General features: G+C 37.3%; 1 protein-coding gene across 3 annotated transcripts; it reads right to left on the bottom strand.

Annotated features, from left to right (window-relative positions):
- Positions 1 to 17,798: 17,798 nt before the first annotated feature.
- PNPLA8 (patatin like phospholipase domain containing 8) lies at positions 17,799 to 55,882 on the bottom strand. 3 transcript variants are annotated; one of them, XM_023544539.2, is made up of 11 exons: positions 55,760 to 55,882; positions 49,566 to 49,614; positions 48,502 to 49,477; positions 48,233 to 48,382; positions 46,706 to 46,857; positions 42,101 to 42,195; positions 38,949 to 39,120; positions 33,862 to 33,919; positions 29,342 to 29,536; positions 23,229 to 23,424; positions 17,799 to 19,599 (listed from the first exon to the last, which is right to left on the bottom strand). In XM_023544539.2, exons 2-11 carry the CDS (start codon positions 49,568 to 49,570, stop codon positions 19,325 to 19,327), a joined length of 2,274 nt encoding a protein of 757 aa, XP_023400307.2. In that variant the 5' UTR covers positions 49,571 to 49,614; positions 55,760 to 55,882; the 3' UTR covers positions 17,799 to 19,324. The 3 variants fall into 3 exon arrangements, with proteins under 3 accessions (XP_023400307.2, XP_010585654.2, XP_023400308.2); XM_010587352.3 differs by having other exon boundaries at positions 48,502 to 49,614; positions 55,760 to 55,881; XM_023544540.2 differs by lacking the exon at positions 29,342 to 29,536 and having other exon boundaries at positions 48,502 to 49,614.
- Positions 55,883 to 72,089: the final 16,207 nt, after the last annotated feature.

Raw genomic sequence — 72,089 nt, 5'->3', positions numbered from 1 at the left:
TGGTTCGGATTGTGCTTTCCCTCCAGGCCCCAGCCATGGTCCAGGAAGTCAGGCTGGGGCAGACACCATGTAGTTCACCTCCAGCTCAGTCCTGATGCCTCAGAGACTGCTCAGAATACAGAGGTACTCAGGGATGGTGGAAGAATGAGTACATGAACGAAATTTCAGGCAAGTGGTAATTTCTCGGAGTATTAGCTTTCCTCATTTCTACAGCTAGAATAACAATATTTACTATACAGGGTTATTGTGAAGTCCATTTAAAGCACTGCAGTGTCTAGGACATAACAGGTGCTCAGCAAATTCTAGTTGGAAAAGCACTTCCTTAATGTTGATCAAACGACTATATACCTGAATAAAAAGTACAAAGCCAGAAGAGGATAAAACTCCAGAGGAAATGGGAACCACATGGTAGTGACTGCACCAAACAAACATTTGAATTAAATAATATTGATACTACATAATCCTGATAATACTATAACAATACTGTATACTTTTTATTTCCAGCTTATTAACTGCATCGCAGCCTTGCATTGCTGGATTAGTCTCCTGGGAGGATGAGCAACTGGGAGAACCAAACAGCTGCTGCAAGAAGAGTTGAAATGAAGAAAGCATGGGAGGAGGGGATAGAGGAATGATCTGGAAGAGGATTAGAAGGATGCCTGAGTGGGCAAAAGGACTTTCTGACCAAGTCTCTTATTTGCTCAGTGATGCACAAGGCATTCTGATTTGGCTGCACATCACCAGGGATATGCACAACGCACATCCTTTCCCTAACTGCTACTCTTCCCTACCCCGAGCCTTACTCTATCCCAAGCCTAACTCCATCTCCCAGCCAACACGAGAGGATGGAGAGGGAGGGAAGTCTGTTGTCCCCCTTACTTGACAGTGACAGAATTTTCCATGTGTCTGGCACTGTGGTAAGCACTTTACATTTATTAACTCACTGATCCTCGTGGCAATCCCATGAGGTATGTACTCTCAGCATTCCCATTTTAGAAAATGAGGCAAGAGAGGTTAAGTGACTTGCACAGGTCACACACAGCTAGTTGCAGAGCTGGGATTCACTCCCTGGCCCTCTGGCTCCAGAGTCCATGGTCTTACCCACTGTGCTGTGCTGCTTTCCAATGACGCCGTAGGAAAAGTTTAATTATCCATGTTGACGGATGCATCAGAATGTCACCGCACTAAAGCGACTGCATCAGAATGTCATGGAGCCCCCCAGTGGTACCTGCAGTGAACAAGTTTTGAGCCTCTCTCCTTTCCTCATTTGCAGACCTGTTTCTCGGGATCTTCTCTCCCCTTTTCCTCTTCTGCTTTTTCCTTCCCATGCCCTTATTTTCCTTCCTGATTTTCTTAATTTCCATCCATTCTGCAGGCCTCCTGGGACAGGCAGTGGAATTGTCCACATCCCAAAAGGAGTTGGACTAGGTGAGCATGAAAATGCTTTTTGTAGCTATATATCATTTTATGATTCTGGTGGCAACCAAGAGCATTTCTTTAACTCTTGTAGGGGAACTCAGATGAAAAGCTGTCTGAACCCTAGGTAAGAAAGAGTGAAATGCTTAAAAAAAAAAAAAAGATCCTTTTTATAATAATATAAAAAGATTATTTGCTACAAGAGTGGCTTACACCAAGTGTCATTGTCTTAAGACGGTGTTCTATGGGTGGTCAATGGTCACATGGACTAAGAGGAATGTGGTGAATTTAGTAATTCAAAGAGCCCTTCTATCTGAATGGGTGTTAGAAAGCCGGTAGTCATGGACTCGACTCAGACTCCTGGTGACCCACGTGTGTCAGAGTAGAACTGTGCTCCAGAGGGTTTTCAGTGGCCAATATTTTGGAAGTAGATCACCAGACCTTTCTTCCAAGGCACCTCTGGGTGGACTGGAACCACCAACCTCTCGGTTAGCAGCTGAACAGGTTAACCATCTGTACCACACAGAGACTGAAAGGGTATTATAATCCTATAAGGTCAAAAAGCATAGTTGTTATGGCGGTCAGCTTCTAAAATGGCACCCAGTGATCCCCTCCCCTCCTCCTGGTATTCATGCCCTTGTATAAGCCCTTCCTCTTCAGTGTGGAATGGACTCTTATAATGAAGGGAATACAGCAAAAGTAGTGTAATGTCACTTCCAAGATTTGGTTACAAATGACTCTGGCTTCTGCCTTGCTTGCTGTCTTGCTCTTTTGCTTGCTTGCTGGGAGGAAGCCAGCAACCATGCTATGAGCTGCCCTATAGAGAGTCTCACATGGCAAGGAACTGAGGGAGGCTTCTGGCCAACAGGCTACCAGGAGCTGAATCCTATCACAGCCATATGAATGAGTTTGGAAACAAATGGTCCCCAGTTGAGCCTTGAGATGACTCCAGCCCAGGCTGATAACCTCGATTACAGCCTTGTGAGAGACCCTGAGCCAGAGGACCCAGCTAAGTCAGGCCTGGTTTCCTGTCCAACAGAAACTGTCAGACAATAAATATTTATTGTTTTAAGCTGCTAAATTTTGGGATAATTTGCAACACAGCATTATATCGCCAGTATAATTGTGTAAGTGCATTTCAGTACTCTGAAGTTGCATCCAATCACACAGATCAAATCTATTTTCTGGAAAGGAAAGGGGCAAACCAATCAAGCTGTCATGGTCACAAGATGCAGACATGATGTTGGGTAAAGAAGCTATTGTGGAACAGATAAAATGTCAGTATGGCCTGTCTGAGGTTGACTTCAGCAGCAACTTAGTCTATACCCCAGAGTCAGCTCCCACAGTGAAGCCTGGGGCTGACTCTTCACTGTGCCCTACCAAGAGCCTGTCCTTTCTCCTCTTGGATGCCAGCCACATTCTCAGCTGGCCAGCACCTCTTGAAGCTTCACAGTGGATGGTTATTACAGAATGTGCATTTTCATATAGCACCTGACCAGTGAGCAGTGGAAAGTTTCCACAGATGCAGAACACGAGTTGCTCTCCCATGCCTCCCCTTGCCATCTGCCACATAACCATAGACTTCCGTATGCCAGTCTGTGTGCCACTTGGGCAAACAGAAACCAGAAATTTGCAACCCGTTCCTTGCCTTGTGCTCAGCAACACAGTATCCTTGCGCATCCATCCAAAAAAAAAGTAACATTCAAGCAATTGGAGGAAAATGTGACCTTAGTGGCTGCCATATGTAGATTTCTTTGATTTCATGGGAGCTTATGACTCACTCCAATCTTCTGCTTGGCTCAACCCACCCCCATACTTGGGGAACCAAGTTGGAAAGAGAAGGATCATTTTCAGTGATAATAAACATGTTCCTTGCAGCCAGCTCCTCCATCTGTTCCTAGAGTTTCTATCTGCAAGAATGTGCAAAGGTTCTGCTGAATAGACTTCAGACTAGCCAAGGTCAATGAGCAGTCGGCCACTGCAGATGGGGTCATGGGACAGCAAAACTGCAGCTCCAGAAAAGAGAGATGCTGAGAAGCACTCTTGATATGTGCCCTTCGTTTCTGCTTAAGGGGGAACAGACGACAGGTACAATGAAGATGAATTCACTGTGGAGGAAAGAAAGGAAGTGGCTTCAGATACAATGCTCTGGGGTTGAAATGAATGGTTTACTCAAAGGCTTTCTGATTTGGCTGTGCCGTTGTGTTTTTAAGAAGAAAGGGGTCTTAGGTTAATACACACCAACATTATACATCTGTTTATATTTTCTTTTAAGCCATGAATTAAAATTATTTTAAGTGTTTTAAAATGTCAGATACCCAAAGGACACAAGCAAGCAAATGCAGTAGCACCTTGGCCTAGATCTTGTACTTTAGGGAAGCCCTGCTCTGGCCCTCCTACAGACACTTGAGCAGTCTATGGGGCCAAAGCGATGTGCCCACCTGGAGCCCATGTCACACATGCCAACCTTTTAGACTACTTCTGGGTACACAGGGTCCCAGAATTGCATCAGAAGGGTGTTGGCTGTTGATTGAAATAACCTGCAAAGGCCTTTTCCCCACATTCCTCAGAGGACCACACTGCTGGTGCATACAATTCAGGCCTGGTTGGTGGCTGATGGTGTGGCCAAAGGGTGGCTGTTTGCAGGGGTGCTCACAGAGCTTGAATATGTGGGTTGGGGTAGTCACCTGAGCGGGCTCATGGCTCTTGAGACTTCAGGACTAAACGAGGAGTGGGCCACAGGCTGATGGCTGGGGCTGGCTCTCCCACACACCCATGCTGAGGCACAGAACTCTGAAGAGTCCGAGAATTCCAAATTCAATCCTGTATGTCCAGGCCTTTATGAAGAAGCCTTTGTCAAGGTGGAAATACAGAACATGTTTTATAACTGAAATATCTAGGCATAGGGTATATGGGCCTCCAATTGTATACTTTCCCTGTCATTAGTTGCTGTGAAGTCAGCTCTGACTTATGGCAACCTTGTGTGTAATAGAACAAAACATTGCCCTATCCTGTGCTATCTTTCCCTAGGTCCCTCATTTGTTAGGGAAGGTCCTAAATGAATGTATCTCTTCATGTAGTGGATATACTGATGGGCTCAAACATCTCAGAATAATAAGGTTACTCCTGAATTTAAGTAACTTTGGATTAATAGAAGTTCATACTTCTTGTTGTGTTCCATCGAGTTGATTCCAACTCGAAGCGACCCCATGTAACAGAGTAGAACTGGCCCTTAGGGTTTTCTAGCCTGTAACCTTTATGGGAACAGATCACCAGGTCTTTTCTCCCACAGAATGGCTGGTGGGTTCAAACCACTGACTTTCTGGTTAGTAGCTGAAAGCTTAACCATGGCACCATCAGGGCTCCTTAGTTCATACTTAAATAAACCTAATCCTAATCTTTTTTTTTGGAGAAGTGAGGGAGAGGAGGAAGGGCAGGATTATTGGTACAATAAAAATTGCTTGAAACTGATAAATGCCATCTTAATTTTTGGCTAACCACTCTGAGTTGTTTTTCCCCTAGCAGCCAGATGTCTCAAAAATTTCCACAACTTTCATATTAATTCCATTAGCAGTGCCTTAAATGGCATTGTAACATGTAAAATATTAGACATTGAATAGTAAAAGCATATTCATTCTTTTAATAAATGTCAACATAAATATGTGACAAAGTATTATATAGCATAGAAAATATCAAGTATTTTGTTACTGTTTGCTGATCAAAGGCACAGTCATTTTTTTTAATTATGCAGCTTTAAATCTTGATCTGTTGTTATCTTTGTGTATAGTGCTTAACACAGTGTTTGGCACATAATAAGTCCTGTGTTTGTGGTATTACTATGGAGAAGGGTTCTAGTATTTACTGAGTGGGGACACTGAGGCTCAAAGAAGTAACTTGGTCAAGGTCACATAGTAAGAAGCTCCAGATGGGATCTGAACCCAGGTCCAGTTTTTTTTTCCATTTATTCAACATGTTTATTGAGCGCCTACTATGTTTCGGATATTATTTAGGTCCTGGAAATGCAGCAGGGAATGAGAATGACAAAAGTCTGTGGCTCAGGGACGTTCATTACAATTAATTAATGACATTATATAATTAATGATAACTAATTTTTTTTTAAGAAGACAGAAGAAATATGAAAAATGTTTTTAAGCTATACATTTAAGTGAAAACAGTGGAACACAAAATGGTATGTGTATTATTATTGCAACTCTCTGTAGAGAAAGATAATATACAAATGAAAGCAATTCTATTAAGATGACAGAATTATGGGTAATTTTGAAACAATGTGTCTAATGTTTGATTGAGATTTATGTTTTCTTTCCAATAAAATATGTTTACCTAACATCTTAGCCTATATTCTCATTAATTTTCTACTTTTCCTTCCCTTCTCTCTGCTTGCCTAAGGCCAGCAGTGGCACTTGGTGGCCTCCCTGGGCATGGCATGGCTTTGGCACTGAGCCTTGGAGCTAGAGAGCTCTTGTTCTTACTCCATAGCCCAGGCATAGGGTGTTCCATGAGTGTGTGCCCAGGGGCAGAGGGGCCTCTGCATTCTGATGGTCTTCAAAAGATGGTCCAGAAATAGAACACACAACAGTCATTTGACCCACAATGAGGGAGGCACACGCTGGCGAGGCACAGACTGTGCGCTTACTTACAGAACTTCTGTATGTTGGCCTTCCAGTGATGCTTTTTGAACATGCCTGGTACAGTAAAACCTGCGAAAGCTGGAACCTGCGTAAATCAGAAATCTGTCAGAGAAGGAAAACTCAACTATTTTCCACTAAAACAAGTGACAGAAAAGTAGTAAGACTGCACCATCAAAGGCGGAAAACCTGGGAGACTTGCAAAAACAAGGCAGTCCCACTGATTTCCTCTCACAATTTCACTGTATTTTAAAATAGACCTAAAGGCAGAAATAAAAACCAAAAATTTGGAATGATCTGAAACTGATACGCTTTTGCCTAGTATGTAAATACATAAAAGTTCTATGTGATATAGATGGTTTTTCTGATTGAAAACACAGTATAATCGACGCTTATCTAATTTTACAGAATATCCAGATAGATTTTTGTTAGGTAAGATGGGTGTTCCATGTCACTGATACTTTTTTGGGTCATAACAGTAACAATGGTAACAGCTATCATTTATTAGGTTCTATTATGAGTCAATCTCTCATTTCATCCTCAATCTCTCATTTCATCCTCACAACCATATGGTTTTCCAATATTTTTGTTTTACAGGTGCAGAGCCTCAGCCTCAGAAGGGTTAACTAACTTGCCAAAAGGTCATGTAGTTAGAATGCAAACTCAAGTTTGTTTTGCTCCAAATCCAGTGCTATTTCCACTATAGTATTAGTAAAAAAAAAAATTAATTTTTGTTCTTACATCTACAATGTATAGCAGAAATTGTTGTATATATATTTTATATATAACAAAGATATATATGTGTATATATATATAAGAAACATGCATGCATGCCTGTTTGTCTGTGTGTCTACGTGTGTTTATAAAGTGACTCAGGAAGACAGTTCCAAAAAGAGATATCCAATGAGACAATCACTGAAATAAAATGACTGCTTTAAAGACCGAGACACTCTATCTTGGATGCTTGAAAACTTGGTGTTTTCACTTCACTGCTTTATTGTAATTTCTTGAATGTGTCTGGCAGATATTAGACATTTAATAAATATTTGCTGAATGAAGGAATGAAGTGTCACCAAAGAGAACTGTGGGGGTGTGTGTGTGCCAAGCGGAGAGGAAGGGGATGGGTTGAGGCACAGTATCCATTAAGTAGTAATAACAGTAGCTTTAGAAACACACCAAGCACAAAGATAACACAAGGAACAACTTTTTTTCAGTTACCAAGTAAAATTAAATTTCCAGAATTAGGACAACAAAATAAATGTAGTTCTTCTCTGGAATCTGCCCCTTCCCTGCCTGCCAAAATTCCGGCCATGCAGCCTGGACAAAGCTAGAAGCCTCTTCTCTTCCACATTTCGTGACAGAGTCGTCTCTGAGGAAAGGGAGTAGACGCTGGGAACAGAATTTGCAGTGCTAACAGTAGTAAGGTCCATGATATATAATTCTTCTCTGTTTATTAGTTTCAAATGGCATGACCTACACACTTAGTAACTTCTGCAATCTAAGAGAAATATAATTTCCTGACTACATTAGAGTATGGTTTCAGGCATAAAAAAGTTAACTCTACAGTTTTTAAACTAAGGTTTATGATGACTGTTTTATTGTTGTTTTTAATTTCAGAAACAAGGGAACTGAAAATTGTTTAAAATTATCTGGAAGCAAATAACATGAAATGGGTTAATTCATGTGCAACAAGTAATTTGTCTCCAAGATCTAGGCCATTCTTTTCAAATAAACAAGAGTGAGCATTATTAATATCCTCAACTTATGTCCCCACACTGTAAGACTGGTAGTATTGTGTTTCTACCCATGCATTATATGGTACAATGTAACAGGATAATAAAAGATAATGCAAAAAATATCAAGATGTAATGTCAAATTATTCCATCATCCTTTCAAAGATCGGAAGGAGTGTTTTGCAACTTAGCTCTGTGACACGGTATTTGAGAAACAAATATGTTGGCCTCAGAATTATTATTTCTGTGAAAATTACGAATTTAATGCTCTTACCATCAGTAACTGAATTTTCCAGAACACAAAAATAATAGCTATTATTTATTGACCAACTACTATATTCTAGGCACTTTGACCTACATTATAGCTAGTGCTCACAACTCTGCATTTTTTCAGGTGAGGAATCCTGTCTCAGAAAGGATACATTACTTGTCTAAGGCCACACATTAAACCCGTATAGGAGTCTCCAAAGTCCTTTCTCTTAACAGAAAACCTATTACCGTTCATGGGCTCTTTATGGCCGGGGCTTTAAAGAAACTAGACACAAAGCGAGACAACACTGCACCTATTATATTCCATTTGTATATTGCTAAAGTGTTTAGGATATTGCTCACTATATTGTTTTGTTTTTTTTTCTCTCATCCAAATCTTCATAAAATTTTTAGGGGACAAATCAATTATTTGATATACTAAAATCTCAGAGTGAGATTAATAATATAAATGGGCTGTTGACAAATATTACTTAGTGACGAGTTATTCCCATTTTAGAAAAGTAAAAGCAACTCTCACATAAACATAATTCTTGTGTAGTATCACTGGAAAAGAACGCAAATGAGCGCCACCATCAAAACGTATTTATTTCATCCAAGTCCCTGCCCCCACAACTGTTGTCTGGAAGGCAGTGGACAGAACCCTGGCTGAGAATCCAAATGTTAAAGGCATCAAATTTAACAGCAAAAGGTCACGAAAACCATTGTATTTTTCAGTGCCATACTTTTTGTGTATTTCTTGTGGGATAACGACGCCGGCCTTGTCAAACCCACCGGGCGGTTGCTGGGATAAAACGAGGAAACCTATTGGAAGGTGTTTCGGTAAGTAAATGAACATCGTAAGACTACAAATAAGTGCATGCTGTATACAAATATATTACTGTAGTTATTGTTCATTGAAGGTACAGAACCGTCTTGCCCATGAATTTACTAAAAGAAATGTGTCTTTAAGGATGTAGTCAACAAAGTAGCTCATTAAAAAATTCAAAATGACAGAATGAGGAAGGTCCCGAGCTAGGGGGCACTGATGAGGAATAGGGATAGGGTTTTAGAATGAGCAGAGATTCTGGTCAGGAAGAGGTAGGAAAAAGCTCACACTTCAAACAAAAGAAGAAACTCTTTATTCCGTCTCCAAAGAGGAGGTATTTGAGTCCTTGTCAACATACAAGACATGCAAGTGGTATGAACCATGTTCACCTCAGGCGCTGCATGAAAGGAAATGACAGGCTTTGTAACCCGTGCAATTTTTAGTGTCTGGGAAGCCTCCCACCTCACACTGAGGGAAATGATCCCAGCTGTGATTCTGCCTTCCAGCACAGGGAACAAGTACGCTTTTTCAGATTTTAAAAGTAAGCTATTTCACAAAGCACTTTTTGATGTATTTTAGTTTTCCCTATCTCCTCATAATGGTGTAAGGCAAATCATTAAAATTAAATGTAACTTAAGAAAATCATTTATTAAGGACTTATGATTTACTGAGCAGCATGCTAGGAGCTGTGAGATATTCATAAGAAGCAAATGGCACATTGAGTTGGGAAAGCATAATTAAATAAAAATAAAGAAAATCATGTTATTTCAATATTATTTTATTACAGTATTTAACCATTTTAATAATAGTTTTATCTACACCTTAAAAATTAAAATCATAACTTTTTATTAACCATGATTTTTTTTTTATTGTGGTAAAATATCTCTAACATAAAATTTGCTATTTTATTCATTTTTAAGCATACAGTTTAGTGGTATTAATTATAATCACAACGTTATGTGACCATCATAACTATTTCTGAGAATTTTCATTACCCCAGACAGAAATTCTGTACCCTTTAATAACTCCCCATTCCTCCCTCCCCCGAGCTCATGCCTCTATGCATCTGCCTATTCCAGATATTTCATATGACTGTGACCTTTTGGAAATATTTCATGTGAGTGTGTCCTCTGGGAAATCATGGCTTTTACAAAAGTTTTCAAATGATTTCAGTGTTTACCTTCTGGATACAAGATACGTTAAAAAAAAAAAAATCTGTGAAAATTAAATTACTCTGATGAGAGTTAGAGTTAAACTCTATACCTATTTGAACTGATGATGCTTGTGATAAACTGAATGTAGCAGTGTTTTTCCACACACTGCTGATGACACAAGGAGCCCTGGTGGCACAGTGGTTAAGCACTCGGCTGCTAAATGAAAGGTTGGCAGTTCAAACCCACCCAATAGCTCCACAGGAGGAAGACCTGGTGACTGCTTCCATAAAGACTCTTATGGGGCAGTTCTACTCTGTCACATGGCGTCACCAGGAGTTGGAATCTCAACAGCACCTAGCAAGAACAACATTTATGACATACGGGGCACTGTGTCTCAAGGTAAGGACATGGCCAAAAAATGAGAATGATGTAAGTCTGTAATTACAAAATTCTATATTAAATGTCATTAAAATCTCTGAAGCATATATTCCCTTGTTATATTCTATCTGCATATATTAACAAATATCTGGATTATATACTGAAGTACAGTCTAAAGTTCTAAACTTCTATAGTTTTCGTGTATCAGCATTGGGCATTTTTCACATAATTCAGCACAGGAAATCAATGCTTAAGGGCATGTTTCAATGTGTATGGATTAGTCGTATCCTGATACCAAATGTGTTTTCATGAAAAATTAGCAAAATAACAGCACCTGCAATTTACAGGAATGTGGTGTTAATGATAAACAGGAAAAAAAAAAGTGGTTTTAAATGGCTCTTAATTCTACAGGTATTATTAAAAAAACCAAACAAACAAAAAAACTTGTTTCTATTAAGACCAAATGTAAAAGGCAGTGAGAGGTATAAATTACATTGGTTTTGTTGAACATTTTCAAGTTGAGACTTTTGATAAGGAATTCCTTAAAGTGTTCATAAGTGTCACCACAAACAAAAAACACAATGACTGTTTGTTACCCTTGAACACTTATTTTAAAATGAAAGACATTTGTGTTTACAAGATTCATATAGTAAATCTCAAAGACATGTGTATCTTGACATGGAATATTTCATGCCTTTTTTTCCCCCTTTTAAATATTCCTTTCTGTTGTTGAAGGCATGGGTTATTTTTAATTGCATCGACTTTTTTTTTTTTTTTGGATAGTTGATTTACTTAAAATGCACCTTACTGTTTCGGACTACAGTGTGTTGGAAATATAATGCAATAAAATTTATATATGATGTAGTGTTCCTTTCTTCAGATAATTTGATGTTAACTTTTGTTTTTTACAGTCATCATCAGTAGTATGTGACATAAGGAGTTCTGTTGTTGTTAAACCAAATAAATAAATAACGCCCCATTGCCGTTGAGTCGATTCTGACCCATAGTGACCCTGTAAAGACAGAGTAGAACTGCCCCATAGGGCTTCCGAGGAGCACCTGGCGAACTGCCAACCTTTTGGTTAGTAGCCGTAGCTATCAACCACTATGCCACCAGGGTTTCCATTGTTGTTGTTGGGTGCTGTCAAATTGATTCTGACTCATAGTCAAACCCCAGGTGACAGAGTAGGACTACCCAATAGGGTCTTCTAGGCTGTAATCTTTGTGGAGGAGCCCTGGTGGTACAGTGGTTAAGAGCTTGGCTGCTAATCGACCAACCAAGAGGTCAGGGGTTTGAATCCACCAGCCACTCCTTGGAAAAATCCAGTGGGGCAGTTCTACAGACTATGAGTCAGGATCAATTAGATAGCAGCCGGCTTGGGTTTTTTTTTTTTTTTTTCTAATCTTTGCAGAAGCAGATCACCAGGTCTTTCTCCCATGGTGCTGCTGGGTCAGTTTGAACCATCAAACTTTCAGTTATCAGTCGAATGCTTAACCATTGTGCCACCAGGGCTCCCAAGTAGCAATTGTTAGCATACTATTTTATTCTTCTACAAAATGGGCATGTTCATCATAGTTTGCTCTGAGAAAATTAGCCTAAATAATACAGGCATTTAAACATGTTGAAGATTATTTGTCCTGAAATTAGAATAAAATATCTGAAAGGATATTATAGTATTTGTTATTTTAGGTATTTTAATTTAGGAAATCTGCTATACACCCACGTTCATACTACGATCTATAATTTCCCATTGATAATGAGAAGCCTATTTGCTTCTCTTGGGGAAAGGGTATAGAGTCTGACCTAACACCAAAACCCATTGCCATAAAGTCAATTCTGACTCATAGCAACCCTATAGGACAGAGTAGAACGTCACCACAGGGTTTTCAGGGAGTAGCTGGATTCAAACTGCTGACATTTTGATTAGCAGTTGAGCTCTTAACCACTGTGCCACCAGGGCTCCCTCACCTAATTTAAAAAAAAAAAAAAAGCAGTCAAGAAATGTAAGACTTTCCTTAAAATCACCATGATCATTAGATACGTAAATATGTTACCACACTGATACTATAAAATAAGGATAATGATAGTACCTACCTCAGAGGATTGTTATGAAGATTAAATGACAATAAAGGTTACCTACAACTGTTACTAGAACCTTCTATCATTTTGTACCACCTAATCTGTTCATAGGGTCGCTACAGAGTTAGAATCAACTCAATGGCAATGGGTTTGGGTTTTGTTTTTTTTAAATCTGCTGATAATCAGACTGAAATCTTTAAAATGTATCTCATGATTGATATTGGTTAGAGGCAAGGGATCAGTCTGTATTAAGTTAAATATTTTTATCATCAATGCAAGTCAACATTAGTCAATACTTCTTCTTTTAACTAATTATCCAAACTAATAATGCATTACCTGTGGAGTGTGATGAATTGTAATCTATTTGTATCAGTTGAATAAAGGTTATAATGAACAAAGCAATCAGTGTGACTTCTGAGAGAGACATAGTCATCAAACCTTGGACCAGAGCATGGTAGTCATTTAGTCAAGGGACATCTGTAGCCCATGAATCTTTTTTGGATGGCGCATAGCTCCTGCCAGGAACAGAACAAACTGTTTTTAACGTTGACACCTCCCCTTCCTATTTCCTAGCCTTGAAATAGTAACTGCCACAGAGTTGCTCCAAGAGCTGAGATTAAGTGAACAGTTCGGTTTTATTTAAACTTGGAAAAAAAAGGAAGAACGAGGAGCAATGAATGCAAAAAAAAAAAAAAAAAATTCCTATTGGGATAGACCCAGAATGGAATTTTACAAATGGTTTATGCACCCTACTTTAGAGTATACCCTCTATTTCTTGAGGGTAATGAATTATTTGTATTCTGCAGATAAAACGTCCAGAGTTTCTGAAAGGGGGCAATGTTGGCATTTTGGGTGAGGGAGTTATTTACTACGAGGGGCTATTCTGTATTTTAAGAGCTCTGGTGGTGCAGTGGTTAAGCTCTCGGCTGCTAACTGAAAGGTCAGCAGTTCCAACCCATCAGCTGTTTCACAGGAGAAAGATGTGCTAATCTGCTTCCGTAATGATTATAGCCTTGGAAACCCTATGGGGTAGTTCTACTCTGTCCTATAGGGTCACTGTGGGTTGGAATTGACTTGAGGGCAATGGGTTTAGCCTGTACCCCATGCCTTGCAAAATATTTGCGTGTCTAGCTCCTGGGGTACTAAAGCCAGTGGTTCCCCTAGACAATCTTCTCCTTTCCCTCCCAGTCTCTGATTTCCAAACACCTCTGGAGAGGTAAGTAACACCACTCCTATTGTTTAATCACCGCGTTAAACAAAGAAATAAAGACAGTATTCTCAAAATTTGATGTTGGAGTAATTTTCCTTTCCAAAAAACAATTTTGAGGTCATGAAGACTGAGATGACAATTATTGAAATCAGTACATTTCTTCACCATTTAAACCCAAGATTTCACCGTCTCAGTCAAGCTCAGTAAACTAGATTTGAAGTCACTTCACAATATGCCAGGACAGGACATTCTGGGAAGAGGGATAGAAACAGTTGTGGTTAAGAGAATGAGTTGGTTCTAGCTCTACCACTTACTAGCTGTGCTATCCCTTTCTAAGAAAGGGATAAAAATGATCTTCACCTCAGAGGCTTACCTCAGGATTAAATGTGCTAATACACATAACCCGCTTAGCCCAGTTCCTGGGAGTCAGGAAGCACTCAAATGTTAGCTGCTGGCTGCTAGACATAAAGGTAACGAAGTGGAATTTTATGCATTTAACAGTTGTCACGCACAAGGACTAAGAATTTGTGAGAAGAACTGTAGAAAGAAACAATGGTAAATTAGGGCAGACTCAGAATTAACATAAGGCAAATGGCAATTTGTGCTAGTAGGAAAGTCTAATTTGTCATACTGCTAACTGCCAAAGGAAAATTAAGAAAGTACATTTTCATAAATTCAAAAACCCCGAGATGAACTTTCATGTTTATTTATCATGTGTTTTAAATTCATCTCCAACTCCTGTTTGAAATATATGCAATTCAGTGACTTCTACCCTTGATAGTTTACAATTGCTCAGCCTATGGCAAAATGTTGTTTCATTATGTGTCAAACAGAATCCACAATGAACAAATATGAAAACAAGGAAACATGTCTTCTAATTTCCTAAATTCTAACAATGTGTCAAGCACCCAGTGTGCTGTTCTTTTCTACAATAGTCCGTCATTCATGTTTTTACTGATTGGTTTACTGGGTAGACTGTCCTTTAGCCCAATTCAGTATATTTAGCCAGAAGTAAATCCAAAACATTGTAGGTAAGAATAAGGTAAGAGAACATGTCAAATGGATATTCATCAATTCTCCAGTTACTGAAGGCCTCAAATGATAGATTAACTCAGAATCCAGGGGCTGATTTTTTCTAAATGATTAAAATAGCTAGAAATTTGAAAAACCAATGCCAAAATAACATAGTGATGTAAACGTGACATTTATTACATATTGTTGCACAATTGGAACTGAACAATTGAGAATAGTTGCTTACTGCCCAATGACATAGATAATTCACAACTATCACAATCATGCATTACCAGGAAAGACCGCTGACTAACTGCAATGATCTTCCACAGTCTGCAGCACCCTGTCTATACTTCCTGGACTGGGTCATTGTGACTTTACTATCGGTAATCCACGAGCTGGGTGGGGATTGTGCAATTACCAGAGTTGCAAGCATTATATATATGATGATGGTTATGACAAACCGAATGCAGCAAGGAAATGGCAGGCTCTACATTTCTACATAGTAGTAACAAACACCTAGAAAATTAAATATAAAAAACAACTCTATTCACAATAGATCAAAATGAATAAAATACTTAGAAATAAATTTGATAAAAGTGTAAGATTCATATACTGAAAAACTACCACACATTGATGAGAAAAGTTTTTAAACACCTAAATAAACTGAGAGACTGTCCATGTTCATTGTATGCTTCAAATATACCATGGACTGTCAGAAGAATGAATTAATCTGTCTTAGAAGAAGTACAGAGAGAATGCCCCTTAGAGGCGAGGACAGTGAGACTTTGTCTCACATATTTTGGACATGTTATTAAGAGGGACCAGTCCCTGGAGAAGGATATCATGCTTGGTAAAGTAGAAGGTCAGTGAAAAAAGAGGATGACCTTCAATGAGATGGACAGACACAGTGGCCAACAATAAGTTGGAGTGTAACAACGACTGTGAAGATGGTGCAGGACTGAGCAGTGTTTCGTTCTGTTGTACACTGGGTCACTATGAGTCAGAACTGACTTGAGGGCACCTAAGAACAACAATAACAGAAGGTGGAGTCCTAGAATAAAGATGGCAGTCAATAAATGTTTGTACAATGAAAAATGAGCTACTGAACCTGGCTGACTGGAAGAGATGAAAGTAAAGGTTAAAAATGTTTGTTATTGTCTTCTTCATTTTACGATTATTTAACTTTCTATAAGCTTTGGTTTCGTTAGGTGGAAAATGTGAGTAATAACTCCTGCACAGGGGTATTATAAGACATGAGATAACAGACCCAATGTATTTAGTATTGTGCTTGGCATATAAGTGGTAGATATTAGCTATTAACAATCGTAAAAATATTTGTTTCCTCCATAGATAGAAAGTACTTGGCAAAACACATTTGTCTTTCCCTACTAAAACAGCTATAAAATTTCCCTTAATGTAAAATGGAATCACAATTTAATCAACTTTATTTACGCAAAGTTAGTTGTAATAAAATTATTGACAATAGATACATTTTGGTTTTTCAATCAGAGATTTTTCAAAATATAGCCATTTTCAAGGCATACTTTGCATAAAGAATCACAATGATTAATAAAGTGAGATATAGCTGTTGGCATGAATGAAAACAAGTTGATTTAAATGCAAAAATTAATCAAGAATCATAAAATGTTTGCCAAAGACATCAGTTAAATCTTATAGAATAAGAAATATGAACAAACATTTCTTTTATCTGATTATTGTTTTGTAAATTATCACAGAATTACAGTGTTGGAAGGATCCTAACCAGGCCATTTATCTATGTTTTAAAGTTTTCTCTCATAAAGAACTTATTTATAAATCGTCCAAAGGAGAGTCCATCAACTACGTTGGTAGCAAGTGCTCTTCTTCTTCAGAAGACTGTTCTTCTGTTCCTTCCCGAAAAGAAATCCACTCTGCTTTTACAAAGGGAAGTACTGCCTTCATTATAAAATGACGGTTATCGCAGGTGAATTACGCAGTTCCTCAGATAACCAGCTTCAAGTACAAATGGGGACAACAAGCTTAGAGCTGCTGCATCATACAACTGGGTGTATCTTTCGGTGGGAGTGAAAAGAGCTGAAGAAACAGGAACGGGGACGTGGGCACATACTTAGGCCATGCTGTGTGGTTTAAGGAAAAGCTGAGTTCTACTCTGTCCTATAGGGTCACTATGAGTCAGAATTGACTCGACGGCAATGGGTTAATGGGTGGGTGGCCTAGGTATACTTGTGCATGGCACTGTTGAAGAGGAAAACTATGGACCAAGTAGAAAAAGGGGGCAGAGTTAACTTCAGCTGTAGACAGATGAACTGTATCACATTATGACAAGAGTGATTTTATGTAAATTCCATATATAGTATTTCATTGTGGTTGGAATTTGCTTTATTACAAAGAATACTCAGGAGTATTCTGATTTCCAATTATTTGTATTGCTCTTACATTTATAACATGATTCTAGCTGAATATGAATATATATAGCTGTGGTCTGAATGAAAGGACTATGACACAATTTCTTTAGAAATCAATAATAGCTTCATATTATACTGTGTCAAAACTCTATAATTTGGATGTTACAATTTATATTTTTAGTCACATTATTGGCACTGATGCTTGTGAAATAGTCAAAACTGATGAGAACTATCTCTGGGGCATAGTAGGTTAGGTAAAATTCTGAGCTTTTTGAACTTCCAGGTTCCAGCTACTTCGGTGATTGGCAGCTGTAGTAAGTGAAAAGGAAGACAGCTGTCACTAGGCACTGGGATTGGTGGAGCTCAAAGGGAAACAAAGTTGTAAGATTCCCCTCTGTCCCCACAGACTGAATGCTGACTTCTTCTGACTTCCTTCCCTCTCAAGGTTCTTCTGACATCGACTTTCTCTGATAAAAATGTGGTGTGGGAAGGAAAGAAGCACACACTGTAATTATAACCTGGACCAGCTCTCTCCACCTACTTGGGGAAATCCCATCCAACCTGTGTGCCTCTAGGGACAACTCCATCTATTTTTAATAAACAATAATATCTGCAGCAAAATGGAACCGAAATATTGCCAGTATACTATTTATTACAGAAATAAAAATTCTGAGACACTCAAGAAGGCCTGAGCATCAAAACAATTTTTATTCTATATATTTTCTATATAAATGGTAAGTTAGAGAATTACACTTTGTTTAAAAAATACAGTTTTTCCTCTTTGTTTCTTTGAAAAGGGTGATATTTTACCTGTATAGGACTCTTCATTTTCACATCTCTTTCAATCTTTTTTTTTAACATTTGCAGACTGTACCTTTGGGGCTGCCATAAAAAAGCAGTAAATAAAATGTTACCGCTAGCTTTCCTTGTTTTACAAATGAAATACCTGAAGCCCAGAGAGGCTACCCACCCTTCCTCAAGACCACAAACATAAGGACTCAGCAGCAGAGTCAGGATTAGCATCCAGACTCTCAACTCCGCCCAGCACACGCTGAGCCATGCCTCACTGTCTCCATGGATCAACATCGCAAAGGAGTTTGTAACAATTTAGGCAACAGGGTTTATAGCTTTAGTTCATACAAAACCATAAAGAAAAGGGCTTTTTTTTTTTTTCCACTTCATTTCTCTTGACAAATCTAAACACGATGTAAGGATTTACATGACAAACGGAGAGACAGCAAAGAAGAATTTGGTCCGTAGGAAGAACGATTCAGGTTGATGCATTAAGTACTAACCTCTGTGAAATGCAGGTTAAAGGAGTTAAAGAGGTAAAATAAGCCTAACACTTTTTTTTTAATTAGACTGCTGACAGGTGTATACAAATGCTACAAAGAAATAAACAATAAATAATTTAAAAAAAGACATCAGCCCTTTAACAAACGATTATTTTGATATTTTACTTTTGTTAATGCTAGGAGTGCTTTCTCACTGAATTCAGATAATTTTCTAACAGTGAATGATAAGCTAGAGCTAGAAAAGCTAACTCGCAGCATTATCTTGAAATTTCAGAAGAAAAAGTGTTTGATTTGGAACTTCACCTATTTTTTTGAAGCGAACAATGTTGGAATGAGCAAATTTTGAATAGAAAAGTGTATCTGGTTCTTTCCTATTTCAAATGTAAAAGTACAAAGAGAAAACTCCACTTTGCTCCATCTTTGTAGATGATATGGCAGTAAGAGGCAGCATGGGGACTGCAGAGTGTAGAAAGTGAAAACCTAAGTAATGTAAATTTAAGAAGGTATTAACTTTTCCACATGAAAATCAATGATCAAATAAATCCAACATGATTATAGTGAGTAAAGCAAAAATACCAAATATGATGTGATAGTTTTCCGTTTATTGTTTGGTACACATATATTAATAAATTTTTAAACATCAAACAATGTTAACACCAATATCTACTAAAACTAACTAGCATAACTTAGTTAAGATTCCTAAAGCTCAGGCAACTATTAATATCGTAAGAATCGAATTCCCATAAGAACTCTGTAACCAAGCATACCCTCTGTACTGTGGAAGCTGGTCCAAGCACCATCTTTTCCCAAGGATTCCCCATAATTTATAGTATTTCAGAGGAAACTCATGCTCAATCTCGCAATTTCTTACTGGTCTTCCGAGCACGTTTTCATTAATGACGGCACATGCATATACTTGTCACAATTTTGAAAAGAATGGAAGGCCTTCATACATGTCGGATTTCAGTTTTATCCAATCATTAATTTTCTGAAGAGTTGTTTTTTCTTGACTTAATATTTTTGCAGCTTTTTTCATTTTTTCTTCATTTCTTTCTATGTACCTCAACCCTTCCAACTGCAGCTGATCCAGCTTTTCATGTCGACTTTCATCTAGAGGTATGTTTTCACACATTACAGGATTGAATCTAAAGTAGGTGTTAGGAGGTAATAAACCATCAAGCATTACATGGACTTCTGTTAAAACAAAACAAACAAAAAAAAGAGAGGATGAGGTGGATAACAAAATTGAGTTATTCTGCAATGATCTGTTAATTTTACCTTTATTAAAAATTATCTTTCTGGGGGCAAATTATAAAGCCTTGATTATTTTATCCCTTAAACTAATTAAGGAATCCATAATAATGGATACCACTACAAAATACTTCATGTAATTCTGCTATGTTAGTATGACCACGCTTTTGTTCATACTGTTTGCACTGCTGACATGGCTCCCCAACCTTTTCGTGCTTTTAATTTTTGGAGGATCAACTTTATTGAGGTATAATTTACATTTTTTAAAAGTCACTAATTTTAAGTATATACTTTGCCACATACACACCAGTTGCTGTCAAGCTGATTCTGACTTATGGTAACCCCATGTGTGTCACGGTAGAAGTGTGTTCCATAGGGTTTTCAGGGTTCCTGGGTGGTACAAATGGCTAATGTGCTCAGCTTCTAACCAAAAAGTTGGTGCTTTGAATCCACCCAGAGGCACCTTGGAAGAAAGGCCTGGCAACCCACTTCCGAAAAATCAGCCACTGAAAACCCTATGGAGCACAGTTCCACTCTGACGCACGTGGGGTCACCATGAGTCGGAATCAACGTGATGGCAACTAGTTTTCCGCACAGACACACACGTACACATACATATAATTTGAATTTTCAATTGTTCATTGATAGTATGTAAAAAATACAACTGATTTTTGTTTGTTGACTTTGCATTCTTTAACCTTAGCTTTTTCTTAGATTCCTTAGGATTGTCAACATAAAGCAACACTGTTGTCTACAGTTTCACTTCTTCTGTCCTAATCTATATGCCTCTATTTTACTTTATCTTTCTGGACAGAAGGGCCTCCGGTACTATCTCGACTGGAAGTGGCGAGAACAGGTACCTTACTCTGTTCCTGATCTTAAGTGGAAACCATTCAGTTTTTCACCACTATGGATGATGCTAGTTTTAGGCTCATTAGTTTTTGAAGGTGCTCTTTATCATTGTTTTCTTATTGTTAAACCAACCTCTTATTCCTGGATGAATTCTACTTGGTCATGTTGTATTATCCTTTTTGTAGGTTGCCAAATTCAATTTATTAATGTATTTTTAAGAATTTCTACAATGGGAAATAACGGTTGGTAGTCTTCTGATTTTTATAACGTTTTTGTCTGGTTTGAATATCAGGGTAATGCTGGCCTTACAGAATAAGCTAGGACAGTCTCGTCTTTTCTGTTTTCTGGAAGCGTATGTGTAGAACTGGCATTATTTTCCCTTAAGTGTTTGGTAGAATTCACCAGTAAAGCCATCTGGTTCTGGAGTTTTCTTTACATAAAGGTTTTTTAACTACAAATTTAATTCCTTTAACTAGTATAGGGCTATTTAGGTTATTTATTTCTTAGCTTTTTTGAGTGGGTGCTGCCAGTTTATATCTTTTAAGGAATTTATTTCATCTAAGTTGTCCCATTTATTGGCATAAAGTTATTGATAATACTCCCTTTTTATGTCCTCAGGATCTGTAGTAATTGTCCTCTCATTCTTGATACTGGGAATTTCTCTTCTCTCTTTTATTTCCCGAACAGTTTACTATAAGTTTATCAATTATATTGCGTTTAAGGAATCAGCTTTTAGTTTTTTTTTTTAATTTTTCTGTTTTCCATTTCATTGATTTCGGTTATTTTTATTATTTCACCTCTTCTGCTTGCTTTGGGTTTAATTTGTTCTTCTTTTTCTAGTTCCTTAGGGTAGGAGCTTAGGTCATTGATTTAAGACATAGATTTTGAACATAAGTATTTAATGCTATAAATTTCTAAGTACTGCTTTTGCTACATACCACAAATTTTGATATGTTGTATTTTCATTTAGTTCCAGATATTTTTAAAATTTCTCTTGTAATTTCTCCTTTTGACTCAAGCGTTATTTAAAATTGTGTTGTTTAATTTTCAAATATTTGAGAATCTCCTAGTTATCTGTTAATGATTTTTAATTTCATTCTGTTGTGCTCAGAGTGCTTAGTTTGCATGATTTTCAATCATTCTGAGTTTACTGATACTTGTTTTATATCACAGAATATGGTCTATCTTGGCAAATGGTCTATGTGTACTTGAAAAGAGTACGTATTCTGCTGCTGTCAGATGGAGTATTCCATAAATGTTAATTTGGCCAGGCTGGCTGATGGTGTTTGTTCAAGTCTTCACATCCTTACGGATTTTCTATTTGTCCTATGAATTACTGAGAAAGGAGTGTTGAAATTTCCTGTTATAATTATGGATTTGCCTATTCCTCATTTTTTCTAAAAGTTTTTGCTTTATGTATATTGAAGCTCTATTATTATGTGGATTAGGACTGCTATGTTCTCTATCATCATGAAATGTCTTTCTTTAATGCTGATAATATTCTTTTCTCTGAATTCTACTTTGTTATTAATATGGCCACTCCACCTTCTTTTTAAATTCATATTTACATTCTTTTATTTTAGTTTCGTACTTTAATAGTTTAAGTAGGTTTCTTATAAACGAGCAATAGTTGGGTCTTGCTTTTATGGCCTGATGAACACTGCTTTCTATTTGGAGTGTGCTCGTTTTTCTCTTATTTCTGCCTTCTTTTGGGTTATTTCTTTATATTCCATTTTATCTCCATTATTGGCTTATTAGTTAGTTATACCTCCCTCTCCCTTTTTATTTAGTGGTTGCTCTATAGAGCTTGTAACATACGTCTTTAACTTATCACAGTCTACCTTCACATACAATATACTTCTATTTCTGCCTTCCTATCCTTTGTGCTATCACTGCCATACATTTCAACATGTATCATAAAACTCATAGTATATTATTATTGCTTTTGTTTTAAAAAGATGTGGTTCCTTTCAACTGCATTTAAAGTAAAGAGGTGACATCTGGACAGAAACCTGAATAAAGTAAGGGAATGAGTCAACCACATCCTAGAAGTGCTTACAGATGAAGGGTATAGCAACTGCAGAGCCCTTGACTGAGGCAGAAGAATGCTTAGCAAGTCTGAGGAACAGCAAGAATTAATTTTTTTAGACACAGTATACCAGGCTTTTAGATTTTGTTCTAAGTGTGATGGCAATCCTGGAGGGCTTCCAGCAAGGGAAAGGCATGATTTAATTTACATTTTAAAAGGATCACTTTGGCCTTTTGCATGGAGACTAGACTATGGGGGGGGGGGCAGGAGTGTAAGTAAAGATTTATTTTAGTTCCAGTTTGCTTCCACATTACTAAATAATCTAATTACATAAGCACTCTAATTCTCTGACTGTTACCATGTGTATATCCAAACCAACATGAATCCTTTTGTTGCTTTTCCCTGTTTCTGTCTTGAGTCTCAAAGGCTGTCTGCTATCGTATTTTAGACGCTTCTCCAACTGTAAGTAGTCAAAGGTAGCACTAGTTCCCAGATGGCAACGGTTCTCTATTCTGAGGTCACTTAACCAGAAATGGGTGAGGAGAAAGGGAAACAAGACAAGCTCCCCTGTGCTTTTCCACCATAAAGGTATGACATGTACTCTTTTAAAGTTATGATCAGCATACTCTACCAAAAACTAAATTTTAGAAATTTAAGTGCTTCAGGGTAGTAAACAGACAGACAGACTAACCTTCTGTATCTGTAGCACTGTTGATAACATGAGCCAGTTTGGTTTTCAAGCTTGTATGCATCACAGTGTTTCTCACATCGCTCTCATAACGTCCAGTGCCCAGGGATACAATGCATTGCAATGGGACGTCCGGCCAAAGACATTTACACTCATGCATTGCTAATGCTGAAGGGTTATTCAGGAGCAAACCTCCATCCTGCAAAATATAAGTTAAAAATATACAATACATAACTGTTACAGTGAAATATAAAATATAAAAATTATATTTTAAATAGTTTGAAATTTATTCAAAGTGAAAGTTGAATTATGTAATACGTTGAACAATAGATTAGTTAAAAACAAGAGGTTGCTTTAAAGTGAATTTATTTTATATAGTACAGCCATAATAAAAAGTCACGTGAAACTCACCAGCCTGATAAGCAAATTTCTTATTAAGCTTTTCCTTTTCTACTGTGAAAGCTCTTTGAACTCCTTGGATTGCTCTGCATGTTTTACTCAAAGCTACTGAAATGAAGTGAATGACTTTAAGACACATTATTCTTGTATATGAACAGAGGCAGTTTTAGTTTTCGTTTATGATCTATATGCTTTTTATTTTCATTTCCTACCTTAATGCACTAAGACTTCTAGTACAATGTTGATGCCATGGATTGAATTGTGTCCCCCCCAAAATGTGTAAACTTGGTTAGACCATGATTCCCAGTATTGTATGGTTGTCCTCTGTTTTATGACTATAATTTTGTTAAAGAGGATTAGGTGGGATTGTAACACCCTTACTAAGGTCACATCCCTGATCCAATGTCAAGGAAGGAATTTCCTTGGGGTGTGGCCTGCACCAACCACCTGTTATCTTATAAGAGATAAAAGGAAAGGAAAGTGACCAGAGAGATAAGGTCCTCATACCACTAAGAAAGAAGCACCAGGGACAGAGCATATCCTTTGGACCCAGGATTCCTGCACACAGAAGCTACTAGTCCAGAGGAAGATTGATGAGGACCTCCCTCCACAGCCAACAGAGAGAGAAAGCCTTTCGCTGAAGTTGATGCCCTGAATTTGGACGTGTAGCCTACTAGACTGTGAGAGAATAAATTTCTCTTTGTGAAAGCCATCCACTTGTGGTATTTGTTATAGCAGCACCAGACTAAGATAGTTGAACAGGAGTGATGAAAGTAGATACCCTTGCCTTGTTCCTGATCTTAGAGAATGCATTCAGTCTTTCACCATGGAGTATGTACTTAGCCTTAGGTTTTCTGTAGACGTCCTTCAGTAGGTTGAGGAAGTTCCCTCTATTTCTAGTTTGCTGAGGGTTTTTATCATGAGAGAATATTTTATTTTGTCAAAAGCTTTTTTTCCCCACTTATTGATATAATCATGTACTTTTCTTCTTTACCCTGTTAATATGGTGGATTACATCCATTGATTTTTGAATATTTCATCAGTCTTGCATCCCCAGGGTAAACCTCACTTGATCTTGGGGTATCCATTTTATTCTGAAAAGCTATAAATTGTTAAGTTATTCCTATGAATTTCCTAAGAACTTTTACCTATTAATTCTAGATTTTTGTATTTTGAAGCTATACAGAATTGGTCATCTCTTAATCCTACGTTCTGGCCTGAATTATCTGCAGCTTTCTCAATGAGCCACACTCTCTTGCCTTCATGCCTTTGCACATGTTGTCATCTCAGTCAAAACGTTCTTCCGCCAGTCCTCTCCTCCACTCAACTAACTCCTACTTATTCTTCTAAATGTGGTACAAGAGTCATTTATTTCAGCAAGAATCTAGATGAGATATTGAGTAGAAAACTATTTGTAATAATCCATTTCCACTGGAAGGTAAGACATTGCGGAATTCTGAAAGAGGTGATTTCCAAGGGTATAATGCCACTTTCTCACAATGCTCAGGATAAGAACAGAAACAGGTCTTTCAATTTTCATGCAATAATGCAGTATACAGTTTAAACAAAAGCATCATTATTATAGTAATTTAGAAATTTTGGGCAAATATATATAATAAGTTAAATATTTTTTCTTGTGAAAGAATTTTTTTTCAACATAGTTTTTAATGTACCAATACAGTTAAATTTGACTACCTGGATCCATGAGACAGGAATTGTTTTGCATTGCTGAGGTTTCCACAGAGCCGTGTTCTCTGGCTTAAAGGCCCATTAAACACATCATGCACGATGCTACTAAAACTTTTTTACGGAATGGGAAGGAGGAACACCTCTTATTTTTTCACGACTTTATGTTTTGGTGTTTTTTTTTTTTGTGGGGAGGGGAGAAAAAAAATCACAGATAATAACTCTTGAGTTTTAGCATTACCAAGACAATTTTCTCAAAAAGATGTATCTCAAATAATACTCTGGTTTGATCAGTGAGATCACATTAGACTGGATAGAAATGCTCCCAAATACTAACCACACTCCCCAGGGAAACTTAATTGGCTCTTTAGTTATGGAACAGCCAGTCTCAGGCTAATGGTCCTTCAGTGTGGCATATGTTATTCATCACCAGTGTGTAGCTGTGTGATACCCCTGGGATAACAGGGACGTACAGGGCTGTTTGGACTCTCAGAAAAGCTGTTTGGTCACATCTTTTCATTCCCTGCTTTATTCTCCATTTTAGTGTGGACTGTTTGCTGACACTTCCAATCCAATCTCTTCTTTCTCCTGAGTTGCTAGTCTCCACCATTCTCTAACTACATCTCTTTGAAAGAATGTGTCTTGTGTTTCCACACTTGTGACTTTCATAAGAAAAGGCTGTTCTTTTAAAGACATCTCCTGTCCACAGGGGCATATTTATTCATAAGTCCATCAAGTTTCAAGTCTTGGACTCTTTTCATAATTGTTCCTTTGTGGCTGAGACGTGCCTAAATTGAGATTATCTCTGAAATGTAAAGACTACAGAGAGACTGCAGTGAATGGCCCAGGTCTGGAAAGGGAGGAAAAATTCACCTCCTTTACCACCTAACTAACAGTAGCTGTCCTAGGAACAGTGAAGCCTCTCTCCCCTGTCTGGGCTCCGGAAGAGGGTAATTTGTACCAGGAGCAGAAAGAAAAAATGGCAGCATACACGGCAAGCATTATGCCTATCTTTGTCATGGATTCAACAGATTTAATTTCCAGCATACATCTTGAAGTAATGTAGTTAAATGCTTAGGATTCCTAAAGTCAAAGGAGCACGGCAGAGGATATACACCAAAAACCAGAATCCTAAAAGAGCCATATCGAAGTGCAAGTTAAGACTGTGAGAAATAGGCCTTCTCTGATAGGTGGCTTCAGTTCATTCATTAAAAGCTTAATGGCCGTCTGCTCTATGCCAGGCCAAAAACCTGAGAGCTACTCGAAAGTAAGTTTTTCTACTTTATGATTTTCTAGGACATGTAATACATCTAGTAAATACTGTAGTAATATTCTTCTCTTTAGAGTCAAAGGCAAATGAAATCTCCTCATCCACCTACTCATACCTCTTAATTATAGCACTACTTTCAATAACTGCTCAAATAGAATATTAATCTATAATTTATACTCTACCTGATTCCAAAAAGGATATGAAGTGACTTACATTAAAACATATGTCAGACATGACAGGTAATATTTTAAAAATGAGACTGGGGATAATTGAATATAATTATTCAAAGAACGTAGGATGAAAGGGTTGTAATAAGTATTATATTTTTAAGCTTTGTGGCAACTTTTAAAGGCTTGGTTGGGAAGATATGGGAACACTGCTTGAATGTTTTCTTTCTTTAAGCAATCAAGATTACTTCAGAATATCCTTATCAATATTTGTTTGCCTTCTGAGAGGAAAAAATCCATTTCTTCCTCAAGTTGTAGAAGGAAAGAATATAAAATAAGGAAAAATAGGGTTTGCTTAGACTCAGGATCCATTTGAATAGTCTTATTAAATGTCAATCATTTTAAAATGATTTTTAAAAGTGTCAGTCATTAAAAATCAATCAAGTCATTGATTTACATAAAAGTATATTCTCTGTGTATTTATGTTTAACATAAAATTTATTTAAAGTTATTTTAATCTCTGGGTCAAACTATGTTGAACACTTATGGTGATCAATCTAACAATGGTTAACCATAATAATAAATACCACTAGTTTACGCAGAACAGAAAAAGAACCACTGAATTACTATGGTTCGCTACGTATATCCTACAGGACTGAATTAAACTTTAAAACTACTTTCTCTTAAATAAGAAATATCTAAAGAGCAAATGAAGTAACTTCTTCTAAGGTTTGGGAACACAGGGTCCTGAAATATAGTTACTCATTATTTTTGACTTTCAGTTAATATTTGGCCAAAGTGCAATTTGGTAGCATGACAACTGTATTAAAGTTACAAATCTTAGCTATTATATTTTGAATCCATGTCTCTATGTCACGGCGAAAATCCTCCATCGTAGGGGAGAACAGTTGTTAAAAACAGCAAGACACATATTAAGATAAAATTTTTTTTTTGCCCAGTAAGTCCTGAACTCAATGTCAGGAAAAGGCTCTACAGCCAGCACTCTCTGCCCTGCTGGGGTGAAAGAAAGAAGGGAAAGTGCTGTATTACATAATTCAACATTGACTGAGCGAAGAAATGGTTAGAATTGACTCCAAAGACAAAAGGAATCCTATTTTAATCTCTTAACTACAAAAACTATGACATTATAATACTGTAGTAATATACTTTTAGAAAGATAAAAAGAAAATTTCATTTTCTTTTTATCTTTCTAAAAGTATATTACTACAGTATTTACTAGATGTATTACATGTCCTAGCTCATCATAACATTTAAAAATATAAGAAACTCTAAAAAAAGAGAAAAATTGATTAAAATGTTTTAGTTACTCATTTAGAAAGTTTTAAAGTTCACATAGTTGGTATGTAGTTTATATAGAAGATCTAGGTATGAGCTTCTGAATGACACCCGAAAATCCATGTCAACATTATTATTTTTTCAACATGTATCTGAATATCAAAGAAATAAAGAGATCACACATACTTCAGTAACTAGAGAGGAAGTTAAGGTTACCAACTCCATCAAATGAGATTGGTTTTAAGTGGGAGAGCATATAAATACTCATATAAAAATATACATTTTGCAAGTATCACCTCAAAAGCCTTACTGACTTTATTTTATCATCTAGTGTAAGTTACCAGTTAAAATTTCCATAAATAGTGGGAAAAATCTAAGAGACAAAAAATTTAAGATAAGCAAATGAGTCTACATACTAGCAAAAAAAAAGATTATCAGAAATAACATTCAACTTTATAGATCATTTACCCATAAATTACAAAGCACTGTAGTTACAGGTAGCATCCTGTCAGGTAATAGCTATGACCCTAGTCTAGTTACTTAACCTTTCCTAAGACTCCAATTTCTCATTGTTAAAATGGAAATAACCCTATCTGCCTCAATAAATAAAACAAAAACAGAAAACCAAACCCATTGCTGTTGAGTTGATTCCAACTCATAGGGACCATATAGGAAAGAGTAGAACCACCCTATAGGGTTTCCAAGCAGCAGCTGATGGATTCAAATTGCTGACCTTTTGGATAGCAACCATATCTCTTAATCACTGTGCCACTGGGGCTCCACCTCAATAAATAGTGATTATATGAGATAATGCATGTAAAGAACTAAGTAAGCATCTGGTACACAGCTAACTTAATGAGTGTTTTTTTTATTATTATTACTATCTGATTATACCTTTTCTTCAAAATATGCCCATCAAAAGTGGTGAAAAGGCTGGGTTCTGTGTTGTCAGGGACTACGTTTCATTTAAAAATTTTATCACATTTGGAAAGCCAATCGCACATACTACCACATTTTTCTACAAATAAAATTATCCTAATTGGCTACGAATCACAAAATATAAAATACAAGAAAATAAAAAATAAAAATTTCCTAAAATATATTCTCAGTCCAGAAGGCTTATTAAGAAAAACAAACGAAAATATCTTGTACTGCGTATCATTTGCCATATGAAGACATGAAGAAGTCAGTCTCAGGTCACCTTGATTGATCCCTTTGAAGTTCAGTGACATTTAATAACTTTTGACTCTTTATTCACGTAAAATTTAGAAAGATAAAAAGCCATACGGAGAACTTACATGATGAAGATCATTTCCCAGCGCATACTCTGCGAAGTAGCCTGGAGCAGCAGATGAAGCTCTAATGGCCTGCCACAGTTTATACTGACAGCCTCCCAAGTAGTGAGAGTTGATTCCAGGAAAATGACCATAGTTTCTGAACACAAAAGCTTTTGGCATTACCCCTTTGTTTACTATAGTACTTACAGCAGCTACCTAGTGAATTAAAAAGTGAATAGGGCCCATTTATTAAAAGCAGCAATATATGGGATCTATAAAACTTAAATACTATTTAACAGTGAGAATGAACAATCTACAACCCCACCCAACCATACAGATGTATAACACCAATACAATGTTGAGCAAAGGAAACCTGGCCTTTTTCAACGGGTGTTTCTTTATGAGAAAATAGATACAAAGACTGAGACAATACTGAGAAATGTACTATAAGAGAATAATAATAAAAAAGATATTTTTGACTATATGATTTAATAAACTGTTTAAATAGACATTCAAGAGGGCATAAATTCCCAGGTTTTTATGTAATAATTAATACATCAGTATAGCAATGAATGAATAAAAGCAACTTATGTACTATTTGCATAATATCATTTACAAATTAGTCTTTGTGTTCTTTGAAAGCACCATGACTCAAAAACTGAAACACTAATACTATACAAAGTCTCAGGGCTTTCTGACTGTAGTTTTTAAAACTTAGTAGCTGGATAATTTTATTTAAGAAATTATACTGCTGATCCATCCTTGATCTCAGATTCTATTGATATCAGCTGAGTTTATGTAAAATGTGCTATATATGCCAACAATTCACAATATAAACTCAAAAGGCTGAAAGGTGTGTGATGCGGTCAAAGCTGTTGGTGTGCTATGCCAAGTCCTGCCAGGGGCCTGTCTGCTTTGCTGTTTTATAAACCAAAGGCCATATATCAAATTCCTGTGAGTGATCCAAGTGTCTTCAGGCCATTATGGCTAAGAGCTGGCCATACACTAAAACCCAGAGTATCTTTCTATCAATTGGTGTATAGATAAGACTGGATTAAGAAATATGCAGAGGGCTGTTACACTTACCGTAAATTACATTTTGAGGTGGCAAAAGATCCCCACACCCACTCTCCTGTTATTCATAGTTGGCCACTCCCTCATTTATTAAAAATAAACAAACAAGACATCCTGGAGATACAGAGGAACAAGCAAGGGGTGTATTATGCCTCCTAGCATTCTCTCCAAAAGAGCTGCTTGCGTCTCATCATCATGGCCGACAAGGCCCTGCATAGTCTGATCTGCCTACCTCTTCAGTTTCATCTCACATGCTGCCCTTGGATCCTTAGGTTCTAGTCTTGGTGGCCTTCCTTCAGTTCCTAGGATTATCCATGATTCCTCCTGGACAGAATGTTCCCTTTGCTAGGAACTCATTAGCCTTCACATTAAGATCTCAATCTCACTTCCTTAGGGTAGCCTTCTTTCATGTCCCTTTAAGCATATGCTTTCAGAGAACTGAATGAACAAAAACATGAACATGCAGGCATGTAAGAGCATCAGAGGAAGCTGCCTTTGTTTGGTTTTTCATGCTGATACCTTGTCATAAGAAAATAAACACAAGCTGTGTGGGATTACTAGGGACATAAATTCTATTCCTTAATCAAAGGACCAGTGAGGAAGACAGGAATAAATTCTGCTGCAGTGGTTAAGAGCTATGGTTGCTAACCAAAAGGTCTGCAGTTTGAATCCACCAGTAACTCCTTGGAAACCCTCTGGGGCAGTTCTACTCTGATCTATAGGGTCCATATGTGTCGGAATTGACTCAACGGCAATGGTTTTTTTTTAAAGTTTAGTTCAGCTGAGTAGCCCTACATAATTGCCAAAAAAAATTTGAAAGTAGGCTAAAGACTGTTTACATTTTCCAGTTCAAATGTAAAATGGGGGGGGGGTGTTCCTCTAGTACCCAACTGTATGACGACAAGGGCTAAGAACAATCCACAAACTGTTTTTGGATGCTAGGCCTAGATACCTCTTCTTAGGTTTCAGCCCAGTGAAAAATATTTCATGGGCTCCCAGCAAGGGTGGGTTTGTACAATAGCAGCACAGGCAGGCTCTGTGCTCCCTTCCAGGCCACAAGCCTAATAATTTTTACCAGCTTCCCCTACACCCTGCCAGGGTGCTTCAGGAGGAGAAGAATGTCATGCTAACTTCTTATTACACCAAACAAATATTCTTAGAAAACTCCTGCTTCATGAGCTTAGTAAAATAACACATGATGACAAGACTATTAAACAAGAGGCACTTAAATGGAAAGAATGGGCTAAGGTGAGAAGAAAATAGAATTAAGAGACTAAGAAGAAACCAGGAAAGCAGAAGCCAAAATAACATCTGCCCTGGAAATGGTAAACAGAAAACCTGTTACAATGAAAAATGGATCACAGGTGCTAATGAAAATCTTACCCTTAAATTCTTCCAAAATAAAGAGGAAAATGAGATATACATGGAAAACTATAAAGAAAACAGATATGAAAGTACTGAGAGCAAAGATACAACAACCTATAAACAACAAATATTATTAACGAAAACAGAACTAAGCATTACTCAGATCATTAGGTTTCAAATAAAATTAATAAAAGAGGGGGCAGACCGAGACATATCCTAGTGACTTTAAAAAAAAAAAAAATTTTAAAGACAAAGAAAAAACCCTACATACTTGTAAGCAAGAAAAAATGTTACATTAAAAAAAAAGGTCAAATTGGCCTCAAACATCAAGTCGGAAGGTAGAGTCAACTGAAAAATGTCTCCAACATCAAATAAAAAATATTCGAAGGAATCATTTTCATCATTTGTTGGTCTGCTTGTTGCCTGACTCCCTCCCACCAAAACGTAGCTCCTTGAGAGCAGAGATCTTGTTTGCCTATTCATCATGGAAGCCCTACTGCCTAAAATAACAAAAAAAGAGAGCCCAAACCCAACCCAGTGCCATTGAGTCGATTCCGACTCATAGCGACCCTATAGGACAGAGTAGAACTCAATAAATATTTATTGAATGAATGAACACTGTGAGATTTTTACTTTACTTTTATCTCAGTATTCCAAATGTGTCTCAAAAAAAAGTTACAGGTCATCTTATTATTTTAACATAAATACACATACAACTGAGCCATAATTGATTGATTGAAACGTGCATGCTATGTAGGAACATTAAATTTAAATATTAATTCTATGTTACATAATTCTGTGTTACGTAGTATCTCCTGAAATTTAAGTATGCAACACTAAGCCAAACAATATGTAACCAAAATATAAATGTATGTATGTTGGCTTGGAACAATAGTTTTAAGATAAAAGTGAATATTAATATTAAGCTACCTATTAAAGATTTATGTAGTCAGAATTTCTTAAAGATTTTTATGGTTAATGACTGACAGCAACATCCCCAGAGAACTACATCTAAAAGTGCTCTTGGTGGCCAACTACTCCAGTACTTTAAAATATATGTTTTTATATGTATATGCATATAAAAACCAAACCTGTTGCTATTGAGTCAATTCCAACTCTTAATGACCCTATAGGACAGAGAACTGCCCCATACGGTTTCCAAGGAGCACCTGGTGGATTCAAACTGGTTAGCAGCCCTATCTCTTAACCACTATTCCACCAGGGTTTCCATATATATGTGTATACACACACACACAATTTCTATTTATTGGTATATACATAAGGCTGGATTAAGAAATATACAAGGGGCTGTTCTACTTACATATGTGTGTGTGAGTGTACACATTTTTTTAAATAGTCACAAAATTCTATTATTAAAAAAATCTTAAAAATTAAGTTGCTCTAACTAGGGTCACATAACAATGTGTGTATAAGTTTTCGCATGAGAAACTGACTTGAATTGTAAACTTTCACTTAAAGCACGATAAAAAAAAAAAATTAGGTTGCTCTGGTTAGCACGAGCTGGGGAGCCTGAAGACACATCTGTTTGCTACTTCATCTTTCCATCCTTCTGAGGAGTCTCAGATCTCCTCTGGGCTCAAACTCTTTGGTGCACTAAGGAAAACATGCAACTGAAGTTATACTGTTAGGAGGGAGCCATAGGAATAGAACTTGGACATTCACAATTCTAGCTCAGGATTCTTTCTAGGGTTTTTCCAAGTAATTCACAGAATAATTAAAATTTTTATAAGCAGGAATCAATTTGTACATAATGTGTATCTAAGAGGCACATACAATTTCTCTTTTAAAAATCTAGAGGAGGAAATGTCACAATTTTCCTTAAATCACTAAATTTATTAACTCTTATGATAAAAGAATTCTTCTTTGTCTTCAGTCCTAGTCTTTTAGGTTCCTAAGCTGTTCCTATACTTTTACAGGATATAAAAAAGAGTCTAATGATCCATACCAGTCTAAGGAATTCATATAATCTATTAGAAGCGGTTCCTAAGAATTTCTTCCCTTAATAAGAAGGCCGTCAGAGTAAGTGCTTTCACCCTTCCTTCATTTCTAACTAGGCATTACATTTAAGACTCTAAACTTACCTTGGGACATGTGGGATTTCTTGCTGTTTCAATCATCAGTGAGGATCCCATTCTATCCCTTTATTAAAGAAGAAATAAATTAAATCAAAATGATTTTACATCCTAACAATCCGGGAACATATACTATGCAATTGCTGTTTGCCCAAGGCTTTGTCAAGGTGCTACAAGGGATGAAAAAAAAGTGTAAGAACCTCCTCTACAAGGCTTATAGTCCAGTTAACGCACATGAAACAATTCTTAGCTATTTCTTAATCTCTGATTCAAAGTTATCTATAGTTGAGGTGGAGTAGGCAACGCGGGCTGCAGTAACCGGGAAAGACACATGAAGATGTAGCTTGAAAAGGACGAAGAAGGAGGGGAAAGCTACACATGCAAAACCAGGACACACACAGGGTTAAAGGCAAAGAGGAAGAATAAATCCGTCATTTTCAGAGGCCTGCAGACAGAGTTAAGGCTGCATAAATATGGGAGGACTAGTTACAGAGTAACCTAATAACCAGGTCAGGACATTTAAACTTGTAACAGATAATAATGTCACTACATAACTGCTTTTTAAATCATCTGAGTTGGCATTTGAATTACTGGAATATTATAGAAATTGTCCTTGGGCAGTAATTTTCACAATTCCATTACAAGGAAATTGTGTTTCAACACAGACTTTTCCAGACTTAAAAATTATTGTTTTCCCCCCCTGGACTGAACATAAAGGCTATGGTTTTACCAGCCTGCTCAGTGAGAAAAAACGCTTTTCTAATGACATTTTTCAAATAACGTTTAGGTTTCTCAACTAGAAGGTTAGTGAATTTCACATAAAGGTAGTATTTACAAATTGATTGATCAAGGCAAAATGTTTTCCAAAATGGACAAGATCTCTGTCTTTCCCAAACCTGGTCTATAGGTTTCTTCTGCATGAAGATCAATGCAATTTCATTCTTCTAAAGGTCTTTTACGTTATCTTTTCATAAGACTCTTACTGTAAAATTGGGACAGAGATCCTGGGAGCATTTTGCTTTCCCACTTAAAGCACAGTTCATTCATTTTTTGTTTAAACCTTGATTTTAACAAAAGAGTTAAAATGCTTTACTGAATTACTTTATGAATATAAATTTAAAAAGAAAGTTAGGAACAGTAATTGCTTATTTCAGGGAGATGTCAAAGGTTAAAAAAAAAATCCTCAGCATTCATGAATTCTACTGATGCTCTAATTAAAAATAACATCTCTAAAATAACACGGAGCCCTGGTAGTGCAGTGGTTAAACACTTGGCTGCTAACCCAAAGGTCGGCAATTCGAACCCACCAGCTGCTCCTTAGAAACCCTATGGTGCAGTTCTATTCTGTCCTATAGGGCCGCTAGGAGTCGGAATCGACTCAGTGGGAATGGGTTTGGTTCTTTTTGGTAAAATAATACAAGATCACTATCAAAGGGGAAAACACACACACACACACAAGCACAGTCTATAAACAATGAGGGGAAAAATTTCCTATGACAAAAAAGGCCAAAGTGCAGGTGTGGCAGATTATAATAACGGCCCCAATGAATAATGCTTCCTGGTACCCATTTCCTTGTACATATAGCCCCTTCCCACAGAGAACAAGGGTTTGGTCATGTGAGTAGCTGTGGTCAATGGGACGTGGGGAAACGTGCCACAAACTGAGGCTTAATAAGTGCTGGTGCACTGGGGCTTGCCCTCTTGGGAACACCATGATAAGACAAAGCCCAAGAGTGACTGCGTACAGAGAGACCCAGCTGTCCCAGCCATCCCAGCTGAGCTGCCACCTCAGAAGAGCCTCCTGAGTGAGCTCTGGAAGGAATCACAGAAGAAATACTCGATCGATCCACAGAATCACGATAATAAATCATTGTCAGTTTAAGCTACAAAGTTTTGGAGTGGTTTGTTCAGCAGCAAAGGCTGAGTGAAAAGTAGGGTAAGTGAAAATGACTAATTACATTCATAAGTTTATCAATGCTGTGATTAAAAATATAGAAGCCTCTAAAAGAGCGAAACTGAAATAGCAATATGCAAATATATGACGGTAATCTAATGAGTAACAAAAGAAAAAAAACTTCATAGCAGAAACCGGTTTTAAATTTTCAAACTTTCATTAAGCAACCATCATAAACAGTATTATGACTTTATGATTTCATGAGAACTGATCATTTTTTTTCTAATAGGCACAAAAGAGGATCAGAAAATGAGCAACATACAATGTTAATGGATGAGGGTATTTCACAGTTGTAAAGACGTCAATATTTCACAAAATAAATGATACATCTTATGTAATTTTGATCAGACTATAAGTGGGATTTTTTTTTATGTAATAAGAGTAGCCAAATACTCACTTTGAATATTGAATGAAGACAGCTTAACAGAATTATGAAAAGTAAGACAAACCTGGCTACATCATTATAAAAACATATTAGGCAAAGATTTGATAATTAAACTTACAGAATTTGTACAAAAATAAATTAATAAACAAAAACAAAAACTTGGAAAAAGACTCTAATGTAGTTAAGAATTTAAAATGTGATAAATATTGTGCTTCAAATCAGTGAAAAATGCAAAAAGTATTTGGTAAACAATGCTGGGACATTTGAATTAAATATTTGAAAAAAAAAAATAAAGCTTTATGCCCTAACGACATATATCAAAATAAATTCCAAATGACTTAAGAATTAAATATAAACTTAACAAAACCTTAGAACCAGAAAATAATAGATAAATAATTACCTGATTTCAGGGTGGAAAAGACTTTCTAAACATGAAAACAAAGTTAAAAATCATTAAAGGAAAAGATCTGACGAAATGAAGATTTTAAACTTCTCTATATTAAAAAAAAACTCACATAATTAAAGAGTATATTTTTCAATATGTTAAATGGTTAGTATATTTACAACACAGTGAGGAATACTGCAGTAGAAAAATATGCAATGATGATGCCCTTGATAGTCACAAAGGGAGAAACAAAAATAATCAAAAAACATTTAAAAATGCTCTAAGTGTGCAAATAGAAACACCAGTTTAAAAATCTCTCAAAGTTTAGAAAATTAAAATGTTTGATTCTATGAACATTTTGTGGAATGGAAAAATAAACTGATGCTGGTGGGTAAGTTGGGGCAACTGTTAAGTACAGTTTGGCTATATTTATCAAGACTCTTAAAATATTTATAACCTCTGACTCAAAAATTTTACTTCTGGAAATTTACCTTAAAGATACAGTCAGAGAATTAAATAGAGATTTAGGACATTCAGCTACACTTTATTTTGAATTGCAAAAATATCTGAAGTAGCTCACTTTTCCAACAGGCAATTTTTTAAATTAAAAATAGTACATCTATAAAATGGAATACTGTACAACCATTATGTACAACAATGTTTCAACAAAATACGACATAGGAAATCATTCATAATAAAAATTATCATACAAATTTTGGGAAGGGGATGAATATACACAAACATTTATTTACCTGTAGCAAATTCTAGAAAGAAATACATCATCATGTGAATAGTTCTTTTGTGCTTAATGTAAACATGTGATTTTTGTTGTTTTCATTATGTATTCTCTATTTCCCACATAGTGATTATTTTAAAAAGACACCAACATTTGACCTAATAATCATGCTTCTTATGAACTGACCCACTGATATATTCTGAACTGTTTAAAGAAATTTAAATGTAAAGTTTCCTATTTCAACATTGTTCGTAATCACAAAAACTGTGGGATAACATAAATGTCCTAAGTGGAAATAGTTAAGAAAATCTGGTACTATCACCCGGTGGAATATGGTGCAGTCTTTAGAAATGTGCCAAAAAATTTTAATAAAGTTGGAAAATATATAACATCGAAGGATAAAATGTTATAAAACTGCAGTCATAATTTCACCTATTTAACATGTATATAAGTCTAGAAAAAAACTAAAAAGAAATACATTGAAAGGTATACAGCTCTAATAGGATTGTGGGCGATGTTAAGTTTCTACTTTAGGCTTGTATTATGGAAAATGAGTATAATGACTATGTGGTATTTTGGAAAGAAATGTTTAAAAATTATTAGGTGTTTTAGAATATCCATTAATAGCTTGAAAAAAAAGACTAGTATCTAGTAAAAACAACAGAATAAAAATATAGTCCAGATTAAACCTCAACAAAAAGAAAAGAAAAACCTCACAACTGGACCAATAAGCAACATCATGATAAATGGAAAAAAGGCTGAAGTTGTTGAGGATTTCATTTTCCTTGGATGCACAATCAACACCCACGGAAGCAGCAGTCGAGAAATCAAAGGACACGTTGTATTGGGCAAATCTGCTGCAAAAGGCCTCTTTAAAGTGTTAAAAAGCAGAGATATTACTTTAAAGACTAAGGCAGGCCTGACCCAAGTCATGGTGTTTTTCATTGCCTCATATGCGTGTGAAAGCTGGACAATGAATAAGAAAACCAAAGAATTACTAATGCCTTTGAATTATGGTGTTGATGAAGAATATTGAATATACCGTGGACTGCCAAAAGAATGAACAAATCTATCTTGGAAGAAGTACAGCCAGAATGCTCATCAGACGCAAGGATGATGAGACTTCGTCTCACATACTTTAGACGCTTTTCAGGAGAGACCAGTCCCTAGAGAAGGACATTATGCTTGGTAAAGCAGAGGGTCCGTGAAAAAGAGGAAGACCCTCAATGAGAGGGACTGACACAGTGGCCGCAACAATGGGCTCAAGCATAACAACAATCTCGAGGATGGCACAGGACCAGGCAATGTTTCATTCTGTTGTACACAGAGTCGCTATGAGTCAGAACCAACCTGCCGGCATCCAACAACAACTGTATTAAATCTGGTCTCATATTTTCAAAAGGGCAGTTGGAACTTTTACATGCGCATCTCACACACCTGAATGTATGCAACCCAAGAAAACAATGACCAGAATACAATTCACCAAAATATTAACAGTGGTTATTCACAATTAGAGGAGCCCTGGTATCCTCAATTAACGGGGTTAATAATTTAATATTCTTCTTTATACTTTTCAAATTATGCATGTATTATCGGTATAATGAGAAAATTTGTAAAAAGAATAGTTATAACTTACTTAAGAATCTTTTCCCATGTTTCACTGTCATAAAATGCATGGCTCCAACTCATTTTGACTGTCCCAACAATGACATTTTGTGAAAACACATCTGATCCTAATTTTCGGTAAAGTTCCTCACATTCATCCAGGGGCATATGAAACAATCCCAACATGAAAGCTAATACAGCACCTGAAAGAAAGAATCCTATTTTTATCAGCATTGTCTTTATGGCATTTAGGATTATAAAATCTCCTGAGTTACAGGCCTGGATTAAATTCTAGTTCTGATACTTTTTAGCTGTGTCACCTTGAGGAAGTTACTTAGCCTCTGTGAGCCCTCAATTTTCTCATCTGTAAAATGAGGATAAAAATTACTATAATTCGTAACGCCTTCATATTGTGATAACACATGGAAAGGGCTTACCAGGCGTCAATAAAGATTAAATAATTTCTAACCAATAATTACAGTGATAATTTAAAATTGTATAAAATGTGTTATTTACATTAAATTAAATAATATATAAGAAAGATAACGTTTTTTCTAACCCTAAGTAATTACTTAGTTTTAGTCACAGAATACAGTATATTGGACAACTCACCAATTCATTAACCACTCCTTCAGGGTGGTCCTGGGAACCAAGGTAATTAAAGAAATTAGATACTCTGGGATGTCCTTTTAAACAGTCTATTTCAAATTTTCTTTTTTTTTATTTCATGTACAAGCTGCAATTATTAGGATACACTGCCACCTAGTGCGTCTAACTGGCCTAAGCCTGAACTAATGAGAAAAAGACGAAAAGAAAGCTGCATGGGATGGGGAGAGGGCTGCACAGGGCAAAGACCTGTATATCACTGCTGCTTTACCTAGATTGTAATAAAATACAAGTAACAACAGGAAACAGCTATCATAATTTACTCTAAACATTTTACATGTCTTATTATACTTGGTCTTATTCCAGTAAAGTATCAGGCAACTTACCCACCCACTGCCATCGAGTCAATTCCAACTTATAGCGACCCTATAGGACAGAGTAGAACTGCCCCATAGAAAACGCCCCATAGAGTCTGTGTTTTTAAAAATACAGTGTTATGACATGATATACACATAAATTTCTATGATATATATATAAACTTATATATATAAATTTATATATATATATAAATTTATATAAGTGTATCATAGAAATAATTATTTTTCAATTTGCAGAAAATTTCTAGTTAACACAACAAAAAGCTTTCAAAAAATTAAGTTTTTAAGCAGAGATACTATAAAGATGAGCAAATATTAAGATACTGAATTAATTTTATTTGAACTGGTAAGAACATTATCCTTAAATAGATTAACTTTATAAAATTTATAAATGCAAACTGTCTACATTAGGAAAATCATAAGCATTGCACTACAATGTAAAGTTAACACTCTGGAAGACACAATGAAAAAGAGAGATTGCGATAAACACAGAAAGTCCACATTACACAAACTGATCTTCTACCTTTACTGACCAACCTCTGTGATGTCAGATTCTCTTTGTTAAGCATCCACGTAACAAGAGTGGTGCCAAAGCAAGAAGTTAGCTTGTAGGTTTAAATATCTGAATTGCTAGGACCATTCCAAAATTTAAATGTCTCCTTAAGAAAAGCTTTCATAGTTAAATCAATTTGGAATATACGTATTATTTTCCTATCTTGGAGAGCCACATTATTTTTAACAACCAAAGGATCTAAGAAACCCCTCTGTAAAGAAACTTTTTAATCCAATATTTTCCAAATTTGCTAACATACTAAGAGACCATTATTTGGTAAAAATATCATGGGAATCAGTGAGTTCCTTACGCTTTTACATCATTCCCATAGCTGCTCCCATCATTTAGTTTTGGTAACTGGGCACTGATTAACGTGCTCTTTTGGGGATAGTTGACACATAACAGACAAACTATTTGCTTTTTAGTACTTAAAAGAATGAGAAAAGTAAATAGAAATCAAAGTCTATGAAGGGTAAACAAACATGAAATAAGAAATTATCAAGTCAAACACTAAAGTATACAGCAAGGATCTAGAATCTTAACAGTCCTCCAGTGCTACCTGTAGGCTAAGCAACAGCTGGTCATATCCTGAGCATATCCTCAAGGTCTTAATGTACACTTGATGTACTGATGGATAGATGGAAAATAGGTGGAGACGTGACATAAGGTAATAGGAAAAAAAAAAAAAAAACCCCACAGAAAACAAAAATTCATCTGATAGTTGCCAACTTCTACAATTTTAAATGTATATTGACAAGCATAAAAGTACTGAAAAGTAACTTTTTAAAAACATTTCTCAGCTTAAATTCTGGCTTCAAACAACCAGATGAAAAATGACATAGGAAGCAATTTCCTCACAGAAGGATACCTGTCATAAAAAAGGAAAATCTTACCCATCCTTAATTTTCTATTGGTTCAAGTACCATGAGTAACTTTCTACCATTTTATCATTCTCTTTTAAGGTGTATATAACATAAACCAACAATTCACAGTTTGTCCTTGGGACTGTTGCTTAGTTAAAATGTATTAGATCGGCATATGAAAATCTATTTGTGATGTAGAACAAAATTCTAACTCAAAAAAAAAAAAAAAAGCCCAGACTTACTGGCCCTACAGAGACTGGAGAAACTCCGAGAGTAATGGCCCCTGGACACCCTTTTACCTCGGTAACAAAGTCACTCCTGGGGTTCACCCTTCAGCCAAAGATTACAGAGGCGCATAAAACAACATGAGACTAAATGGACACACCAGCCCAGGGGCAAGGAGGAGAAGGCAGGGTGGGACAGGAAAGCTGGTGATGGGGAACCTAAGGTCAAGAAGGGGAGAGTGTTGACACGTCGTGGGGTTGGCAGCCAATGTCACAGAACAATATGTATATTCTTTAATGAGAAGCTAGCTTGCTCTGTAAACGTTCATTTAAAGTACAGTAAAAAATACATATATATAATAAAATCCATTTCTGAATGTTAATTTTATCCATAATAAACATTTTTAAAAGTTCATTAAGTAAACCAAAGAATTATTCATCTTCAAAACATGGAACAAATACTCATCTTTCAGAAAATAACCATGCTCTTAAGCATAAGCGCTAGGGTTCTGTTCCTTAACGCGCTGCTGGGCTGCACGACTTCTCCGTGATATTATTACCTGTGCTTACACCGCAAATGTAATCAAAGAGCTGATGAACTGGCTTCTGAGTAAGTTCAACTAGTTTCCGCAGTGTCTGAATAGTAATCACACCTCTGTAGAAGAGATCAAAGGCAAAATTTCTGTTTCAAGGATATTTAAGTTATTGAATAAAACAATTCTACAAATTACTTTCTAGTTTAAATGCTAAGATGAAAACTAGTAATATATATTAACAGCAGTAAAAACTTGTCTATCCAGATTACTTTTGAAAATTCAGTATCTAAACAATGTCACAAAACCTGTGCTATTCCACGTTCTTGAATTCTGACTAGTATCTCTTTAAGAAAACATCGCAACGTAAATTTTTTTTTTAAAACAACCCTACTCTTAAAAATACTTATAAGCTCAACTCACCACTGCTGGGATGCCGTATTTTGGTTTCTTCTCTCACCAATGTAGTTGGTCACCTACAGTTATATACATTTATGTTTCACCAATTTCCTAGTCATATTTTTAAGCTCCTTTTGTTTACTCACTTTTGAACACTCTCAACAACCTTAGGACGATGCTCTGCATTAAGAGTATATTAACTAATGCTGCTGACTTTATTCAATCCTAGCCAAAAGCAGTGAAGAGCTTCATGGAGAAGTATCAAGAATGAAACAGCCTAGGAGGTATGGGGGAACTTGGGGTATGTGTACCAAGTGCGCAGTATTTAACACTGGGAGAATATACAAAAACTAATCCCAATACAAGGTGTGGGAATAATAAATCCTGGTACACAATCGTAGTTAGGCACCTTAAGATAAAATGCAGAGTGTTGAACTGTGCCTTGACACTCTTAACAGGGAATACTGTAAGATTAAGGCAGAAAACCAAAGATGTTAATACTTTTTATGGAGACAAATAATGTGGACTTGACGAGAAGAAAAAACAAGATGGCTTACAAAAAAAATACATTTTGAATTCAAGGTGAGATATGTGGAATTAAAGATAATGTTGGATAAAATATATCTGACAATGTGACTTCCATTACTTTTATAAAAAGTACATATAACATGCACATATCTATTCACCCAGAAAACACTGAAAATAAATTAATACATTAAAAATAGTCTCAGAGTTGAGTTATTTTTAATTTTCCTGTATATTTTTCTTTTTTCTCCCAAATTTTTTCTAAGTATTTATATCATCATGGAAACCCTGGCGGCATAGTGGTTAAGTGCTATGGCTGCTAACCAAGAGGTCGGCAGTTCGAATCCACCAGGCGCTCCTTGCAAACTCTGTGGGGCAAACTCTGTCCTATAGGGTAGTGGGTTTGGTTTTTTGGTTTGGAAGGGGAGAGCTATTTAAAATTGCTATACTATTACACTAAACCAAACCAAACCCATTGCCATCGATTCAATTCTGATTCATAGCGACCCTATGGGACAGAGTAGAACTGCCCCGTAGAGTTTCCAAGGAGCACCTAGTGGATTTGAACTGCCAACCTGTTGGTTAACAGCTGTAACACTTAAACACCACACCACCAGAGTTTCTGAAAATTGCTATATGTATGAATAATTTTAGAATGAATTTTAAAAACATATACTTGCCGAACTGCTATTATATGCCTAACCTAACACTGTACTGTTACTGTTAACTGCTACCAAGTCAGTTCCAACTCCCTAGTGGCCTTATGTATAATAGAACAAAACACTGCCTAGTCCTGTGCCATCCTCACTATCATTGCTACTTTTGGGCGCACTATTATAGCCACTGTGTCAATCTAATCTCATTGATGGTCTTCCTCTTTTCTGCTGACCCTCTACTTTACCAAGTATGATGTCCTTCTCCAGGGTCTGGTCCCTCCTGATAACATACATATCCAAAGTATATAAGACAACGTCTCACTATCCTTGCTTCTAAGGAGCATTCTGGCTACACTTCTTCCAAGACTGATTTGTTCATTCTTCTGGTAGTCCATAGTACAGTCAATATCCTTCACCAACACCATAATTCAAATGTGTCAATTCTTCATTCTTTCTTTTTCATTGCCCAGCTTTTGCATGGATATGAGGTGATTGAAAACACCATGTCTTTGGTCAGACGCACCTTAGCCCTCAAAATGACTTTTTTGATTTTTAACACAATGCAATACATCATTTGATTTCCTGACTGCTGCTTCTGTGGGCATGGATCCAAGTAAAATGAAGTCCTTGACAACTTCAATCTTCTCTGTTTATCATGATGCTGCTTATTGGTCCAGTTGTGAGGGCTTCTGTCTCTTTTTTGTTGAGGTATAAACACTGTACTAGATCTTACACACAAAAACAACAAAAAAAAATTGCTTTCGAATTGATTCTAACTCATAAGCTGGCGGGTTCAAACCACTGACCTTACGGTTAACAGCTGAGCGCTTAACCACTGTGCCACCACGGCTCCTCAGGCCCTCTTATACAAAAGAAATAAAAGATATGGGTTCCTTTTTTCACAAACTTCACACTTCACTGATTTCAACACAAACCTTCCCTTCTGGCTACTTTCTCATATTTCCCTCAACCAAGGTTTCGCGGCAGTGGCACTACTGACGTTTTAGGTCAGATAATCCTCGTTATGGGCAACTGTCTTGTGCATTGCAGGGTGTTGAGCAGCAACAGTCCTCTTGCTAGTTGCCAGTGGCAGCCTCCCAGTGGTGAACAACGAAGAAACGTCTTCAGATATTGCCAAACGACTTCTGGCGGGAAAAATCACTCTCAGTGGAGAACCACTGACCTAAATCTACTTTCATCTTAACCCATCCCTAGACTTTCCCAAAACTTCTCACTCCAATTGTTTCCCTGTATGACTAACAAAACTCCTATAAGATCAAATACTTACTGGTAGGAAACCTCTTTTTCACCATACCTCCCTCACTCTAAATAGACATTTGAATGCCCTCTAATGTTCTTGCTTCTTTCAGATCTCTACTCAAATTCTACTTCCTCAAAAAGAAGCCATGATCACTCTTTCTAAGATAAAAATAGCACCATTATTCTCTAGCCCCTTACTTTGTTTTACTTTTCTTCATAGCACCCATTATTACCAAATCATATAATTTTATTGGTTTTCCCATTTATTGTCTCTCTCCTCCTCTATAATGCAAGTACCATAAAGACTTGGATTTTATCTGTTTTGTATATTGACTGTCCCCAGGACCTAAATCAACGCTTAGAACACTGCAGAAAATCAATATTTGTTAATCGATCAACGAATGACACTACTCCTCCCAACTCCCCTGAACTTAATGGTGGGAAGGACTGGCTTCCTTCTGTTCCTGAGTGAAGCTCATTTAACTGCCACTTTCCCTTCTTCTTATCACTTGTGACCAATTCTACGAGCTAGACTTATTCTTTTCAATTCATTAACACCTTATCATTCACATGAGTGATGTTCACCTTCTCCGGTTATTTCGCTTCCCTAAGAAATACCCACAAAAATCTCATAAGTTTTTTTCCCTGAATTGATTCCATCTCCATTTGCCAAGTGATCACTTCTATATGTGTGTGTGTAACCTTATATTCAACATGTCCAAAACAGAACTGTCTTTCTCAACACCAATAACCTTCCCTGTATCTGTAATTCTGTCTCTGTCACCCACAGCGTTTACACCTAAAAGTGATCTTGACCTAGTTTTGCCATTTCCAGTCCCCCTTTTTCTTTAAAATATTCTTGCACATTTCCCTTCCTCTTGCTTCCCATTGCCACCACCACTAACAATGAAAGTTAGTGTTGTATGCCTAGATTATTAAATAGCCTTCTCCTCTCATCTGTTGCTCATTCCTTCATATTGCTGTCAAAGTGTAAAAGAGAGGTGACATACAGACTGGAATTTAACAAAATGGTAAGAATAGCACTTGAACATACAGAAAACTGGCAAGGCAGAGACACCAGAGTGAAATCAGGGACTTTAGTTAAAGCTAAAAATAGGCAGGCATGTAATAAGAATCTAAGCAGATAAAAGTAGACACAGTAGGGAAGTGGAACCCACGCTAGAAAATTTGGGGGGAACATTTCACAAAGCCAAGCCAAAGAACTGAAGCAACAAGTAGGCAGGAACTAAACAAACCAAGAAAGAATAAGAAACATGGATGAATTGCCAGTAGCAGCAATGGAGCTTGACAGTAAAATTATCTTCTGAATTAAGAAGCATTTATTTCTTGCACAGCAGTAAAACTGGCATCTGCAAGTAAAGATCCAGGGAGCCAGGAAGTTACTGACTGGGACTACTTTTCTAATGACCATCACTTTATTAAGTGATAAGTTAATATCATATATCTGGGTAAGATAAACAGAACAAAAGAAAGCTAAATTATAAAACACCGTTTAAGAGAATCATGGTTGATAAAAAGTCCTAAACTAGCAAAAAATAAAGTCTGAAAAGACTAAACTAAAATATAAATATTGTATTAAATTAAAAGTTAATCCAGGCATATGTTAAAGTAGTTCTTAGATTGATAGAGTAATAAATTAAGTAAAACAATTCCATGTTTTATTTTAAAAAATATGACTTAATGATGATATAATCACAGAATCAGGTAAAAAGAAAATTCTTAAAGCTTAACTCAATCTATAAGCTTTACAAATCATTTTTTCTGGCCTTACCTTGTTCCTCCACCATCAATTGAGAGAATTCGGATCCCTCTCCCTTTCACTGGATCCACATAGCCCATTAAGGCCAAAATTTCTCTAACTGCAGCCTGAAGGGTTTCATTCTTAGTTTGTCGAATTCTTAATAAATACGGAATAAGTCTTTCCTATATTGAGAGAAAAGCTATTTTGTTTTTTTAAAATCAAGAGTGAAAATGTATAATTTTTAATCACCATGTATAATCAAGGTACCAGTGTTTATTATTTTCTCAATTATTGTAAAAGATTAGTTTTTGATATATTATAGAATATCTAGGACAATTAAAATTAGCCTCCAGCTAAGCATTCTTTTTAAAAAAGGTGCAATGCTTAGCAATTAATGAAAGTATAATTCGCTTAACACAAATTTACAAAGTATTGTTACAACAAAAGGTTAAGTCAACGTTTTGGATTTTACACAATGTTTTGTCCACATTCAAAAGTTAAGAGGCAAATTGTGCAAATGGTTAATGCATTCAGCTGCTAACCAAAAGACAGGATGTTTGAGTCTACCCAGAACTGCCTAAAAAGAAAGGCCTGGTGACCTACCTCCAAAAACTCTGAAAACTCCATGGAGCACAGTTCTACTCTGACATACATGAGGTCACCATGAACTGGAGTCGACTTGATGGCAACTAGTTTAATTATAATGCATGTGTTGTACAATATAAAATTAAGGAGGGACACATTACCCAGAAACTTAGATAATTTTTTAGCAAGATGACTGTCAAAGAATGGAATAAATGTGGACTAAGGTAAAATTTTCTAAATGGGAAACTAAAAATAAGCACTAACAGATTTCTAATGAAATTCTAATAATATCTAGTCATTATACTATCTTTTGAAATTGTTCATTAAATATTGCAGAATAATTTTAATAGTACAGCTATAAATACTATATAAACAGATACACACTCAATCACATTGTTCATATTTTATAGCATTTCTCTGAAAACCATCTATTTAAATGGGTCTAAGTTACCTTCACTATTTTGTATTTGAGAAAGCTGAGGCAAAGAAAGGCTGACTGCTTTACTTAGTATGATTACTAATTCCATTATCAATAAGGTGAATAAAATTCTTAGACTTGCAAACACGAAAAGACTGTGAAATAAAAACGGCACTGGTTTTACTTATGAACTATATCGCCAGTCTTAAAAGTATGGTTCCATTGGATAAATATCCACATTGCATTGAAGAAAAATTTGGCAACTCCTGGGCAATTCAACCAGTATGCTAAGATTTATCTTGTATTTAAACGTGTTTAATCTCAAAGTAAAGATATTAGTACCAAGAACATAATTTATATAACAAAATAAAAAGGAATAATTAGCATAGTTTATATTACAGAATAGTGGGGTGATTACTGAACATATATCACACACATGATAAAAACCACAAAAATTTAAATAGAATAATGAAAGGCCTTGCCTTCTCCATTTTAAGAAGTTTATTAGTATTTTTATTCTAAGACAAAACCAGATGAAATAAATGAGAAATTACCTTGACTGCCACTCCTTTTCCTTCAGGATATTCTAGAAGGTGAAAAGTCAGTTCTTCAACCCTATTAACGCAGAGCTTTGGATCAGTTGTTCTTCTTAATGCTTGAACTAATGCCCGGGTTCTGTTATCAATACTCACTCTTGCAATAATCTACAAATATATATTAAATATATATGATTAGCATATGAAACTACTCTGGTAATACCATTAAATGGTTAAACTTTGACAAAAATTAATATAACGTAAAGCCACAATGAATAATGACTTGCCTTTTCTCTCTGAAGAGATAAACGCTTTTTCTCTTCTGCAACTTTGTCTTTCCTGTTAGCCAGCTCATCTTTCATAGACTCTTTTTCTTCAGACATATCTTTTGTATCAGCCTTTAATTTGGGGACAAGGACACCAATGTAACCACCTACCAAAGCTTGTACGCCTCCAGCTGGACGAGAAAGAAAGCTAGCAATACTTTGTTTAGTAGAAACTGGAAGGACTCCAGGTGTCTCACTAGGACATGCAGTATCCAAACCAGATTCTGAGTGTGGCTTGTCATCGGTCGAGATGCCAGAACTGAATTTTTCGTCTCCTTCAACTGTTTTATCTTCAAATTCCGATTTTTCCTGGAAATGTTCACCTTCTTTTTTCTGAGCCATTTTTTCCTTACGTAGGAAGTATGAATTAATATGGTTTGATAAAAAGCAGAATGACTCTTCAAATTTTGTGTTTACACTACTTGTGTAGTGAAAAAGACTTTGTTTACCTATATCTTCGTCTTTACCTACGATGTGACTCTTTGACGCTGATGAGTCACTAAGTTTTTTCAGTGTTTTGATGGCTTGTTTAATGTTTTTCTGTTTTAACCAGCCGCTCTCTGATACTTTCCTTAAGATTCCAAAACTTGGCTTCAACTGAGCTAAACGTGAAATCATTTCATTCTGACTGCCAAAAACAGCCTTTGAAACAGAGTGCAGGGTACTTTTAATACGAGATATACAAATGCTCACTTTTGTAAGTCCCTTAGGAGCAGAAGTGCTAAGTTTCAAAATTCCAATATGTAAACCATGGTTACTTGCACAGGAGCAGTGCTTACTGCAAGAACGTGCTTCACTTTTGGTCCATTTACATCTGATTTTGCTTGTATGAAAACCTCTTTGTAGAATGATGTGGCTTACCCTCCAGTAATGTTTCGGTGAGCACAAGAAATGCAGTTGCTTGCTTCTCTGCTTCCCACAAAGACTTCGCACATTACTAAAGAGGTAAATATATATATCTATCGTCAAATTAATAGACATAACTTAAGAATCACTTATTTTCTATATTTATGACTTTTTCTCACTTCATTCCTGAATGTTTCACTTAAGAAATGCCATAATTCATGGTCTTACCTGAAATGGGAAGGAAAAAAAAAATTAGAATTCAAAGTAAAATTGAAATCTAAAAAGAGCATCTACAAACAAGAAAGGAGAGAACCCAACAGAAAAATGAACAAAGACCATAAACAGGTCAGTAGAAGAAATATAAACAGTGAAATTATGAAAGCATGCTTCTTCACATCAAAGAAAACTGCTGATCAAAACAGAAAATATTTTCTCCATCAATTGGCAAAAATTTAAATGATTAAATAATGTCCAGTGTTGAAAATGAGTTGAGGAAATGGGACACACAGGCTTGCTGACAGTATCTAACGAAATTTTAAATGTTATCTATCAAAATTTTAAATACACATATCCTTTGACCAGCAATTCCCCTATTAAGAATCTATCCTACAGAAATACTTGCACGACAGTGCAAAAGTCTATCTATATAAGAATTCTCTGCAGCATTGCCTGAGATTAAAAAAAGAAAAGAAAGGAACCCTATGGAGCACATTTCTACTCCCCACACAGGGGGTCATCATGAATCCAGGCAACCAACGACAACAACATAATAAAAGAACACAAAAACCCTATAAAAGAGGTTTAAATCTGTGGTGTTATATGCATATGAGAAAGATACTAATTCACTCTAAAAAGATAAACAGCCAATGGTTTATTCTTGTGTACTGAGAAGTCAGAACAAAAGAGGAGGAGGAGAAGAGCTTTTACTTTTACTATTCTCTGAATTGTTTACAATGATCAGGTATTGCTTTTATGATTAGAGAAAGCAAAAATTTAAAGCATTTTAACAGATGATACCCTGTGAATGAAAGACACAAGGTGAGAACAGAATCAAAGGAAGTCTGAAAAAGGAGGTTAAAAACTGGGGACAGTTACAAAGGGATTCATCACATAGTAAAGACGAAAAGGGAAGGAGGGAATCTGAGGTAAAGGGGAAAAAATAAAAGCAAGCAAATACAAAAAAAGCATGTAAGAAAGCATACACAGTATGACATTTCAAGTAATTTAGTGTCACTGCAGGACCTGGAGAGGTTATATGAGGCGGAGGTAGAAGATGATACTGAGATGAGAGTTTGGGGTCAGATTATAAAAGGTCTTATAAATTTTGCCAAGGAGAGTAAAGACCAAACTGTTACAGTATTTTAAGCTAAGGAATGACATTAGAAAGCACACTGACAGATGAATGCGAAGCGACTGAAAAAGACGGAAACCAAGAACCTACTGCAATTGTCCAAAAGATGTTAGTGTGAACTAAAAATCATTCTTTGTAAATTGTGTACATATTATTTTGAAATGCCCAACTGTAGAGAGGAGAATAGAGAAAAAGAGACCAGACCCAAGCTGAGGCTGTCTGCCTTCCTCGCTCTTTTGAACTCCTTAGGATTTACGATCAACATGATAAACTGAGTTGACATAAAAGCCCCTCAACTTCCAATATACAGAAATATTTGACAAAATACAGCGAAAAGTAATTTTGGATTAAAAGCTATGTTCAAGACCAAGAGTGGGAAATTACCATGTTCAAGAAGAATCCCAGATTTGGATCTGCTGTCACACTACCTCATTGTACAAATGAAAACTGGTCAGAACTGGTAACTCCACAGGGCAACAGCAGTCACCTGATACCCTCATGTGAGGACACTTCCACAGCTCGGGGCAAATGGGTCTCTCAGAGGAGACAAATCACCACTGAAGATTAACACACAGTCAAAGGTTAAAGAACATGCAACGAAAACGAACTATCACCTTGAGACAGCACCATCAAATACAGTCAAGAGGAAAATGTGTAACCAAGATTTAGAAATAATTAAGTAGGTTTAAAACTTTCAAAAACACAATAGAAGGAACAATAACAAAGAGGCAAAAAGAAAACTTTACAAAAAGTGAACAAGGAAAGCAAAATCTTAGAAATAAAAAAATCCAGCTACATGCTAGTTACAAGACACACTCGTAATGACAAAGAAAGTTTGAAAATAAAGGGATAAGGAAAATGATATACCAGGCCTATAATAACCAAGGAAACCCCAGTGGCATAGTGGTTAAGTGCTAAGGCTGCTGCTAACCAAAAGGTCAACAGTTCGAGTCCACCAGGTGCTCCTTGGAAACTCTATGGGGCAGTTCTACTCTGTCCTGTAGGGTCACTATGAGTTGGAATTGACTCAACGGCAACAGGTTTATACTAACCAAAAGAAAATGAAAGTCATTTTAAGGCAAATTTAAGGCGAAGTACATTAAATAAGGATTAAAAAGGGAATACTATATTAAAAAAGGTATAATTTATTTACTGAATCTCAGGTAGAATTCTAGGCCTTGGAGAACAAGACAATCTATAAACAAATATACAAATAACTAACATAATGTATAATGCCATGCAGGGGCACAGAGGATGCTATTTCAGACGGTGTGATCGGGAGAGGAACTAAGGTGACATTTTAGCGACCTAAATGAGGTCCAGAAGCAAATTACTAAGACAATCTGGGAAAACAAACAAATATTCTAGGCAGAGGAAAAAGCAACCAAGGCCTTGGCAACAGGAATGGCAAGAACAAGGTAGCTGAAGGGAAGCATGGAAGGGAAAGAATGATAAAGATGGGACTAAGAGTTAAGCAGACAACAGAGCAAAGCAGGCCTAGACTGTGGTGAGGAGGCTGCGCTGTGTTTTTCCGATAAGATACAACCATCATGGCTAATTACGAATACACTTACCAACTTGGTCCTAAGCAAAAAATGGGCACAGTTACAGGAAGACAACTACAGGATCATAATTTTAATACACCTCTCTCAGAAACTGCAACAATTAAGCAAAAATTACTAAAAAATAGAGATCTGCTCAACAAAATCAACAAACTTAATTTAACTGCTCCAAATCACAACACTAGTAAATTCTAGGTAAGAGTTTTGAGAGTAAATTCAGTAGAACAAAAGTTAGGTTGCAAGAAGATAGGTAGGATTATACTGTCATCAACAGTGAAGAGTAGGGAGGAAGAGGAAGTATGAATAGAATGCAGAGGCTCAGACCAACTACTAAGGAACGATATGGAGCTTTAACAAGAGGAAATAAGGGAATTACCAAGTGGAGGCTCTGCTAAGGTTGGAAAGGATCAATTTATAGAGGGCTTAATTTAGTTTTTTTTTTTTAATTTAGTTACCGCAATAATGCCGGCATAAGGTAAAACCCTGGTGGGTAGTGGTTAAGTGCTACCGCTGCTAACCAAACGGTCGGCAGTTCAAATCCATCAGGCGCTCCTTGGAAACACTATGGGGCAGCTCTACTCTGCCCTATAGGGTCGCTATGAGTCAGAATCGACTTGACAGCACTGGGTTTTTGGGTTTTAAGGTAACAAGGGTCTGAAATAGGGTTAACAATACTAACATGGAAAAGGGAGCTACTCTGTGCCACACTGTGAAAGTGGGGAAAAACAAACAAAATAACAAAAACCACAGGACTTGCTGACAGCCAAGAATGGGACAAGAAAAGGGAGGTGTCAAGATAACCCTAAGCTTTTTAATCAAAGACGTGGAGAAAATGTCATTTATGAATACACGATAACTGGGAAAGGGGCCAATTTAATACAAGGAAAAATTAGTTCAAGTTGGGAGTTACAGGATTAAGTAATGATGAGACATTAAAACAGACATGAAGTGTAGGAATACAGGCTGTGGATTTATAATTGGACTTATCAGCACAGAAACAAGTAAAACCATCAGACTGGATGAAGTTACCAAAGAAGAGTTTACAGTAATAATTCTTGAGCATTTGGGGGTCAAGGAACCTGATTAAAGCTCCTCTTCCTTGAAAAATGCTCATTTGCAAATACATACTACATTTTTTCCATAAAATTTCAGGATACTTATGGACCTACCAAAGTATTACTTCGATTTCAAATTTTAAAACTCTGGTTTAGAGAGAACAAGGGAGAGCCTTGTGTACCATTCAGAGTTAGGGGGAGGAAGAAAAGTCTTCCAGGGAAAACCAAAGGCACAGGAGAAAAGATGTTCTGAAAAAATAAGGGCAATGTGAACAAATACAGGAGCAAGCGTTAAGAAGTAATGGATATACACAATGGAATATTATCCCACTACAAAAAGAAATGAAGTTTTAATACATACCACAACACGGATGAACCTTGAAAACATTATACTAAGAGAAATAATGCAGACACAAAAGGGCAAATACTATATGGCCCTATTTACATAAGATTTTAAAATAGACAAATGCATAGAAAGCAGATTAATAGTTACCAAGGGCTGGGGGGAGGGGAGAATGGGGAGTAATTGGGAAATGGGTACAGTTTCTGTTTGGGGTGATGAAAACGTTTTGGAAACAAATAGTGGTGATGGCTGCACAACGTTGTGAGTGTGATTAATGCCACTGGATCGTACATTTGGAAATGGATAAAATGTCGAATTGTATGTTGCCTATAGCTACTGCGACAAAAAAATTTAATAGGATGGAAGCAAAAAAAAAAAAAAAAAAGATGATGAACTAATGGCTAATCAATCCACAGAGTGAAATATACAGCCTGGGAGAGGAAGATTAGAGCTACCAATGACAGGACGGGAAGATGTCTAGGGCTAAGGTTTTAACTCTGACCTTTGCACAAATACATGTTCCACGAACTGAAGCAGTATGTGCTGTACGGTTCAGTACAACACCTCTATCACCGCCCATAAAAAAAACATTGCGTTCGAGTCAGTTCAGACTCAGTGACTCTACAGGACAGAGTAGAACTGCCCCATATAGTTTCCAAAGCTATAATCTTTATGGAAGCAGACTGCCACAGCTTCCTCCCCCAGAGCGGCTGGTGGGTTCGAAGCCCCCACATTCAGGTCTGCAGCCCAGCGAGCGGGTAACTACTTTCGATTAGCAACCATTCGCTTAACTACTGCGCCGCCAGGGCTCCCTCCTCTATCATAAAAAAAAAAAAAAAAAAATTTTTTTTTTTTTTTTACTGGGGGAAAATAGCAACTCAAAGTACAAGCTGTACTTGCATCAATTTTCTGTAATAAGGCAAGTGAATATAAAACTAGCAAAACTGATCCTTTCATTCAACATCACTGACCATCAAAAGGACACTGTTTATACATTTTAATTTAAATGTGATACGGGTATTGAAAAACCAGATCGGCAATGAGAAAAATTTTGATTAGGAGATTGTGAAATAAAAAAAGTTCTCATATTGAAAATACAACTAATTTGCAGTTTAACAAAACAGCTACAATGGGCTTAAGACTGCCTCACAACAGAGGCATAAACCCTTCAATTCAGTTTAATATACTTTTTAAGAATTCTCGGTTTAATAATATTTCACTGTTTTAACAACATTTTTTTTTGATGCTCTGAAACATACTTCTGCCATCTTTGAGACCTGAACAATTAGGACTGTAGAACAAGGATAAGAAAAGTTTACTGGCAGTAAAAACTAAATAGGATTGTGTGATATTCTCTTATACCACATACCTACTCTAAGAAGGATTTTCCTAGCAGGCACTACTTTCAAGTCACCATTCTATTAGGCCTGTAAACTAGGTTTCTCCCAGCATAATGACAGAAATGACACAGGCACGGGAAGCACTGCAATACAATGATTCACGAAGCTTCAGCTTTTAAAAAGCACACAGCTGAATCCGCTTACACAACAGCAGTCAGCGAGAGGGTTAAATGCAGGTAGAGCTAAAAAGCAACCACTGATAAAAAGATCAAGCAGTGGCGTTAGCAGGTGCACACTAACAGACACGATCTAGAATGAGAATAGGGAAACCGGTGAGCGAGGCACCACCGAACCGCTGGATTCCAGCCCGGAGGAAGCCAGACTCCTGGGAGCGGGGCTGGGAGGTACGGGGCTGGGAAGCCAGGAAGAGGCTGGGCGGGACCGGAGAAACCAAAACAGTTTGCGCGTCCCAGGCTCCAAAGGTGGAGAGGGCGGAGGCCACAGCGCACCAATCAGCCCCGGACCCAAGGCTCCTTCCGGTGCCCGGACCCGTTTCGGAGCCCTGGTCATAGGATCTCCTAGGAGCCGGCGTCTCCCTACCCGTTTACGCTGAAACTGCTCTCCGAGCAGGCGAGCAAAGCGAAGACCGGGAGAGCTGGACAAGTGCCCGGGCGACCAGGCTGCCTCCTATCGTCGCGCCCCGTTTCCCACCGGCCACTTACCGGGATGTGGGCTGCAATTACTTGGCGACAGTGGCCATTCGCCTCCTCCCGGCCCGGACGTTCCCTCCGACTGGCCTACATCAGCTGAGCTTCAAACACACAGGGGCACCAGCCGGGGTGCCACCCCCTCGGCCAGCCCCGCCCACAGCGGAAGTGACGCGAGGTGGTTCGAGTTAGCCCGCCCACCAGGGTGTAGTTCCTCAGCTTCTCTCGAGCAGGTACCTCGCTGTCAATCGCCGCTCCCCCTCTCCCCGAGGCATGCGCAATAGTGTATGACAAAGCGCTAGGGGGAAGGCTGAGAAAGACGTGAGTGCGTACACGCGCGTGTGATCGGGAAGGCGTGGCCCAGTGGGTCCTGACCTGACGGTGTGTGTGTTGTGTAGCCAGGCACTTGACCTGAGAAAGTTTGCTGCTTTTGCTTGGTGTGCCCGGCCTCAGAGTCGACACTAGCCATGCATGTTTGCAGGATGCCATATCCTTTTAGCTGAGCAAAGCCACCATCTCCACGCCCCTGAAGGCCTTATCCGCGCTTCGTTCCCGCCCTCCAGTTTGAGGCGTGTTGCCAGCTGTCTGGAGGCTGTTGAGTGATAATAGGGTGTGGTCTGACCACGCTAATGTCACCATTCCTGGGCATAGCAGTCCAGATTAATTGTCTCTAAAAAGCGGCTTTCACATGTATTGGACATGAGACTGTGAAGTTAGTATATGCCACCCTATAAAAGTTCCCACACCTAACAAGTTTATTTGAATTTTACGTTATACCACGACAGGCAAACTACAGCCCTGGGGTCAAATTGGACCTACTACCTGTTTTTGTAGAGCTGTGAGCTAAGAATGGTTTTTTACCTTTATAAATAGTTGAAAAATAATGATTAGTGACACAAGGCAATTACATGAAATTCACATTTCAGTGTCCATAAATTAATTTTGATTAGAATACAGTCATGGCCATTCCTTTACATATTGCCTATGGCTGCTTTCTTGCTACAAAGGGAATATAAGTAGTTGCCTCAGAGACCTTTTATGATCCACAAAATCTAAAATATTAACTATCTGGCTCTTTACAGAAAACGTTTGCTAACACCTGTACTACACTGTCACATGAAAAGAAATTTTGCAACCCTGGCTTTGTATCTTTGATTGCCACTAGTTTATAATTTCTCCCAAATTTTCTATGTGTCTTAGCTCAATACCTTTCTGAAAGTTGCCACTTCATGTACATTGTATAATCAAGGCAGGCAGCCTCAGAGCCCAAGCCTTCTAAGAGACACCCGCTCTGGCTTATCCTCCTACACCAAGCAGAATAGGCCACATATTGTTCTGAAACTGCCCTTGCCAAGATAATCACAGAACAGGCCATAGATGGCCTCAACTGGTTTTACCAGGTTTTCAACACCATTTTGGCATTTTAAGTGACCTATTAAGTGAAAAGTATGTATAAGCAGGCCGTCTCTGGGTGGAGACTTAACGCTCTTCCTTTATCCCAGAGAACAGAACCCTTGTCTAAAGAAAACACCTAGTCATCTCTCAGCTCTTAGCTCCTACAGGAAGTTCAGTCCTGAATTTTCTTGATAAATTTGTATTTCTTTGTTTGCTCTATATAAAAGCCCACCTCCCCAAGCTGCCTTTGAGCAGTCTTGGAGACAATAGCCCGGACAGTCTCCTTTCCTTGGCCAACCAAATAAAGGTGGCTTTCTGATCTCCTACCTCTGCCGCTTGTTTATTGGCTGTAATAAGTCACACCAAGCAGAGCCTGGGGTATCCCCCCCCAATATAATGGCTACAAGAAAAACAAAATGTATTCCAAATTTAATAATCATTATCTACTTCTTGCTTACCTTTAACAGGTCCTTTACACTCTTGAAATGACCTTGAAATTGAGCAGAGGTCAGGAAATGTAGAAAAGTAGCCTTTTCTAGACCTCCACCTCAAAAGTTACCAAGACTGTTAGACTCTGCCCTCTGGGCTCACCTTCACTCTCATGGATGTCAATGCTTTAGCCTCCTGTAATATTGTTGTAAAATCCTTAAGGAAGGGAATTGTGTGAGCTGCCAAACATGATGGGTGTTAGACTGATAGTATTTTTTTTTTTCAGTTAGCTTGCTAGACCCTTGCGGCGCAAGTGGCTAGATTGTTCACATCATAATGCCTGGTGAACCCTACAGTGCATAATCAGACATGTTTAGCTAAAACTACATGATAGTTAAAAGATGTATGTACAAATTATACTTTAGAGGAGTAGGGAAGTAACTTTAGTTCTTGAGGGATGTTTCTTCCCATCCCTTTCCCCTTTTGTTTTCCCTATTCCCTAATTTAGTCAGATGTTACCAAATACCCAGATTTTCCCCCCACATCAGAAATTTCAAGTAACTCTCAAGTCCTCTTTCTCCTCCCCTGCCCTTCCCTTCTCTCTCTTTCCTTTCCACATACCTTTAATCTGTCATAAAGTGTGAGACTTCTTACCACAAAACCTCTCCAGTCCTTCCTCTGCTCGACATTCGCACTTCCACTGCCTTGGTTCAGGCTGTCATTCTTGTTCAGCTGCATCAAACAGGGTTTCCAGCCTAGAGTTAACTTCTGACCCAGTCATTGTCCTCTGTGTAGCCAAAGGAATCTTACTAAAGTGCAAGTCCAAACGTATGATTTCCTTGTTTAAAAATTTTTCTGCTGGCGCTTCACCCTGTAGAATAAAATGCACAGCATGATAGGCTCTGACCCTGCTGACCTTCTAGCCTTAACTTGCCCCTTCAGTCATACATGTAGTTCTGCAAATATCCTATGCCTTTTCCTACCTCAGTGCTTTTGCACATGTGCTTGGCTCAGCCTCCCTTCTACTCTGTCCTAAGTATTTATTTCTCCTTCAAAACCCAGGAAACCTTACTAGTTTGTAGAATAAATCACTTTTTCCACCTGTGCATGCTTTGCCCCTTGCCCTTGCCTCATAGTCCTGTAATTTACTTGTTTATATACTTGTCGACATTAAACTGTGAGTTTCCTAAGGTAGGGAGTATGACATAGCTATACTTGAATCTTCAGAATTGAGCATTAAAAAAAAACCATTGTCATCGAGTTGATTCCAACTCATAGTGGATGCTATATGCAGAACAGAACTGCACCCAAAGGGTTTCCAAGAAGCCGTTGGTAGATTCGATCTGCTGACTTTTTGGTTAGCAGCCAAGCTCTTAACCACTGTACCACCAGGGCTCCAGAATTGAGCATAATGCCCAGCAAATGGTAGACTCTTTAAAACTCTGTATGGTCGAATTGGTTCTTAATTTTATTCAGATTGCTAGTTTAATGTTAAAAATGGAGAATGAGACCCATTCATGATTCTTTTGATGTGCAACAAGTTTTGAGAGGAAAGAATTTCAGTTCATTTCAAAGAAAATGAATTCAGTAGTGTGCAAAATAAGAGACTATTTTGTGTACTTAAATAGCAGACTAATGCCTTCAGGAAAATAGTCATACTTGGACCAATGTTAAATACAGTAATTTTTTAACCCTATATTCTTCTGCAGCTAGATGAAATAGATATCCACAATGCTTCTGTATCATTTATGTACTGTGTTCATTCCATTTACAAGATCTACAGTTGTTTTTTTTTTTTTTTTTATATGATTTTAGATCTTTCCCTTCTCTATTCCATAGTCAACCCCTCTTTCAATTCCCAACAATTAGGGTCTGGTTCATAAAAACCTTTTCAAAGAACTTCCAAACTCTTCATTGTTCAAACCAAATTAAATGTTGTCGCCAGGATACATTTAGCCATATTGCTGAAAGACATTTCTCCAAATCACTAGAGTAAGGGATATGTCAGAAAATTTTTCTAGAAGTATAATAACTGTGGTAGGCAGAACAATTTAAAAAAAAAAAGCCTCCCCAAAATACCCAGGCCCTAAACCCTGAAACCTGTGAATATGTTACATGGCAAATGGACTTTGCAAATGTAATTAAGGTTGTTGTTGTTAGGTGCTTTCAAGGGGGCTCAGACTCATAGCAATCCTATGTACAACAGAACGAAACGCTGCCCAGGTCCTGTGCCATCCTTACAAGCCCATTTTGCAGCCAATGTGTTGATCTATCTCTTCAAAGGTCTTCCTCTATTTCGCTGACCCTGTACCTTACCAAGCATGATGTCCTTCTCCAGGAACTGGTCCCTCCTAATAACATGTCCAAAGTATGTGAGACAAAGTCTTGCCATCCTCGCTTTGAAGGAGCACTCTGGCTTTACTTCTTCCAAGACAGATTTGTTCATTCTTCTGGCAGTCCCTGGGATATTCAATATTCTTCGCATACACCATAATTGAAAGGCATCAATTCTTCTTCAGTCTTCCTTATTCATTGTCCAGCTTTCACATGCATATGAGGCAATTGAAAATCCCATGGTTTGGGTAAGGTGCACTTAGTTCTCAAAGTGTTAGCTCTGCTTTTTAACACTTGAAAGAGGTCTTTTGCAGCAGATTTCCCCAATGCAAAACATCTGTTTGATTCTTGACTGCCGCTTCCGTGGGGAAAGATTGTGGATCCAAGTAAAATGAAATCCTTGATAACTTCACTGTTTTCTCCCTTTATCATGATGTTGCCTATTGGTCCAGTTGTGAGGATTTTTCTTTTCTTTATGTTGAAGTGTAATCCGTACAGAGGGCTGTGCCTTTGATCTTCTTCAGTAAGTGCTTCAAGTTCTCTTCACTTTGAGCAAGCAAGGTTGTGTCATCTGCATATCACAGGTTGTTAATGAGTCTTCCTCCAATCCTGATGCCACATTCTTCTTCATGTGGTCCAGTTTCTTGGATTACTTGCTTAGCATACAGATTGAATAAGTATGGTGAAAGGATACAATCCTTATGCACACTTTTCCTGATTTTAAACCATGCAGTATCCCCTTGTTCTGTTCAAATGACTGCCTCTTGGTCTATGTACAGGTCCCACGTGAGCACAATTGAGTGTTTTGGAATTCCCATTCTTCACAATTTTATCCATAATTTGCTATGATCCACATAGTCGAATGCCTTTGTATAGTCAGTAAAACACAGGTAAACATCTTTCTAGTATTCTCTGCTTTCAGCCAAGACCCATCTTACATCGGCAATGATGTCCCTCATTCCACGTCTTCTTCTGAATTTGGCTTGACTTTCTGGCAGTTCCCTGTCAATTACTGTTGAAACTGTTTTTGAATGATATTCAGCAAAATTTTACTTTCATGTGATATTAATGATATTGTTGGATAATTTCCTCATTTTGTTGGATAACGTTTCTTTAGGACGGCCACAAATACGGATCTCTTCCAGTTGATTGGCGAGGTAGCCCAAACCCAGTGCCCTCGGGGTCATCCAAATTTCTTGGTATAGATGTGTAAGCACTTCCAGCTGCATCCATTTGTTGAAACATCTCAATTGGTATTCCACCAATTCCTGGAGCCTTGTTTGTCACCAATGCCTTCAGTGCAGCTTGGACTTCTTCCTTCAATACCATCAGTTCATGATCATATGCTACCTCCTGAAATGGTTAAACGTCAACCAGTTATTTTTGGTGCAGTGACTCTGTGTGTTCCTTCCATCTTCTTTTGATGCTTACTGCATTGTTCAATATTTTACCCATTGAACCCTTCAAAATTGCAAGTTGAGGCTTGAACTTTTTCTTCAGTTCTTTCAGCTTGAGAAATGCCAAGTGTGTTTTTCCCTTTTGGTTTTCTAAGTCCTCTCTAAGGACTTTGCACATTAAGTTTGCAGACTTTAAAATGAGAAAATTACCCTGGATTATTTTTTATTTGGTTAGGCCCAAACTAATCACATGAGTCCTTCACAGCAGAGAATTTTATTAGCCTGAAATCAGAAGCGATGTGCCACAGGGAAGTCAGAGAGGTCCAAGACATGAGAAGAACCCCACATACATTTGCAAGCTTGAAGATTGGGGGTGGAGAGGGCAACATGACAGAACGCAGGAAGTGTCAAAGAGCTCAGAGAGGCTCCAGGCTGATAGTCACCAAGGAAATAGAGACAGCCCTACAACCTTAAGGAACAGAATTCTGCCAACAATCCAAATGGGCTTGAAAGCATATTATCCCTCAGAGCCTTCAGATAAAAGTCTAGGCTGGCTAACATATCGATTTGGTCTTTTGAGACCTGGAGCAGAGGAACTAGCCAACTCTACCTGGGCTTCTGACCTACAGAATTGTGAGATAATAAATTTGAATTGTTTTAAGCCACTAAATAGCTGGTAATTTGTGACAGCAGCAGTAGAAAATGAGTAGAAATACCTTTCTGTATTTTGAAGATGTGAAAGCATGGACTTTAACTGTTTTATGTTCACAACTGGAGGAGTCCTGGTGGCACAGTGGTTAAGCACTTGACTGCTAACCAAAAGGCTGGTGGTTTGAACCCACCAGCCGCTCCATGGGAGAAAGATGTGGCTGTCAGCTTCCATAAAGATTTATAGCCTGGAAAACCATGTGACAGCAACAGGTTTATATCAAATTAATTGATCAAATTAATTGATTCAACAGTTATTTATTGAGTATCTACTACGCGACTGGCACCAAGCTATTTGCTGGAGGTAAAAACTTGAAAAGAAAGCCTGTCCTTATGGACCTCATGGTATAAGGTTTGGTAACTAGTTGTTGTATCAGCTGCGTGGAGTCGACTCATGGCGATTGCATGTGTTACAGAATAGAACTGCTCCATAGGATTTCCTTGGCTGTAATTTTAATGGAAGAAAATCTCCAGGGCTTTTCTTCCGTTGTATCATTGGGTGGGTTACAACCACCAACCTTTAGGTTAGCAGTTGAGCACAAATTGTTTGGGCCACCTAGGGACCTTGATGACTGTACTATGAAATGTAGGAAGAGCACTAATAGAAATATGTACAGGACATATAAGAGCCCAGAGCAGAGATAGCCAGCCCAGCCTGAGAAGTAAGGAAAGGCTTGTGGGAGGAGGGGACTTCTGAGCTGAGTCTTAAAGGATGAAGTTGTTGGCAAGGCAGATTGGTTTAGTGGAGGTGATAAAGGTGGGGAAAGAACGGAGAAAGCTTTCCAGAAAGAAGGAATGTCACGATCAAAGGCAATGAAGTAAGAAACAACATAGTTTTTGAGTGCTTGTCATGATACATGAAGGGAATTATGAGCTGTTACGCGTTGGTGGTACTGGGAAAGGGTTGGATGAGAGCTGAAGCTAAACTTGGACTTGATCCTCTGGATGAGTCACTGTCAGATTTTAAGGCAGAAGAGTAATATGTTTACATTCAAGTTTTAAATAGATTCCTTCTGGCTGCATGAGAGGGAGAGATTTGAGGGAGATTAGGAGGGTTGTTGTTATCTTGTGTTCTCTATTTAACCTATTGATAAAATCATTCTTTTTTCACCCTAAAAATTGCCTTTAAATGTTAGCATACCTATATCTGCAGTGCAGACCTCTCTATTAAGCTCGAAATCAAATTATCTAACTTCCTGCTGGTTCGTCACCAGAAGGGATTCCAGAGGAGCTAAAGCAGTTGGAAATAAACCAATTGAATAAGGCAATTTTTGGGGTGAAGAAATAATGATGTTATTAATAGGCAAGTTAAATCCCAGGTTTTGGCACAAGAGCAATAACACAAAATTAAAATCTCAGGGATACAGTTAATTATATTTTCTTTAACTTGCTTTTGAGTCTGAGTTATATTTTACCTGTTACCTGATTCTTTTGTAGGTTATTCCCTGCCTAAACATTTATTCATAAGACACCTCACTCCATTAAAATTCAGAAAAAATACAAAAATGCCCTAATATTTAGTTTCATTTTAATTTCTTATAAACACGTGTAAATGTTTATGTTGCTTAACTTCATAGTTAAGACAATGTTGAAGTCCTTGCCTCACCACTTATGGATTGTGATAACTTGGGCAAATTATTTCTGCAATTCTTCCTTTTCTCATCAGTAAAAGCTCTCAAAATTCCTATTCAGTAACTAAAGGTGTTATGGTCTATGGCCAGAGAATGAGGTATTGTACTGTGATTGGATACCATGGCTATGCTCTCCCAATCCCCTGAACAGTGCCTTAGGGCATTGAGTCTTTCAAGAAAATAGCGGCTCCCACAGAACCGTAGAATTTATTTTGGGAGAAAATATTTTCTTAGAAGGAGAGGAATGCAGGCCAGAAAACCAAGACAGCTTGGCCTAACAGCAAGTAATTGAATGCTGTGGTTGGGAGTATAAATGAGCCAATGCCTAGATGTAAGAGCGAGTAGCACTTTTCCTTTAGTGCCTTTTATAGTCCCTGAGAGAGTCCCTGGGTGTGCAAACGGTTAATGCTCAGCTATTAATAGAAAAGTTGGAGGGCCAAGTCCTCCTAGAGGCACCTAGGAAGAAAGGCTTGGAAATCTACTTCCGAAAAGTCAGCCACTGAGAGCCTATAGAGTTCTACTCTGACATATGTGGGGTTGCTATGAGTTGGAATCAACTCAATGACAAGTGGTTATAGTCCCTGAAAGCTTTGACATTTGTCAGGGAATAATACTGTTTGGGAAGTACAGTGCTTCTGAATGAGTTCGACAGCCTCCAGACACCATTACCAATCCTCAGCTTCTAAGTAGAGTGGCATGAGTCATCTCCTCTTCTAACTGGTTTCTCCAGATGTTTTTCAGGCAACCAGCCAACTTCCTGCCCAAGCTAAGAAAACAAGAGGCTGGGGGCACAGACCACAGAACCAGTTAAGACCAAATCTGGCCTTCCTGACATGCTTAGAACCATCAACCTGTCCTCTGAGTGGCTGACCCCAGAGCTTCTCTCCCACTGGACGGAACCAAACTTTAGCCGCCCAAGATTGGGAGAAGACTTTCAGAAGGGAAGGGTTTGAGCCTAAGATCTGGTTTGAGAGGGACCCCCCTGCCCGTGTTGGACTCAGCAATTGCAGACTACTGAACTGCCCCAGGAATGTCTTTTTCAGGTCAGACCAATCAATGACCTTGCTCCTTCCTGCCAGGACTCTTCCCCTAATAAATACTGTTTTGGCCATTGTTTAGGGAGCCATCTTGGCGACAGATAAAAGTACCGGTGTGGTCCTTTGCTTGGCCATCCAAATAAAGGTTCTTCTTTCACTTTCATCTGTTTACTGTCTCTATGGCCCCACCAAGCGAGACTTGAGACCCCAGTAACATGAAGAAAATGAGCTTTGAAGTCAGACAGACTTAGATTCCAGTCCTTACTCTGGCAAATTACTTAACTTTGTCTTGGTTTTAACATGTGAAAGATACATTCTCCAGTTTACAAGGACTTTTAAAAATCCATTTTGAGGTATTTTTAAAAGACAGGAATATTTGTGTCCTATCATAAAATCATTAAAAACATGGCCTTTAGAAACATATGAACTCAATTTATTATTTTATCTCTCCCATTTATTGTGTGAAAACGGGCAAGTCTCTTAACTTCTTTTAGTGTTGCTTTTCTCATCCAAAAAAAATAGGCCCAACAATATCCATTACAGGATCTTACTGAAGCTTAAATGAGATAATACATGGAAAGTGCCAAGTATTTACCCAAAAAATATTTATTGTACTATTTTTATGACTTGGTCATTGTGGTATTCATTGAATATATGTTGGTCAGTAAAAAAGATGTGGTGTCAGCTCTCCTGAACTAGTGAATACAAGCAGTACATTTAAAAAATATTATTAGCATACCAATACCAAGTTAATCAGGCTGAAAAGAAGTTCAGTAGGGTTTCCAAAGACAAGTCTGAATGAATGTAGTAGGATACTAAATTCAATTCAAATGAAATGACATTTATGAGCACCAACTGTATGTAAAACAGTGAACTAGGTACTGTGAGCTAGGTACAGTCCCTGCTTTCAAAGGGTCTATAGTCTCATGTAAGAGGCAGATCTCTAAATTCATGATAAAACAAGGCAAAAGAACCAACAAAGTGCTATAAGAGTTCAGAGGAGGCAGTAATTGATTACAACAGGAGTTAGGGATAGCGTTGCCAGATTTAGCCAAAAAAAAAAAAAAAAAAAGATACATATAAAGATACGGTATATATTATATTTGTTTATATGTAAAAATGTATACAGACTGTATGCATGTATATACAGACATAATATGTACATATATATGATTTAGATCGATATTGCAGAGAACATACTTATACTAAAATTGTATCTATTTATCTGAAATTCAAGTTTAACTGGGCATCTTTATTTTACCTGGCCACTGTGATTAGAGAGAGCTTCTAACAACCCATAGAAACTAATTATTTTAGAATGGAAGGATGTGTAGGATGTAAAATAGGTAAGGAAAGACATTTAATGTAAGAAGAACAACAGAACAAACGTATGAAAGTGAAGGATGTCCTGAGAATGGACACTCCCTGAGAATGGAGTGAAAGCCAAAGACTTGGAAGATGGAATGAGAGATAAAGCTGAAAATGTATAAACAGCTAAATCACAAAGGGCCTTGAATGGTTTAACTAGGAGTTTGGTTCTTTTGATGATGTTTTATTTAAAAAAAAAAGCAGTCTCAAGCCCATTGTCATCAAGTCGATTCCAACTCATAATGACCCTATAGGACAGAATAGAGCTGCCCCATGTGGTTTTTAAAGAGTGGCTGGTGGATTCAAACCATCAACCTTTTGGTTAGCAGCTGAGCTCTTAACTACTGCACCACCAGGGCTCCAATTCTGATGAAATAGAAATTAAATCTTTTCATTTCAGATTTGAATATTGAAATTACAGAGATAATGTGGCTATAATAGAAGAAAGTACCCTAAAGAGAGCCAGGTAGGAGGATTGCTCTGGAAGGAGGCCCTAAGTGACTTACTGGAAAAGAACAGGACCCTGAAGTAAGCTGGAAGTGACTTCAGACTAAATTTTAAAATAAAACAACAAAAAAATCTTTGAATACCTTGAGAAGAAGAGCAAAAGACCTGTTTAAAGGAAGAGGAATTAGTTCTGTCTAGGAAAATTAGTTCATGCTTAGGTATGTGAGTCAGAAACTTGAAGGCAAGCAAGGCAAGCCCATAGCAGTTGCAATGATCAGAAACTATGATGCACCTTACAAATCCCCAAAGAGCAGGAAGTGGAACAATTCTAGGGAATCACAATGTGTGAGTCAAGAGGGCATCTTATATCATCAATAGGAAGACTTCCTTATTAATTCAATCATCAAAAGATAGAACCGAATTTTGCAGCATTGGGGCAGGAGATGTGTTGCTAGCTAGCATGCCAATCACTATAATTCAAATTAATAGTTTTGAGTTAATCAGACTGTAAAAAACAAAACAAACAAAAAATCCTACACTGAAGTAAAATATTCCCAGGAATGTGATAATGTGATGTGAGGTGTGGGAAGAGACTGAACATGCAACCCTGATAAAGTTCCATAACACTAATTACCAGAGGGAAACCATGTAATAATATCGGTGTTACCTTCCTTCTCCTCCTCCTTTGGCATTGCAGAGGCAATTTTAACTTCCTGATTTGTTTGCTATGTGTATAAGAATTAACACTTGACTCCAACTTCCTTGAAAATACTATTTCTAGTATGTTCAAAGTACCTAAGCAAACATTTTAAAATTTGAAGAATGAACATTTCATACTCTTTTCTGTATTTAAAAAAAAAAAGCATCTTTTCTAAATATCAAAAGAACAGACTAGTGCACTGTATAGGTGCTGCTGTATGGTCTATGGTAACTATTATATTTACAGTTTTTTTTTTAAACCTCTGCCAACATATTTTGGTTTCTCTTTATGCCCAGGAGAAAACTGAGACGTACATATACCACACAACATGCCTTAAATCTGAAGGACTCAAGATGCTTGTCCTAGAGTCATTTAGTGGGCTTTATGATATTTACATAGATCTGTTTGTGTTGTTAGTTGCCACCGAGTTGGCTCCGACACATGGAGACCATATGTATAACAGAATGAAACGTTGCCCTGTTCTGTGCCATCTTCATGATTGTTGGAATGTTCGAGTTCACTGCTATTGTCTCAATCTATCTCATTGATAGTTTCCCTCATTTTTGATGGCTCATGTCAAAATTTCTTTTTTTAGCATCATAACTAAAGGTTTGGGAAGTAAATAGTATTTATTGCAGATAAGAAATTTGGTAAAGACGACGTTATTTCTCAAGGGCCATCAATCAGACTTTAGAAGTCGTTGGTTTAGTTTTGATGTTGATAAAAAACAAAGGTTTGGGGAGACTGGGATTTCATATAAACTCAACCAATTCCACACAACCCTTTGTACAACTAGATGTAAACCTGGTAGCCTCCACACATCTCTGTCAACTATAGAATTATGTATAAGGTTGGCAAGTGGTTTTAGAATGGGCCACCTGTGGTTGCTACACATAGTTTTCAAATATGCATATTCAGAAACTACTTTTACAATTTACCAGGTGTGATCAGACTTTTGGGAAATGGACTCACTCTAATCAACTTCATAAGAAATTTTGATTAACCAGAATGCCAGTGTATTTATTTCCATTGGGAGGGAAGTATCTTTTTATTGATGCCAGCTATCTAGGGTATCCTCTTTTTAATACCAAAGTACCTGGGACAGAGAGGCTGACAAAGCTAAAAGTGGTTGGGAGAGTGTTTATGATAGGTTTTTCTACAAGATGCTCCTAATAGTTTTTCTTTGGTTTTTATGTGTGTTTTGGCAACATTTGATGATTTCTTCATTCTTACAGATAAAGTAGAACTATGGCTTAGATTTCACAATTTACATTGCTAATTTTAGAAAATATTACATTTCTGAAGCTAAATATTTTAGAGGTGTTTGGAACTTACATTGGAAGACTGGACTGAATAACGTGTTCACTTGCCTAGGTTGCCAAGTGGTCCCACATTTTCTATAAAATATTCTTATTTTCTTTAAATATATTTTTCAAGTGTTTAATGTGATCGTCATGGACTGAATTATGTCCCCCCCCAAAATGTGTGTATCAATTTGGCTGAGCCATGATTCTCAGTATTTTGTGGTTGTCCTCTATTTTGTGATTTTAAGCTTATGTTAAAAGAGGATTAGGGTGGAATTGTAACACCCTTACTAAGGTCACATCACTGATTCAATGTACAGGGAGTTTCCCTGGGGTGTGGCCTGCACCACCTTTTATCTTACAAAGATAAAAGGAAAGGGAAGCAAACAGAGAGTTGGGGACTTCATACCACCAGGAAAGCAGTGCCGGAAGCAGAGCCGTCCTTTGGACCTGAGGTTCCTATGCTGAGAAACTCCTAGACTGAGGGAAGATTGATGACGCAGACTTTCCTCCAGAGCCAACAGAGAAAGCCTCCTTCTGGCGCTGATGCCCTGAATTTGGACTTCTAACCTACTAGACTGTGAGAGAATAAATTTCTGTTTATTGAAGCCATCCACTTGTGGTATTTCTGTTATAGTAGCACTAGATGACTAAGACAGTGATTAATTTCTCTTTTTCTGTCTCTTTCTGCAATAACTATTTAAGAAAAGTCACTCTTCTTTTGTTAAACTTCACCCTTTTTTGCGATTGTTTGTTACATCTTAGCCTTTATTTCAACATACGTTTCTAACAGATTATAATCTTCCAAATTATAATTTACAGGTAATTTCACATTGGTTAACTTTTTTTCTTGATTCCTTCCTGAGGACATGAAGAGAAGCCCTTTGTTCTCACCAGTGCATATTTATAAATCATATGGTAGACAGTTACTTCCAGGTAACCTTGCTTTTGATAACAGTCTTCTCTAAGATGTGTAGATTTTGGTAATTTAAGTTTCAAGAAGTGGCATTTCCTTTTCTCTTTCCTTAGAGTTGGAAGTTCTTCTAATTGGGGGAGTCTAACTTTCTACTTAAGAAATGCACACATAACTGTAATCAAGGAATGAAAGAAAGCAGTAGGAATTTTATTACATGTGTAATTTCCCAACGTTATGGAATTTAAGTTTTCTAAAACTTCATCTTGAAGGTGAGAATGGCAGTAGGACTGTAGTCATAGTACTCAGGAAAGACTGGGTTAATTAGTTTAAATTGCAGTGACTGTTTTTTTTTTTTATGTTCATTTTGAATTTCATAACTGAATTTCTTGCCTAATTTTGTTGTTAATATGCAAGTATGACTATTATGACTTAGTAACTTTATAAATTTTGTCTGGTTCTCTGTTGCCTCCTAATGGTATTTAGAATAATGGCACCCTTTAGACTTGGTAACCCAAAACCAAACCCATTGCCATCGAGTCAATTCTGACTCATATTGACCCTAGACTTGGTGGTGACCTTAAAAATCATCTAGTCTAAACCCCTTGCTTAACAAATGAGTTAACTGAAACCCTGTGTGATTAAATGGCATCTCTATTTTCACATACTGTCTTAGTTATCTACTACTGCTATAACAGAAATACCACAAATCGATGGTTTTAACAAACAAAATTTCTTTCCTCATCGTTCAGGAGGCTAGAAGTCTGAATTTAGCAAGTCGCCTCTAAGGGAAGACTTTCTTTCTTTATCGGCTCTGGAGGAAGGTCCTTGTTTCTCCTGGGCTTCTGATCCTGGAGATCTTCATGTGGCTTGGCATCACTCTTGCCCCATCTCTGCTTACTCGCTTGGTTGTTTAATCTTTTTTATATCAAAAAAGAGATTGGTTTAAAACATACCCTACACTGTCTCATTAACATAACAAAGAAAACCCATTCCCAAATGAGATTATAATCACAGCTATCCAAAAAAAAAAAAAAAACCTGTTGCTGTTGAGTTGATTCCAACTCATAGCGACCCTATAGGACAGAGAAGAGCTGCCCCATAGAGTTTCCAAGGAGCGCCTGGTGGATTTGAACCGTAACTGTTGGGTTAGCAGCCATAGCACTTAACTACTACGCCACCAGGCTTTCCACCACAGGTACACATATAGGGGTTAAGATTTACAACACATATTTGTGTGGGGGGGGTGTAGGGGGACACAAATCAATCCATGACACATACTGAGTTAATTTGACACAGGGTAAGAGAATACATATATTTTTATTCTTAATTTTTTTACTTTTTTTTACTGAACTTTGATGCTTCCAGAATATAGGTGTGTTATGAATTATTTTTGTACCAAAGTTGAGCTTTTTTACATTAAATCAACTGTTTTAGTATTTTGTGGGTTTGTGAAACAAAAATCATCAGCAGAGAAAAGTGAAAATGTATTGTTGAATTTCTTATTAAGTCTTCTGGACTTTTAAAAAAGATAATTAAAAATGTAAATTATAAAAGAAGAAAAGACAACAAAAGAAATTAGGCAACCTAATTTGTCATCCAATCAACAGCAACAACAGTTTTAAAATACAGAACAGGACATTAAAAGAACAAATATTGTCTGATCCCATTTATATGAGATATTTAGAATAGCAAGTGTATAGAAGCAAGTTCCTTCGAGGTCACCAGGGGCAGGTGGGGGGTGGGTGGGAAGTTATTGCTTAGGGGTACTGAGTTTCTATTTGGGATAATGAAGAACTTTTAGAAACAGGTAGTAGTGATGGTTGCATAACCTGGCAAATATAATTAACGTCACTGAGTTGTACACTTAAAAAATGATTAAAATGGAAAATTTTGTGTTATACATATTTTATCACAATATTTTTTGAATATAGAATAAAAATGTTGTAGTAGCCCTTGAATTAGTGCTTGTCAGATGCAAAAAATCACCTGAAAACCAAACCAAACCAAACTCATTGCCATCAAGTCAATTCTGACTCATAAACCCAAACCAAAACCAAACTCATTGCTGTCAAGTCGATTCAGACTCATAGGGATCCTATAATTCTAAAAATACGGATTCTCAGACTTGGCTCCTAGAAGTTCTAATTCAGAATGTCAAAGGTGGAGTTCCGGAACTCATATATTTCAAGGACATCCAGTGATCAAGCAAGGGGTTTATAACACTTTTGCTGCAAGGGCTCCTTTTGCAACCTGACAAAATTAGTGGACTCCTTCTAAGAGTACTTCAGTTTGGGTTTAAAGTCCACTGTTGGGAGTTCAGGCACATTTGGGCATGCCTGGTGAACTACAGTAGCAAGTTCCTCAGAAGAGCATATGCCTGGGAGTTGAGGAGCCCCTGGAGAAAACTCCTTCTGTGGCCGGAGCCTGTCTGGTAAGCTGGCAAATTGGGTAGATAGAAAGAAGTCCATCTACAACGGTCTGCTGTGCCTCTTGGGAGAGAATGCAGCCCAAATGAAGAAGTACTGTGAACTTGATGCTGTAAAAAAAAAGCCTTAAAAGGCCAGTGGGGCAGGGTAGGGCCCCTGAATAAAGATTGAAATCTGTTTCCAACCCATGTCTTGAGGGTGAAGATTGCCGCTAAAATGCAAGAAGAGCTGTCCCATTAAGTTTGTAACTCTG

Source organism: Loxodonta africana, chromosome 8, assembly GCF_030014295.1.
Source record: "Loxodonta africana isolate mLoxAfr1 chromosome 8, mLoxAfr1.hap2, whole genome shotgun sequence".
In the NCBI taxonomy this organism is placed as follows: Eukaryota; Metazoa; Chordata; class Mammalia; order Proboscidea; family Elephantidae; genus Loxodonta; species Loxodonta africana.
The sequence above is the reverse complement of the archived record's forward strand: the minus strand, read 5'-3'. Positions and strand labels throughout refer to the sequence as shown.

Bases quoted from the DNA above. Each gene is read 5' to 3' on its own strand.
- PNPLA8 (XM_010587352.3), bottom strand. From the start codon at position 49,521: ATGTCTATTAATTTGACGATAGATATATATATTTACCTCTTTAGTAAT. The intron at 48,383-48,501 runs GCAAGTCATTAT...ATATATTTGTAG, and splicing joins TATCTCTTCAGAGAGAAAAG to ATTATTGCAAGAGTGAGTAT. The intron at 39,121-42,100 runs GTAATAATATCA...TCTTTCTTTCAG, and splicing joins CATTTGCGGTGTAAGCACAG to GTGCTGTATTAGCTTTCATG.